This window comes from Thamnophis sirtalis, unplaced genomic scaffold, assembly GCF_051295495.1.
Source record: "Thamnophis sirtalis isolate CommonGarterSnake01/CBP01778 unplaced genomic scaffold, rThaSir2_p1.2 scaffold_11, whole genome shotgun sequence".
NCBI classification, from domain to species: Eukaryota; Metazoa; Chordata; class Lepidosauria; order Squamata; family Natricidae; genus Thamnophis; species Thamnophis sirtalis.
In genome coordinates this window covers 3,496,077-3,559,452 of record NW_028261391.1, presented here as the reverse complement: position 1 = coordinate 3,559,452, position 63,376 = coordinate 3,496,077, and the positions used below count along the sequence as shown (strand labels likewise).

General features: G+C 47.1%; 2 protein-coding genes across 3 annotated transcripts in view; one reads left to right on the top strand and one right to left on the bottom strand.

Moving 5' to 3' along the window:
• Positions 1-7,478, top strand: part of LOC148043438 (retinal rod rhodopsin-sensitive cGMP 3',5'-cyclic phosphodiesterase subunit delta-like) — a 9,671-nt gene extending 2,193 nt beyond the window's left edge. Inside the window, exons 2-4 of the mRNA XM_087726034.1 lie at positions 1,556-1,681; positions 2,795-2,900; positions 6,740-7,478. Of these exons, the coding sequence (XP_087582160.1) occupies positions 1,556-1,681; positions 2,795-2,900; positions 6,740-6,821 (314 nt within the window). The 3' untranslated portion in view covers positions 6,822-7,478. The remainder of the gene's footprint in view (positions 1-1,555; positions 1,682-2,794; positions 2,901-6,739) is intronic.
• Positions 7,479-22,484: 15,006 nt separating this feature from the next.
• LOC148043437 (prothymosin alpha-like) lies at positions 22,485-38,661 on the bottom strand. 2 transcript variants are annotated; one of them, XM_087725069.1, is made up of 5 exons: positions 38,351-38,661; positions 33,258-33,326; positions 31,706-31,802; positions 23,324-23,397; positions 22,485-22,677 (listed from the first exon to the last, which is right to left on the bottom strand). In XM_087725069.1, exons 1-5 carry the CDS (start codon positions 38,393-38,395, stop codon positions 22,630-22,632), a joined length of 333 nt encoding a protein of 110 aa, XP_087581195.1. In that variant the 5' UTR covers positions 38,396-38,661; the 3' UTR covers positions 22,485-22,629. The 2 variants fall into 2 exon arrangements, with proteins under 2 accessions (XP_087581195.1, XP_087581194.1); XM_087725068.1 differs by having other exon boundaries at positions 31,712-31,802; positions 38,351-38,408.
• Positions 38,662-63,376: the final 24,715 nt, after the last annotated feature.

The following is a 63,376-nucleotide window of genomic DNA, read 5'->3' as shown; positions in this document are numbered from 1 at the left end:
TCACACGGGCCACGCCCACGCCTGGTTTGGCGAAGGGGGGGAAAGTCCTGATACGTCATGTGACGCCGCCACAACACTGTGAGTTTGACACCCCTGCCATAGATGCTCGCCTGTTCTGACCCCTTGAGGCTGCAAAGATTTCCCCCTGAGCTGCATTTAACCCATCTAGGGAGCGAAATAACCCAGTTATTAGCTGACAGTTTAGTAGCCTCACATTGCAATACAGGTAGTCCTCAGCTTACGACCACAATTGGGTCCAAAATTTATCTTGCTGTGTGAAACGTCTGTTAAGTGAGTTTTTCCTCCATTTTACGACCTTTCTTGCCCCAGTTGTTAAGCAAATCACTACAGTTGTTAAATGAGTAACCCGGTGGTTAAGGGAAACTGGCTTCCCCATTTGACTTTGCTTGTCAGAAGGTCGCGAAAGGGGACCGGGTGACCCCTGCCACCGTCATAAATATGAGTCAGCCGCCAAGCATCTGAATTTTGATCACCTGACCCTGGGGATGGTGCGAGGGTTGTAAGTGTGAAAAACGGCCATGAGTCACCTTTTTTCAGTGACGCAACTTATTCACTAAATGAACTGTTGCAAGCTGAGTACATGGAATTTCTCAGCTACTAAGATTGTTGGCCGAGCAGGCACAAAAACAGCCTGGGAAGTGGACTCCTTGTCAGTCAGCAGGAGTGTTGATGGGAAGAGAGCAAGGAAGGAAAAAGAGGGGAAGGAAGAAGAAAGAATGAAGAGGGAAGGAAAAAGAAGGGAAGGAAGGAAGGAAGGAAGGAAGGAAGGAAGGAAGGAAGGAAGGAAGGAAGGAAGGAAGGAAGGAAGGAAGGAAGATTATAACGAGAGTGAAGAGTTGGGTATGATTGAATGGATAACATCAGCATCAGTTGTTTTGGTCAAGCCATTAATCTGGCTGTTGGCTCCCCCCCACCCCCCACCCCAAAAATCTGCTGTTAGGTTCCAGATCTCAAAGTCTTTATTATACAGATCATTTTCTCCTGAAAGGGGGGGGGGAATCATTTTACTACCCTGCTGAATAATTTACAAGAATCACAGCCTGTTTAAAAGGCTGAAAGCATTAAAGCGGAGGCAGCTTGTTTGTCCATGAAGATAATTCAACAAGACCGTTCAGGTGTCCCTTTGAGAGGGAGGGATGCATCGAAAGACACAATTCCTTTGTGCTTGAGATCCTTTTACGCACTTTTGAATGAAAAACGGATTTTCCTAACCGTTGCTTTTTTCCTTTTCCCGTCAAGGGTGAGATTTCCATTCATAGGTTTGCCCTCACTGCCTGCATTTTTTTAAAATTTTTTCAGAAACCCCTCTTGGCTTATGCTGACATTCTTATGTCTTTGGCCACAGCAGACCGTGGCTTATTATTTGGAATATTAATTTCTACCAACTACCAACTGTCTTCTCTCCCTCCCTCTCTCTCTCTCTCTCTCTCTCTCTCTCTCTCTCTCTCTCTCTCTCTCTCTCTCTCTCTCTCTCTCTCTCTCTCTCTCTCTCTCTCTCTCTCTCTCTCTCTCTCTCTCTCTCTTTCCCCCCCAGCTCGAGTTCCTAAGAAGATTCTGAAATGCAAGGCTGTATCTCGGGAACTGAATTTTTCCTCCACGGAGCAGATGGAAAAATTTCGCCTGGAACAGAAAGTTTATTTCAAGGGACAATGTCTAGAAGGTGCAGTTGTATTCTCCTAGGGGGATCTGGGCTGGGTTTTCACCAGGGAGAAGGAAAGAGAGTAAATGAGTGAGGGAGAAAGAGAGAGAGAGATGTAGCAGAAAGAATTAACATGTTTCTGCCCTATCAGAAGTCAGCACCAATAATAAATAAGGCTTATTTATTATGGCATCTACAGAAGTCATTGATACACAAATTTAGTTTAAATAAAGTGTCAGCAAATAGGTGTGTGACTGTGTATGTGTGTGTGTGTTTGCTGACACTTTATTTAAACTAAATTTATTCTAGGGAGATTTGGGTATGGGCTGGGCATATATGTATGTATTTAAGTATGTATACATACATATATACCCAGCCAAGGGAGGAAAGCAATGGCAAATCTGGACAGCATGCTACAAAGCAGAGACATCACCCTGCCAACAAAAGTGTGTCTAGTCAAGGCGATGGTTTTCCCAGTTGCAATGGATGGCTGTGAAGGTTGGACCATAAGGAAGGCTGAGAATGGAGGCCTTTGAACTCTGGTGCTGGAGAAGACTCCTGCATTGAGTCCCTTGGACTGCAAGGCCATCCAAACGGTCAGTCCTGGAGGAGATCAACCCTGACTGCTCTTTAGAAGGCCAGATCCTGAAGAGGAAACTCAAATCCTTTGGCCACGTAAGGAGAAGGAAGGACTCCCTGGAGAAGAGCCTCATGCTGGGAACAATGGAGGGCAAAAGAAGAAGGGGATGGGGGAGAAGGAGGTGGCTGGATGGAGTCACCAAAGCAGTCAGCATGAACTTCAATGGACTCCAGGGGATGGTAGAGGACAGGAAGGCCTGGAGGAATGTTGTCCATGGGGTCACGATGGGTCGGACATGACTTTGCAACTAACAACAACAAATCTGTGCACACTCACGCACTGTGCTGGTTGGGGAATTCAGGGAGTTGAAGTCCACACATCTTAAACTTATCAAGGTTGAAAAAACACTTCCCTGGCCCTTTTCACATCCTGACCATATAGGAGACTTAAGTGCCGGGGGATGGCCAGCTTCCAGACCATTACTTAGCTGCACAACAGGCGTAAAGGGGGGAATTTGGCTCTTTATGGCGCTCACCGCCTCCTTATTTTTGCAGAGTGGTTCTTTGAGTTTGGCTTTGTCATCCCAAACTCCACCAACACCTGGCAGTCTTTGATAGAAGCCGCTCCAGAGTCGCAAATGATGCCAGCGAATGTTCTCACGTGAGTGGTTGCGTTTCTCATTCCCACAACCCCAGGGCAAAGTCATTGACTTCCCAAAATACGGAGAGGGCGGAGTGGATCCCAATTCAGATGTTGAAGTAGTCTGTTCTTTAGCCGAAGGCTCCAATCAGGGATGAAGTTTGCAGAGCAGCCATTAATTTTCAGATTATTATTTTTATTATTATTTTGGTAGTGGGGGGGGAGGGAGTTGCGAAACGTCCCAGCTTGAATTCACAGGTGAGCTTCACCTGATTTTTTGGGGGGGTTTAATTTTTTTTATGGAGGTTATCTATATATATATAAAAGCGAGGTTCCACCACAAAACCGCGGTCGACTAAAGCGCGCTCGACGAAACCGCGTACCTGACGTCATCACAGCACGACGAAAAAAGCACGCTGTGAGCGGTAAAGCTAAAATTAACGCGTAAACCTAAACCTAACCCCCCCAAACCTAACCCTAAACCTAACCCTAAACCTAACCCTTAACCTAACGCTAAACCTAACGCTAACCCTTAACCTAACCCTAACCCTAACCCTAACGCTTAACGTAACCCTAAACCTAACCCTAAACCTTAACCTAACCCTAACCCTAAACCTAAACCTAAACCTAACCCTTACCTTTACGTGAATCGGCTTGCTTTAAAAGTGCTTTTTAAAGCACCCTTTTTTCTCCGCGATCGTTGTTGTCGCGCTGCTGATGACGTCAGCGACGCGCTTTAATCGGGCGCGCTTTAGTGGACCGCGGTTTTGTCGTGCCACGAAAAGCGAAATACCACTCATGTATCATCACAAAATCTCCAGAACCATAAAGCCTACAAACTTGAAATTTGGCGCTTATGTTCCTCTTGACTTCTAGGTGCTCGCTTAGAAAAGGTTTTTCAAAATGACCATCAGATCCTTAGTATTTCTTATATTATTATTAACACACTCTGATGCTAAGGAGTTAGACGTTCCACTCCCCCTTCCCACCTGAAAGGAACTCTGTTCCAACTGCCACGTGGGTGTGGGATGGCCAGTGTGTGATGCATCCGGCCTGCCGGCTGGGAATTTAGACATTCTACTTCCTCTCCCCACCTGAAAGGGAGAGAAGGGGATAACATAGGAGAGGCCTCTGTGGGGCCAGCCTGAGGGAGAGAAGGGGAGAGGAGAGGCTGATTGTAACTACTCATTAATGTTCAAGCTTTAATTGTCAATTTATCAAGCCCAATCACATAGTTCCGGAGCAAAGCACGAGTATCCAACCGATTAGTCCTATTTAAAATTACAACTGAAAATAAAGATAATAGGAAAATGGGAAGCGAGAAAGGAAGAGTGAGGGATGAGAGAGAAGAAAAATCATGGGCTTCCAACTTTTTTGGAGGGCAGTAAAATACAAAATAAAAATAACAGCCTCCAGCTTTTGGCTTTGAATCTTTGCAGTTGGCTCCTTTGGCCTTGAAATGATCAATTCTTTATCATTTGGAGCCTGGCTGGACGGCTTCCACAACCCCAGGCTCCAGCAAGTCATTTGGGCTGTTCACTCAGTCCTTCACTTTCTATAGCCACCCATCTCAACCAATGACTCAGTTCTAAAACTATAAAAACCATTAGTAAATAAGTAAAACCCATCTAAAACAATAAAAAATATCTAAATAAATATAGACAGCAACTGAAATAATTCACTAGTTAAGCAGTTTGGTGTAGTGGTTAAGGTGCTGGCCTACAAACACAGGTGTCTGTGAGTTCTAGTCCCGCCTTAGGCATGAAAGCCAACTGGGTGACTTTGGACCAATCACCAGCTGTGACTTTGGACCAATCACCAGGTGTCTGTGAGTTCTAATCCCGCCTTAGGCATGAAAGCCAACTGGGTGACTTTGGACCAATCACCAGGTGTCTGTGAGTTCTAGTCCTGCCTTAGGCATGAAAGCCAACTGGGTGACTTTGGACCAATCACCAGGTGTCTGTGAGTTCTAGTCCCGCCTTAAGCATGAAAGCCAACTGAGTGACTTTGGACCAATCACCAGGTGTCTGTGAGTTCTAGTCCCGCCTTAGGCATGAAAGCCAACTGGGTGACTTTGGACCAATCACCAGGTGTCTGTGAGTTCTAGTCCCGCCTTAAGCATGAAAGCCAACTGAGTGACTTTGGACCAATCACCAGGTGTGACTTTGGACCAATCACCAGGTGTCTGTGAGTTCTAGTCCCTCCTTAGGCATGAAAGCCAACTGGGTGACTTTGAGCCAGTCATTTTTTCTCAGTCCAGCCCACCTCACAGGGTTGTGGTGATGATGAAAATAAGATGAAAGGAGGAGTATTTGCCACCTGGGGTTATCTATAAAGCCATAAAGGCAAAATAAAAATCAAATAAATAACAGTAAAGCCCTGAGCACTGTGATGGCGAACCCATGGCACGTGTGCTGAATTGGCATGCCGTTTGGCACGCATGGTGTCGCCCGTTCTCCTTCTGGGTTTCTGGCGCGCATGCGTCTGTGACGATCAGCTGGCCTTTTTTCCGTGTGGCACTGCCAGAAACCGTAAGAGCTGTTCTCCTGTTTTCCGGTGTGAGCATGTGTGTCAGCCAACTGACCGGCCCACGCAGATGCGCAGCAGTAACCAGAAGACTTGTTGGCCAGGGCGCAAGGGCGCGTCGAAACCCGGAAGTACATTTTTGCTCCTCGCACACAAAGTGCTCCCTTTTTGGCACTCGGTGCCAAAAAGATACACCATGGTGAAAAGAGTCAGGTTCTACATTTAGGCAAGAGAAACGAAATGCACAGGTACAGTATAGGAGGCACCTTGCTCAATAGGAGTAACCGTGAGGGGGATCTTGGAGTCCTAGTGGACAACCATTAAAATAGGAGACAGCCGTGTGCAGCAGCTGCCAAAAAAGCCAACACAGTTCTAGGCTGCATCAACAGAGGGAGAGAATCAAGATCACGTGAAGGGTTAAGGGTTAGAGCCGAGGTGGCGCGGTGGTTAAATGCAGCACTGCAGGCTACTTCAGCTGACTGCTAGATCAGCAGTTCAGCGGTTCAAATCTCACCGGCTCAGGGTTGACTCAGCCTTCCATCCTTACGAGGTGGGTAAAATGAGGACCCAGATTGTTGTTGGGGGCGATATGCTGACTCTCTGTAAACCGCTTAGAGAGGGCTGAAAGGCCTATGAAGCGGTATATAAGTCTACTGCTATTAATACCACTTTATAAGGTCTTGGTAAGGCCACACTTGGAATATTTGCATCCAGTTTTGGTCTCCACGATGTAGAAAAGATGCGGAGACTCTAGAAAGAGTGCAGAGAAGAGCAACAAAGAGGATTAGGGGACTGGAGGCTCAAACATATGAAGAACGGTTGCAGGAACTGGGGATGTCTAGTTTAATGAAAAGAAGGACCAGGGGAGACATGATAGCAGTCTTCCAATCTCTCAGGGGCTGCCCCAAAGAAGAGGGAGTCAAGCTATTCTCCAAGGCACCTGAGGGCAGGACAAGAAGCAATGGGTGGAAACTAATCAAGGAGAGAAGCAACTTAGAACTGAGGAGAAATTTCCTGACTGTTAGAACAATTAATCAGTGGAACAGAAGTTGCCTTCAGAAGTTGTGAATGCTCCAACTCTGGAGGTTTTTAAGATGCTAGATAACCATTTGTCTGAAATGGTATAGGGTTTCCTGCCTAGGCAGGGGGTTGGACTAGAAGACCTCCAGGGTCCCTTCCAACTTTCTTATTTTATTTTTATCACGGGCTTAGCCCATTCAGAGCCCCTAGGCTCGGGCCCACTGCCCAGTTTTTAAAGCCTTAAATTGTCTCTCTCTCTCTCGCCATTTCACGTTTTTTTTTTTTTAACCCTGCTTCCTTTCCTCCCTCTGCAGCGGGAACGTGATAATAGAAACCAAGTTTTACGATGATGACCTCCTCGTCAGCACTTCCAGAGTAAGACTGTTCTACGTTTGAGAGAGAAAGCCGGGGCAGGGCTTGGGCCTGGCTTTAGTTCCTCCCCTCCTCACCCGATTCCCGGGGCCGAATCCCCAATTCCTCCCCAGTGACGGAAGACTGTTTTTTTAGGAGGTAAGGGGCCTGGCGAGATTCATCCCCTTCACCCACCCTTCTCTTGCCCTCCTGCCCGGGACAAGGCCAGCCTGCAACACCTTGAGAGCATCTGCTCGGATATTTGGAAAGGTGGATGGGAGGGGGGGGGCAGAAGGACTGGTTTTTTGGGGGGGCACCCGGCTGGCGAGAAGGATCGAGATTGTAAATGGGACTTAGAGAGAGATGTTGTTGTTGTTTTTTCTAGATCTTTCTATGTCTCCCTATACTTAGTCGCCTTTTTGGCAGGCTGCCTGTCCACTCGGTTTCTTCATGGTCTCTTTATTCCTTTTTAAGTTTCACTTGTTCGGCTCCCCCCCCCTTTTTTTCTCTCTCTCTCTCTCTCTATTTCTTTTTCTCTCTCTCTCTCTCTCTCCATTTTTTAAATTCCGACTCTCCTCTCCGTTTAACTGGTCCAGATTCATTTTCTTCCACCGCCCCCGTTTCCTCCAACTTGTAAAATAGACTGCAATATTCTTACATAATGTAATTAAAAAAATAAATAAATTTCTGATTGAAAAGCAAGCGTTTTGCCTGGTTTTGCTCGGAGTTCATTCCGGGGGTATGTTTTTTTTTTTTTAATATATATTTATATTTTATTATGTTTTCATTCTATACAATCACATATTTACTGTGCTTAATCAGGGCATATAACATTGAGTAATAAACACGGCCCTCACTTATATAGAAATTGCCCTCTCGGGGGTATGTTTTTCACAGGAGGGCGGTGGGGGGAAGAAAATAAGCACGAAACGATCCGAAGTTTGGGTTGTCTAGCTTTGTCCTCCTCCGCCTGGTGTGTCTTCCAGATATTCTGGATTCCTGGACAGAATGCAAAGAGGAAATTTTGCCATCGAGTGTTTCCCTGTGGGGCCAGTCTCCTTATTTCCAAGAATTAGGTGTTAGGTGTTAGGTAAGCTCCCCGTTGGGAGAGCGAGTACGTTCAGCGAAGCGTTGTGAGAGTTGTGTTGGAGAACACACAAACCAGCACACAGAGACACTGCAGTTTCAATAGGCTTTTACTTTCGTGGAAATAGAGGTATCAGAGCCCATCAAACAGTCCAAGTCATACACGGATAAGACAGTCAGTCATCAACGCCTTTTTAGTTAAGGGATAATCCAAATAACATAGTCCATAATCATACAAACAGTCCGTTATACAAAGTTTGCCAGCAGTTGCAAAACTTACAATAGCTCACGCTGATCACTATACGGCACTTCTAACAGCCAGCTTCCAAACACTCAGATCAGATCAGCATCTAACAGTGATTCTGGCTCCATCTTATGGCCGATTGAGGAAACAGCAACCAATCACATTTACAGTATGATTTAAAGAAACAGGTATAGCATTGTTACATGATTTATATATTGCCCACCCAACCGTTAGATTATATTCCTAGCAATGGATGATAGGATAGCAATCTTCCGATATTTGGGGGGCTGCCCCAAAGAAGAAGAGGGGCTCCACCTATTCTCCAAAGCCCCTGAGGGCAGGACAAGAAGCAACGGATGGAAACTAACCAAGGAGAGAAGCAACCTGGAATTAAGGAGAAATTTCCTAACAGTGAGGACAATTAACCAGTGGAACTGCTTGCCACCAGAGATTGGGGGTGCTCCATCACTGGAGGTTTTTAAGAAGAGACCGGACAGCCATTTGTCTGAAATGGAAGAGGGCAAAAACAGATTACAAATAGTCCTTGTGTTAGGACATCGGTTGGCTAACCCGGTTGCTGTCGTAACTTCAAGACTTTCAGGTTATTAAGTGGGAAATGGCGGGAATCCCAGGTAAGGAGTGTGGGGGGGAGGGGATTGATTATGATCTGTTCATTAGCATCCTTTAGCACCCCCAATTTGCAGTGGGCACCTCATTTCTGAAATCAGATATATATATATATATATATATATTAAGACTTAAAGCTACCAAACATGTAAAAGAAGATGTCTGGCGGAGCCACCTTGTGAGAAATTAATCTTCATTGTTGCATTCTTCTCCCATTTCTCACCCTCGCCGTGTCTTAAGCTGAAAGATTTTATTCAGGACAGACCAGGGCTATCGAAACGTGGCCCCTTTAAGACTTGTGGACTCCAACTCCCAGAATTCTCCAGCCAGCATGAGGAATTCTGGGAAGTGAAGTCCACAAGTTCTTAAAGGGGCCACGTTGTTTCAAGAGATAGAGGACAAGCTGATGGGAATTAATTTCTCATGTTCTCAGTTGCGGGAGCTTCATCCTTGGAAGCTTTGAAGAAAAGACTGGACTGCCCTCTGTCAGAAATGGGGTAGGGTCTCCTGCTTGGGCGGGATGGGGGGTTGGACTAGATGATCCCACAAGGTCCCTTTCCAACTCTTAGTCAGTTACAATCTATTCCTTCCCCTTTGAGAAGACAGAGTTGACACTTCTCCATTCTCCTGGAAGCCCACCCGTCCTCCGGGAGTTCTCAAAAGATGACGCTTAAAGGTTTTGGGGGTAATTACTTCCACTTTCCAACCCTGTGGGAGAAATGAGGATTAGCAGCACCTAACAGGCTCGTGCTGCAGTTCACAAAGAAGCAATGACTTCTTTAGTATGAAAAGGTGCTCCTGGAAGGATGTTCTGAGGTTTTAGTCCCGTGATGGCGAACAGGTGGCATGCAAAGCCATTTCTTACGGCACGCAAGGCATTGCTCTGTCAGCTCCAGCTGATTTCGGCCTTCATTTTCCACCATTTTGAGGCTTCCGGAGACTTCCGGAGGCTTCCGGAGGGTGAAAAACAACCCAACGCACAAGCCAGAAGTTCAGGAACGGACTTCCGGTTTGCGTGTTGGGCCGTTTTTTTGCCCTCCAGAGGCTTCAGGGAAAAACAGTCCAATGGGCAACCCGGAAGTCCGTTCCCGAATGTCCGGTTTGTGCGTTGGGCCGTTTTTCGCCTTCAGGAGGCTTCCCCGAAGCCTCCGGAGGGCGACAAACAGCCCAACATTAAGGTGAACAGATGTCCCGCTTTTGGCGGGACAGTCACGATTTTTCAAAAAAATTTCAAAAATTTTCAAAAAGAATTTCAAAATTCAAAAAACATGCAAACCGGAAGTCGGAAAACAGGCCATTTCTGGCCTCCGGAAGGCCTCCAGGTGGGCAGGGGACGCTGTTTTCACCCTCCCCAGGCTCCTAGAAAGCCTCCGGAGCCTGAGGAGGACAAAAAACAGACCTACTACATCCACCAGAAGTTGGAAAACAGGCTGTTTCCGGCATCTGGGGGGCAGCGGGGGGGTGTTTTTGCCCTCCCCATGCTCCAAGAAAGCCATGCGGTTGCATGGAGCAGTGGGTGGGTGGGTGTCATGCACGCATGTGCAGGGAGCACGGTGCAGGGGGGAGCATTAAATTATGGGGGTGGGCAAGCGAGCACGCTTGTGCTTTTTGGCACCCCAGGCGAAAAACGTTCGCCATCACTGTTTTAGTCCCTTTCAGGATGCAGTTCATTGGCCTCCAATGCAGCCTTTCTCAACCTTGACCAGTTGAAGATGGGTGGACTTCAACTCCCAGGATTCCTGGCTCCTGAGCAGCCTAAGAGAGGGACGGTCGATTTATAAACCAGTCATCAATACGCTCCATCGCTCAGAGTCCTTCAGAGCTGTTCACGAATACGACCACTAGATGGCAGCAAAACACAACAGTTCTTTCAAAGAGAAGCAAATTTCTGAATTTCAACCACTTGAAGGTGCCGGGACTTCAATTCCCAGAATTCCCCAGCCAGCCTTGGAGGGGAAATTGCCAGCTGAGGAATTCTGGGAGTTGAAGTCCACGCATCTTCACATGGCCAAGTTTGAGCAAGACAGTTTTAACTTCCTTTTTGTCTTTCCCTGGTTCTGTCAGATTTCAGCACCCATTCTCCCCATCTCGTATGGGTCATCCAAGAAATTACTGCCCGCGTGGGTAGTACCTACGTCCATCAGCTGGTTTACTCAGAGAGAACCGAAAGTTCATTAGCATGGATGCACCCAGTTTTACAAACTTCACAGTGACAGCTCTGTTTCCTATCTGAATTTCTCACCTAAAACTATACCAGGAAACTTGAGGGGCGGGGAGGGAAAGGAAAGGAAGGAATAGAGGAGGGAGGGAGAAGAAAGAAAGAAAAGAAAGAAAGAAGAAAAGAAAAAGAAAGAAAGAAAAAGAAAGAAAGGGGAGGGAGGGAAACGGAAGTAGGGAGGGAGAAGAAGGAAGGGAGGGAGGGAGGGAAAGGAGAGGGGGAGAAGAAGGAGAAAGAAAAAGAAAAAGAAAGAAAGAAAGAAAGAAAGAAGAAAGGAAGGAGGGAAGGGAATGGAGGGAGGGAGAAGAAAGAAAAGAAAGCAAAGAAAGAAGAAAAATAAAAAGAAAGAGAAGGGAGGGAAGGAAAAGGAAGTAGGGAAGGAGAAGAAGGAAGGAAGGAAGGGAAGGAGAGGGGGAGAAGAAGGAGAAAGAAAGAAAGAGAAAGAAAAGAAAGAAAGAAAGGAGGGAAGGGAATGGAGGGAGGGAGGGAAGGAAGGAAGGAGAAAGAAAAGAAAGAAGAGGGAAGGAGGGAGAAATACTGTTCCCTTTTCAAGGAGCAGCTTTGGTTTCCCAGCCCACCCCCACCCCACCCCCCTTCTTACAGCCGGAGCGTCATTTTGCTCCAGACGTGGTCAACTAATCAAATCTAACCTAATTTGATTTGCAAAGTGCTTCCTCTCCCTTCCATTTGAGGCTAAAAAAAAACAACCCAGACCAGCAGACGTTAGTTAGACTTTTATCACAGGCAGAAACATTTTATTATTCTGTTCTATTGGTTCCCCTCCCCCCCCTTTTAAAGATCAACCCAACTACGCAAATAATCATCACCACAACAGGGAAGGGAAATGAACGGGGATGAAAAAAAGAAATAAAGGCCCAAAAATTACTCGGGTAACCGAACGGCTCCAAGGATATCGATCAGGGGGCTTGGAAGTTTCCGTCCTTGCCTCGTGTTATTCGGCATCCGTTCGTCTACGGGGGAATAGCGGAGGGACCCAAAACATTGAAATTGGTTCTGGTTTCTGGTCCAGAAGTTTTGCTTTTGGGTCTGATGGATGGACAGATGGAAAGAAAATACGGCGCCTTCTTGATCTATAGGATGACCACTGCTAGGCTGCTGTATGTCTGTCCAGAGGTGGAAGCTTCCGGCGATAGACTAGAATATTTGTAGCTCAGGGTGGAAAGGAGGGGTCCTGGGTGCTCTCTGAGCTCGGTTGTTTTCCTGCAGGCGTTTCATGACCCCACTAGGTTACATCATCAGAGCTAGAAGAGAATGGGGTTTGTGGAGAGGAGGAGGAGGAGGAGAAGTGGTGGAGGAAGAAGGAGGAGAAGAGGAGGAGGAAGAAGGAGGAGAAGAGGAGGAGGAGAAGAGGAGGAGGAAGAAGGAGAAGAAGAGGAGGAGGAAGAAGAAGGAGGAGAAGAGGAAGAGGAGGGGGAGAAGAGGAGGAGGAAGGAGAAGAGGAGGAAGAGGAAGAGGAAGGAGAAGAAGAAGAAGAAGAAGAAGAAGAAGAAGAAGAAGAAGAAGAAGAAGAAGAAGAAGAAGAAGAAGAAGAAGAAGAAGAAGAATTAATAAGTGGAACAGCTTGCCACAAGAAGTTGTGAATGCTCCAACACTGGAAGTTTTTAAGAAGATGTTGGATAGCCATTTGTCTGGAACGGTATAGGGTTTCCTGCTTAGGCAGGGGGTTGGAGTAGAAGACCTCCAAGGCCCCTTCCAACTCTGCTATTCTATAGAAGGAGGAGGAGGAGGAGGAGGAGGAGGAGGAGGAGGAGGAGGAGGAGGAGGAGGAGGAGGAGGAGGAGGAGGAGAAAGAAGAAGAAGAAGAAGAAGAAGAAGAAGAAGAAGAAGAAGAAGAAGAAGAAGAAGAAGAAGAAGAAGAAGAAGAAGAAGAAGAAGAAGAAGAAGAAAGTCCGGAGTCCGGAGTGGTGTCTGAATTTGGCCCTTTTCTTGCAGGCATTTAATGAAATGTCTGCAAGAAATGGAAGGTTTGCAGAGTCGAAGAGAAGGAGGAGGAAGACGAAGATAACTATGGTGTCCTTGGTATTTTCTGAGCTTGGCGGTTTTCTTGCAGATGTTTTTTGTCTGAATTGGGTACAAGGCCTCCTGCTTGAGCAGGGGGTTGGGCTAGAAGACCTCAAGTTCCTTCCGATGACATTATTCTTTTATTCTTCTTCTCTATGGCCACCCTTCAAGTACAGGAAGACAACTATCAGCTCCCCCTTAAGCTTCTCTTTGTTAGCCTTAAATAACTGGCAATTATTGCAAAGGGATCATTGATCTCCAAAGATTTACAATTGCAACTTAAGGGGTCCCCATCCTGCCAATCTTAGCCCTTGGGATCCTGTAATCTATCCATAATCCTTGTCCAGGAGGGATTGCTTCCTACCCCATTTCAGGAAGAATTGAATTTTGAATGTGGTACCTTAATTTTCATCTTCACTTGGAAGTTTTTAACCTGCGTTTAACGCTGGTTTTAATTTAGGCTTTTATTCGATCTCTTGATATGGTTTCCTGACGGTGTTTTTGTAAACCTTAGGTGAGATGAACAGCACGGAAATTTAATAAAGTAAACAAATGAGATGCATAACTGAACTTCCCGTAGATTTATTGATCCACTCTACGCTTCAATGAAATGTTGAGGGTTTCATTTTTAACCTTCCTTTTTTTTTTTAACGTGGATATTTGGATATTTGGTGACCAAAACTGAATGCAAATATTCCAAGTGTGGCTTTACCAAGGCTTTATAAAGTGATATTAACCCTTCCCGTGATCTTGATTCCCTCCCTCTGTTGATGCAGCCTAGAACTGTGTTGGCTTTTTTGGCAGCTGCTGCCCACGGCTGGCTCCTTCCCAAAAACACCACCAATCCTAAAACGACATTAACAAAGGGATAGAATAATAATTCCTCTGTTATGGTTAGCTAAGCCTGTGAATAATTCTTGATCTGCAGAATACTTTTGAGTCTTTATGCAAAACGGGGTGTTTAGCAGAATCTCAGTCTTGTCTTGCACAGATGACAAAATATTGGCAGCATAAAGAAGCCTCAAATTGTCAGAAAGATCAAACAGAGTTCTGGGGTTATTGAAAATCTCCTAGTCCAGTCTGTAATTTGTATCTGGTTTACAACATGTTTTGTCCCATCTCACCCACCAGAGGGCACTCTTGATTCATAAATCTAGCAACATCCTCTGTTACCTTTAAATCAGTGTTTCTCAACCTTGGCAACTTGAAGATGTCTGGACTTCAACTCCCAGAATTCCCCAGCCAGCGAATGCTGGCTGGGGAATTCTGGGAGTTGAAATCCAGACATCTTCAAGTGGCCAAGGTTGAGAAACACTGCTTTAAATTATAGGTAGTCCTCAGACTTACGAGAGTTCATTTAGCGACCGTTCACAGTTATAAGGGCACGGGAAAAAGTGACCGACGACTGTTTTTCACACTTACGACCATTGCAGCATCCCTATGGTTCAGTGATCAAAATTTGAGTGCTTAGCGACCGTCTCAAATTTATGACGGTTGTCGTGGGCTCGGGTCACGTGATCCCGAGTTGCGGCCTTCTGACAAGCGAAGCCAAGTGGTGGTGGGGGGAGCTCGACTCGCTTAGCAACCGCGATAATGCTGATTCCCTGAACAGATGTGCCAAGGAAGGTTCTCACAGGAGGGGAAACTCACTTAACGAATGTCTCGCTTAGCAACAGGAATGTTGGACTCAATGGTGGCGGTCGTCGAGGAATGGCTGTATATGGATTCAGCAGCTCTCTGAACCGAAAAGGAGCTTGGGATCTCAACGACCAACAATTGAGCCCAACGTGTCTGTTGTTATGTGAGACATTCGTTAAGCGGGTTTTGTCCCGTTTTACAACTTTCCTTGCCACATTCGTTAAGGGAATCATTGCAGTGGATAAATTAGCAAGCCGGTTGTTAAGCAAATCTGGCTGTCCCCATTGACTTCACTGGTCAGAATGTCGCAAAAGGGGATCACGTAACCACCACCCCCGTCAACATTACGACCGTCGTATGAGTCAGTTGCCAAACAAGCGCCTGAATTTTGATCCCGCGACCGGGAGGCGGGGGGGATGCGCAAAGGTTGTAGCTGTGAAAAACAGGTACAAGTCCATGTTTTTTAGAGTTGTTGCCACTACTGTACGGGCTCTACATGGGGCTGCCCTTGAAGAGTGTTCGAAGACTGCAGCTGGTCCAGAATGCAGCCGCGCGAGCGATTGTGGGTGTACCTCGGTACACCCACGTTACACCTATCCTCCGCGAGCTGCACTGGCTCCCCATCAGTCTCCGGACACGCTTCAAGGTGCTAGTCGTTACTTTTAAAGCCCTACATGGTTTAGACCTGGCTACCTGAGAGAGACCACCTCCTGCCATTCACCTCCCAAAGACCGATAAGTTCACACAGATTGGGCCTCCTCCGGGTGCCGTCGTCCGGACAATGTCGGTTGGCGGCTCCCCGGGGGAGAGCCTTCTCTGTTGCTGCCCCGGCCCTATGGAATGATCTCCCCGTAGAGATCCAGACCCTTACTACTCTTCCGGCCTTCCGTAAAGCTACGAAGACCTGGCTGTTCCGGCAGTCTGGGGGCTGTTGATTATTATCAACCGAGGTGGCGCAGTGGTTAGGGTGCAGTACTGCAGGCCACTTCAGCTGACTGTTATCTGCAGTTCAGCGGTTCAAATCTCACCGGCTCAAGGTTGACTCAGCCTTCCATCCTTCCGAGGTGGGTGAAATGAGGACCCAGACTGTGGGGGCCATATGCTGACTCTGTAAACTGCTTAGAGAGGGCTGAAAGCCCTATGAAGCGGTATATAAGTCTAACTGCAATTGCAATTGCAATTATCCAGCCCCACTCCAAACAGTTTGTATGATGTGTAGTTTTTTAAAATTGTATATGTCTATTTTTAAATTTATATGTCCCCTTGTCTTCTCTGTAAGCCGCCCAGAGTCCCTAGGGAGTGGGCGGCATACAAACGACAATAAAACCTAAACTTAGAATGGTCACTAAATGAACTGTTGTAAGTTGAGGACTGGGCTCCTCGCTGCCTTCGATGGAATCCGTTAAAACGGAATCCTTAGAAGTCGGAGGGGACATATTTACTTATCGCTCGGGCTGAGGCCTAAGAAAAATCTTTGATTTTTCATTCTTTTGGAGGGTGTGTGTGTGTGTGTGTGTATCGCAGAAAACACACTCAGCCCTTTTGCAAAGTTTGGGAATGCCCAGCGTGATAGAATCCTGTTAAAACACACACAGCCTCCCCAACGAAGGCTCTGGGCTGAAACCTAACACAATATTTTCATTCTTTTGATCAAGGGGCGTTTGTATGCACACACCCCTCTTGCAATGTTCGGGAATGCCCAGATTTGAGAGGCTCCCCACCACCACCACCACCAATTCAGAACAGAATAGAGCCGGGAGGGGACCTTGGAGGTCTTCTAGTCCAGCCCTCTGCTCAAGCAGGAAATCCTAGGACCATTTCAGACAAGTGGCTGTCCAGTCTCTTCGTAAAAACCTCCAGGGATGGAGCAGCATCCACGGCTTCTGGTGGCAAGCTGTCCCACCGGTTAATTGTCCTCTCTGTTAGGAAGTTTCTCCTTAATCCCAGGTTGCTTCTGTCCTTGATTAGTTTCCATCCATTGTTCCTTGTCCTGCCCTCTGGTGCATTGGAGAATAATTTGACCCCCTTTTCCTTCTTTGTGGCAACCTCTCAAATACTGGAGCACTGCTATCATGTCTCCCCTAGTCCTTCTTTTGACTAGCCAGGCCCAAAACCGGCAGTCATTCTTCATATGGTTTAGTCTCCAGGCCTCTAGGCTGGAGTACTGCAATGTGCTCTACATGGGGCTGCCCTTGAAGAGTATTCGGCGACTTCAGCTAGTCCAGAATGTGGCCGCGCGAGCGATCGTGGGTGCACCTCGTTTCACCCACACAACACCTATCCTCCGCGAGCTGCACTGGCTACCTGTCGATCTCCGGGTGCGCTTCAAGGTGCTATTTATCACCTATAAAGCCCTCCATGGTAGTGGGTCTGGGTACTTGAGAGACCGCCTACTGCCAATTACCTCCACGCGACCTATTAGATTCCATAGATTAGGCCTCCTCCGAGTTCCATCTGCCGGTCAGTGTCGACTGGCAACCACACGGAGGAGAGCCTTCTCGGTGGCAGCTCCGACCCTATGGAACGAACTCCCCGTGGAGATTCATACCCTCACCACCCTCCAGACCTTCCACACAGCCCTTAAAACCTGGCTGTCCCGACAGGCCTGGGGTTAAAGATATTGACCCCACCCGAATTGTATGAATGTTGTGCTTTTAACGATATATTGTTTTATGTGTTTAACATGGTTTGTCCTCCCTCCCCCTGAACTGTGAGCCGCCCTGAGTCCCCCCAGGGAAAAGGGTGGCATACAAATAAAATATCTATCTATCTATCTATCTTTGGAACGATCTACCCGTTGAGATCCGGACCTTACCACGCTCCCGGCCTTCCGAAAAGCCACCAAGACCTGGTTGTTCCCGGCAGGCCTGGGGCTGTTGATTAATATCCAGCCCCACTTAGACAGAATGGATGAGGTGTAATTTTAGCAATTGTATTTTTATTTTTCATTCTTAAATGTTTTTAACCTTGTCTGTAAGCCGCCCAGAGTCCCATGGGAGCGGGCGGCATACAAGTTTTATTAAATTTCAAATCTCAAAAATCTTAAGCTGTTGCAGTGTCTTGCTCCTGGAGCCTCGGTGTATGTGTATATGTGTGCGTTTGTCGATATACCACCCGGATGTCTTCCTTTGTTCCCTCTGGGATGCGAATTCCTTTCTGCCCTCCCTCTTTCCTTCTGCCCTATTTTATTTTAAAAAATTTTGAGCCATTCCTAGCTGGGGGCTTGTCCGAGTTAAAGCAACTCCTTGCTCGTAGTTGCTCGCCAATCGAATTTATTCCCTGGTTTTTCCATCAGTTCTAAGCAGAATCCAGCCAGCATCGATTCCATGGAGCTGGACGGAAGTCCTTGGTGGGAATCTGGGACATTTCACCCAGAAGAAGGGCGGAAAATCCGAACAACAGAAGAACCAAGTTGAAGGAAGGGAAGGGGCCTTGGAGACTTCTAGTCCAACACCCCTAACACCCCCACCCCATTCAAGCAGGAGATCCTGTGCCATTACGGACAATTGGCTGTCCAGTCTCTTCTGTGCACCTCGGTTCACCCACGTAACACCTATCCTCCGCAAGCTGCACTGGCTGCCTATTGGTCTCCGGATACGCTTCAAGGCGCTAGTCGTCACTTATAAAGCCCTTCATGGTATTGGACTTGGGTACTTGAGAGACCGCCTGCTGCCAATTACCTCCAATAGACTGATCAGATCCCACAGATTAGGCCTCCTCCAAATTCCATCCGCCGGCCAGTGTCGACTGGCGACTACCCGGAGGAGAGCCTTCTCTGTGGCTGCTCCGACCCTTTGGAACGAGCTCCCCGTGGAGATTCGTACCCTCACCACCCTCCAGGCCTTCCGCATAGCCCTTAAAACCTGGCTGTTCCGACAGGCCTGGGGCTAAAGAGCTGTTGCCCCCCCTCCCCGAATGGTATGGTTGTTGTGTGCTTTTAAATTGTGTATTGTTTTGTTTGTCTTTTTATCCCTTATCTGTATCCCCTTCCCTGACTTGGATTGTGAGCCGCCCTGAGTCCCTCCGGGAAAAGGGCGGCATATAAGTGCAATAAATTCAAATTCAAATTCAATTCTTAAAAACCTCCAGTATTGCAGCACCCAGAACCTCTTGAGGGAAACTGTTCCACTGGTTAATTGTTCTCCACCGTCAGGAAATTCCTCTTTAGTTCTAGGTTGCTTCTCTCCTGGATTAATTTCCACCCATTGCTTCTTGTCTTGCCTTCAGGATGCTTTGGAGAATAGGCAAAGTCTACTCAAACTGAGTTCGTGGGGAACATAGAATAGAGCTGGAAGGGACCTTGGAGGTCTTCTAGTCCAACCCCCTGCTCAAGCAGGAGACCCTGTACCATCCGAGAAAATTATCTACCCAAGACCAAACATAACTCATCCGTACATCAAGGTGGTTCTCTCTCCAGTGTCCTGGGAAGTTGTGACTCCCATCTCTTGACCCTCAGTATCACCAATTTAGAATAGAGTTGGAAGGGACCTTGGAGGTCTTCTAGTCCAGCCTCTGCTCAAGCAGGTGAAGCTATACCATTTCAAAGAAATGGCTGTCCAGTCTCTTAAAAAAATCTCCAGTGATGGAGCACCCATGACTTCTAGTGGCAAGCTGTTCCACAGGTTAATTATCCTCCCGTTAGGAAGTTTCTCCTTAGTTCTAGGTTGCTTCTCTCCTTGATTAGTTTCCCATTGCTTCTTGTCCTGCCCTCAGGGGCTCTGGAGAATAGCTCGACTCCCTCTTCTTGGTGGCGGCCCTTCAAATACTGAAATACTGCTATCGTGTCACCCTAATTCTTTAGACTAGCCAGACCCAAATCCTGGAGTCGTTCTTCATGTTTTAATCTTTGACCATCTTAACTGCTCTTCTCTGAACTTTTTCCAAAGTCCCAACACATTATTTTTTTTAATGTTTAAGGGATCGTCCACTAGGACTCTCAAGGTCCCACTCAGTTGCTACTATTGAGCAAGGTACCACATATACTGTACTTGATTTCCTCCCCCCCCCCTTAAAATGCAAAACTGCTTTTCTCCACGTTAAAATCCATTTTGTTGGGCAGGGAGCATTGTTCCAAGTTTTGTCAAGATCTTTTTTGCATTGGCGTTCTGTGGAGTTGGCCGTTCCTGCTAGTTTAAATCTACAAATTTAATACGTTCCCCTTCTCTTCCTTCATCCAAGTCATTATTGATCCAAATTGGGAGTCCCTGAGCCTAAGATGGGGACCCTTGTGGGTATCCCACTGCTTCCTAGTTTGTAGGAAGCACCACAAAATCCATCTGGGGGGTGGCGAGATCTATTCCACATTGTTCTAGTTTACCAAGAGAATTGTGGTCTGCTTTGTCAAATGCTTCGTGGCACAGCAAAACCGCGAAGCCCTTATCCGCGGAGACATAAGCGCGTCGCTAAAGCCGCAACATCATCACCGCGCGTCATCACCGCCGCGACAACAGCGCGGCAACAGAAGGGCGCTTTAAAACGGCGCCGTGGCAGAAAGCCGATTTCAATTAAGGTAAGGGTTAGGATTAGGTTTAGGGGTTTGTTTTAGGGTTAGGTTTAGGGTACCGAGTGCTTGGGAATGCGCGGATTTGCCCTCCGTGATTATGTCATCGCGTTAGGGTCGCGTTTTTTCCTTAGCGCTTCGAACGGCGCGAATTGGTCTTCGCGCTTATGTCTCCGCGGATAAGGGCTTCGCAGATTTGTGGTGGAACCGAAATGCCTTACTGCTAAGTATATGATGTCCACAGCATTTTGCTGGTCCAGCAATTTGTGGTGACTTTTATCGAAGAATGAAAAGATCGGCTTGGCATGTTTTTAACAAACTTGTGCTGGCTGCTAGTTGTAACTTTATTTAAAAATAAAAGATCACAGATCTTTTATTTCCCAGGATCTTCCCAGGTATTGATGTTAGGTTGGTCTGTAGTTTCCTGGGTATCATTTTCCCCTTTCTTGAAGATGGGAACTACATCAGATCTTTTCCAATCCTCAGGTACTTCCCCAGTTGTTCCAGGATTAGTAGGAATGCTTCTATAGGTAGTCCTTGACTTACGACCATCCACTTAAGTGACCGTTGAGTTACGAGAGCCCTGGAAAAAGTGACTTAGAACTGTTTTTCACTTATGACCATTGTGGCATCACCATGATCACGCGGTTTACATTTAAATGCTTGACAACCGACTCACACTTATGAAAGTTAGTGTCCCAGAGTCATGTTATTCCCCTTTTGCGACCTTCGGATGAGCAAATTCACTGAATAACCCTGTAACTTACTAATTTACCAACTGAGATTCACTTAACTGAGGCAAGAAAGGTCGCAAAGCGGGGCAAAACTATAAACTGTCCCATTTAGCTTTCGGAAAGTGAGGGGAGCCGAATGTCAACTCATCAAGTTATAAGTTGCCATGGTGAGGAAAGCAGGGCGAGCGCATTCCACGCATGCCTTCGGCTAGAGTCGGATCTCAGATTACTACAGGCTTGTGAGGCGTGCACCTCGTTGGAGAATGTGATTTATGACACAGACTGAGAAGGAACAGAGATAAAGTTCAGCGATAGTTAAAATGAGGTTTAGATCTGACTGCAATGGGGTCTTGCCAAAATGACGTTCCTAATAAATGACTGGTTTTCTTTTGAAACTTGGCTCGAGGCTCATGAATTAATTAGGACATTTTTTTGAAACCTGACAACAGGGTTCAATTGTGGTCGTTAAAGTCAAGGACTACCTATACCACCAACGCAAAGGTTTTGTTTCCACTTTATCTAGGAAAAGTATTTGGGAAATCCTCAATTTAACTTGGGTGGGCGGAGCTTAAAAAAATAAACTACACAGTACTTGTGCAACCAGCTTTGTTAGAACAACTCAACAAAATAAAATTCCGGTTTATTGTTGGACAATATTGTTTTTCACACATACATCAAACAGGCCAAAAAAAAAAAAAAAAATTAACAGCAACTCCTTAGACCAATGGTTCCCAAACTTGGCAACTTTAAGACTTGTGGACTTCAACTCCCAGAATTCTCCAGCCAACTGGCTGGAGAATTCTGGGAGTTGAAGTCTTAAAGTTGCCAAGTTTGGAAACCACTGCCTTAAGACAAAAAAAAAATAATAAAAGAACGAAAAGGAAAAAAAAAAGGAAAAAAAAACCTTTTTAATCTTTGGCCTTGCCATTTCATACAAACCCACTACTTTATGGTACAGGCAAAAGTACATAGACACACACAAAATAAAATTGTTACTGGAATGCTCATTATAAATCTTGGACTTTTTTTTTTTGCATTTTTGAAATTATTATTTTTTTTACAAGGTCTTTTTTCTTCTCCTTTTGAGATCATGGTTTTTGGACACGGTCACACCACAAGTAAAGTCTAGATCTTTTTCGTTGTTGTTGTTGATTCATTTATAGGAACAAAGGAAAGAGAGAGAGAGAGAGAAAAAGAAAGCAAAGTACATTTCAAAAGCCCTTCCCCTCCTCCCACCCCCACCCCTTTTGGTCAAATCGGAGATCGCGTTAAAAATGGCCGACCTCATCACAATATGTACAAAAATATAAAATGTAAATAAAAAATACAAACAAATTCTCCTTTTTTTAAAGTTACTTTTAAGAAATCAAGCTGGGGCCGTGAACTTTACGGTGGGGCGGGGAAGAAGGGGAGAGACTTGAGTCAACCACTCTCCCGCACCCCATTCACCCGTGTGACAGGGAAAGGAGGGGAGGAAGGAGGGAGGATTTTGGGGTTTTGGGGGGGAGGGTTGTTTTTTACAAGTTGGGGGGGGGAATGGCATCTCTACGCCCGGCGGCTTTTACTGGGGGGTGTTTTTTTCCTTCCCATGTTTGTCTGCTCTACTTTATGACGGTGACCATTAGCAACGAGGGGGGACGTAATTTTTTTTTTCTTTTTGTAACAGAAAGTTTTCAAAGGTAAAAGCAGGTCACGCTGGCCTTTCTTTTTTTAAAAAAATTCTTTCCTCTTTTTTTTTTTTGTTTAAAAAAAAGTTGTTTCTCTTTCTATTATCCTAACTCCCCCTAGTCGTCTTCGTCGGTTTTCTGCTTCTTCGGATCCACGTCGTCGTCCTGAAAAAGAAAAGAAAAGGAAGGTGGTCAGAGAGACAGGGAGAAGAGGGGTTTCCACTATAACTTTGTTCCTTGCATGGTTACGATTTGTATTGTTTTATTTAGTTTCGTAGCATGAGTTATGTTTGATGGCTTATTTAGTATCCTGTGAGTGTCACCACATGTTGTACCTTAGGATTCACCGTGAATGTCTTTTTATGATAAATTATATCTAGGCTTGTGGGAATACCATCCCGAAAATACACCACTTGAGAGATGAAAAGAGATAACCACAATAAGAGAAAGGAAGAGGAGAGAGAAGAAAGGAAGGAAGAAGAAAGGAGAGGAAGGATGGAAGGGACAGAACGAGAAGGAGAGAGGCTAGAGAGGGGAAGAAGAGAGGAGTAGGGGAGAGGTAAGGGAAGAAGGGAAGGTAAAGGAGGAAGGAAGAGGAAGGATGGAAGGGACAGAACGAGGAGAGAGGGTAGAGAGGGGAAGAAGAGAGGAGTAGGGGAGAGCTCGGGCACCAATAACGATGAAGCATTTTACATTCCTGTTATTATTCGCTTTGCATTTCACGTTGTGATGAGCTAAGTGGAAAATGAGGAGCAGTAGAGATGGGGCTGAAACCTCCTCCTCCGGCCTTCTCTCGGGCGGGTTGACTCACCTCATCGTCCTCAGCTGCCCGCTTGCCGGTTGGACCTTCAGTCTCGTCATCTTCATCGCCATCTTCTTCTTCGCCTAGAGAAGGAAGGAGAGTTTGATAAAAGAGCTCCTGGACCAGAGGTGGGTTCCTACCGGTTCACACCGGTTCGGTAAAACCGGTTCATCAAATCTACCGAACCGCTTAGAAGAGGTTCCACCAGTAGACCCAGAAAGCAGGCCACACCTACAGAAGAGGTTCCAACATTTTTTTTGAAACCCACCACTGTCCTGGACCCAAACCAGCTTCTTCTGTTATCTGCATGCTTCCAGGCCCATCTCGGGCTTTCTCTAAACCTGTGTCCTCAAAGTGTGTGTCCCCACCTCTCCCCAGAGAAGAGACGGGCCCGGTTTATCTAAGCCAGTATCCTGTTTCCCGTCCTCGGGCCACACCAGGTGGCTACAGGAAGCTGCAAAGCTTGTTGAAAGGGAAGGGAGTTCTTCCTGGGAAGGATCTTGGGGGGTTGGGGGAAGCTTTCATTCAAAAGCGGAAAAAACCCCAGGACAAAAGAAATGTGTTGCTTTTCCAGAAAAATTTCCGCTAGGAATTTTACCTGAAATTTATATATATAGAGAGAAACGGGAGAGTTCCATAATGTTTAAATGCTCAATATAACGGTTCCACCACAAAAACGCGGTAGACAAAAGCGCGCTCGACGAAAGCGCGTACGTGACATCATCACAGTGCGACGAAAACATCGCACTGTGAGCGGTAAATTTAAAATTAAAGCAAAAACCTTACCCTAACCCCCCCCAAACCTAACGCTAACCCTTAACCTAACGCTAACCCTTAACCTAACCCTAACCCTAACCCTTACCTTTATGTGAATCGGCTTGCTTTAATTTTATTTTAATTTCAATTTAATTTATTTTTAATTTTTTTCATCGCGCTGCTGATGACGTCAGGTACGCGCTTTCATCGAGCGCGGTTTTGACGGGTCACGAATATATCATCATACTAAATCCGGGGAAACAGTGTTAATAGGAATGCAGAAGCGGTGGCAAAAGAGGAACGATGCGGCACAGAGATGCCTGTACCCAGATGACGCACTGCGTAAGGAAATATGGCACACGCTTATTGGTGTAACTAAAATAATAATAAAATTCTTTTTTTTAAAAATGTGCTGCTTCTAGGGAAATGTAGAAACCATACAAGGCCTTCCAATCCGAGAGCCGTGTGTATATGTCAGACCCACAAGATTCAGACAGTGAGGAGTTTGGGGAGGAACATGGGCCGGTCCTGGAATCTGGGGAAGGGCCGTACGGCAGTTATCAGCTGCCTTCGGAGTCAGACATCAGTGAGGCAGAAGAACAGCTGGAGCCTGTTCCCAGTGTGCGCATGCGCAGAGTTGCCAGACGAAGGGAAGAGCTAAAGAACAGGGGTCAACTTGGGAGTAAGGCCACAGGTGGACAGTGAATGGCCTCTCCCAGAGGGAATAAAAGAGGAGCGACAGGGGAGTGGAGTTTGCAGGAGGCCATGAGTCCATTCCTGCATTTTTGCCAAAGCATTGCGGCATCTGAAAGATCTCGGCCTGGCCCCTCTCCAAGCCTGATAAAAGTCGGGAATTATGAACTCTTTGCAAAGACTGTGGGAGAGGAAAGACTTTGCTGGAGAGGAATTCACTGTAAATTAAATAAAAGCGGTTTATCGGGATGAGGACTCGGCTTCATGCTGCTTGGGGAAGCCTCGGTCAGAACACAACCTTCCCCAGTACGGTTCCTTTCCAAACACAGGCAAGTCCTCGACTTACGACCCCAATGGAGACCAAAATTTCCATGGCTAAGCGAGATAGTCGTTAAATGAATCCCGCCCTCCCCTTCCACGACATTCCTCGCCACAGTTCTCACGTGAATTTTGCTGCAGCTGTTCAAGTTCGGTGACAACTGTTGTAAAGTTCGACTCCGGCTTTCCCATTGGACTTTTTCTCCTCAGAAGGTCGAAAAACGGATCGGCACGACCGCGGGGCCGTTGCAACCGCTGTTAACTACGAGTTCAGTCTCCGCCGAGCCTCTGAATTTTGATCACATGACCGCGCGGGGGGGGGGAATGGCTGCAACGGCTGTTAAGCGCGGAAGTCACACGTCTCTAATTTTAAGTGCCGTCATAACTCCACAAACGGTCACTAAGCAGACTGCTGTAAGCCAAGGACCAACTGTACCCAAACATCTTTTTTTTTAAAAAAAGCAGCTCCCCAAAATTAGGTTGCGTGGGAATACCGTGTTTTCCCGAAAATAAGACCCGGTCTTATTTTCGGGAAAACACAGTATTCCCACGCAGCCTAATTTTGGGGAGCCGTTTTTAAAAAACTATTATGCTTGCGTATACACACAAGGGTCTTATTTTTTCTTTTGAACCCCCCCCCTTGAAATAAGCGCTTGGCCTTATTTTCGGGGAGGCCTTATTATTTTTGAGGTGCAGGAGGAGAGCGTGGTCACCTCATGGCTGCTGCCGTGCTACAATATTTTTTGGGGAGGGCTTTATTTTAGCGCATGCGCGCTCCAAAGCCCAATTGGGCTTATTATCCGGGGAGGGTTTAATTTTCGGGGAAACAGGAAGTTGTTGCTGAAGGCTTATCCGACGATTTCTACCACGCATGAAACGTGGTTACTCAATCCGTGTTCGTGTTTTTTTCCCCTCCCGGATCCCAGCTGCTCAAATCCTTTGCAAAGGGGACGTTGAGTAAGAGTTAAGGTACTAAGCGTTGGAGACGGGAAGCTTTGCAACCAGTTCCTTTCAAGAACCGCGGGGCGAAGGCCTTCTTCGTGGGAAAGGCAGGCGGACGGATGGAGGCCTTCCAACCAAGGCCGCCCGAGGCCCCGGGGCGGCCAAGGGAGTCCCAGCCAAAACCATATTATTTCTGCATCTCTTCTCCACTATAAGCCTCTCTTTAATGAGGGAAGAGAGCCAGCACAAGCTTCCCAACCCTTTCCTTCCCAAACTCAGAGAGAAGGGGGGAGTGAAAGAGAAGAGAGGGGAGAGAGAGAAAATAGAAGCGAGGAAGGACAGAGAGAAAAGGGAGAGAGAGACAAGAGGGAGGAGAGGAAGACAGGAGGGAAAATAGAAGCGAGGAAGGACAGAGAGAAAAGAGAGAGACGAGAGGGAGGAGAGGAAGACAGGAGGGAAAATAGGATGGACAGAGAGTGAGGAGAGGGAAACAGGAAAGAAAACAGAAGAAAGAGAGAGAACAAACGGGAGAGACAAGAGGCAGGAGAGAAAGACAGGATGGAAAATAGAAGAGAGGAAGGACAGAGAGAGAAAGACAAGAGGGAGGAGAGGAAGGCAGGAGACAAAATAGGATGGACAGAGAGAGAGAGAGGAGAGGAAAACAGGAAAGAAATTAGAAGAGAGGAAGGACAGAGGGAGAAAGATAAGAGGGAGGAGAGGAAGACAGGATGGGAAACAGAAGAGGAAGGACAGAGAGAGAAAGACAAGAGGAGAGGAAGAGGAGAGAAAATAGGAGGGACAGAGAGAGCGAAAAGAGGGAGGAGAGGAAGACATGAGAGAAAATAGAAGAGAGGAAGGTCAGAGGAGAGAGAAAAGGAGAGAGAGAAGAGCGGGAAGAGAAGAAAAGAGAAAAAAAATCAGGAAGGCGGGGAGACAGAAGAGAAAGGAAAACAGAAAGGAGAGACAGGAGAGATAGAAGAGGGGATGGAAAGGAGAGGGGGAAGAGGAGAAAAAGACAGATGGAGGGGAGGAGGCAGAAGACAGAGAGAGGGAAGAGAAGGAAGAGAGGGGGGAGAGAGAAAAGGGAGAGAGAGAGAAGGAAAGAGAGGAAAGGAGAGGAAGAAAAAAAATAGAGAGAAGTGGAACTGAACGCCACTTGATTCAAGAAAGGATGGGGGGGAAAAAGCAGAGACACCCCAAAATCAGACGGAGAGGAAGATCTGCCCCCCCCACCCAGAGTTTCCAAGCCCCAGAACTTTGTGGGGAGGGCGCTTTAAGGCTCTGGGTATTTAAACCAATGGGCTCGACTGACCCTTCCAGGACAGGCCAATAATCTGGCTTAAGTGGCCTTGGGATCCGCAGGAGATTTGGGTCACCCGAGAATAACTTTTTTCACCCACCCCCCCTCGCAAGATTAGCGTCTTCAAATATCTTGGCACGCAAAGCCAATCCTGAGAAGGGAGGGGGGGAGCAGCAGCCCAGACCCACCGAGGGGGCGGGGGGGAGGGGCAGGCAATGCAAGGCATCCCACCCCCCCTCCCCACCCCACCCCCGGTCCTTCCTCCTCCGCCTCCATCATCAGCGGGCAGCGTATCTAGGCAACGATCCCCACCCGGCAACCGAGATGCTAGAAAAAAAAACAATACCCGGAGATGCCAGAGGATTGATGGCGATTCGACCGGAGCCAAATCGGAGCCAGCCATCTTTCGGAGCCCTGGCAGAGCCGCCTCCTTGACGGGCAGCAGGGTCGGCTTAGCAGCTGGCATTTCGTGGGCATCTTCCAGCTGGCACCGAAGCCATTGACGGGGGGGCGCAGCCAAGCCGAGGGAGGAAACGTCCGCCGGGCAACGGCTGGGCGCTCGGAGCTCGAAATATTTGCAGCTTTTTCCAACCTGTGGCATCCAGAAAAAGAGACCCCCGCCGTCCTATAGTCCTCAACTTACAAACAGCTCACTTAGTGACCGTTGGGATTTACGACGGCACTGGAAAAAAATGGACTTAGCACCGTTGCGGCGTCCACCACGGCCATGTGATCGAGCGTTGGTTGCTTGGCGACGGACCCATATTTATGACGGACACGGAATCCCCTTTTGCGACCTCCGGACAACGTCGGATCCGCTTAACCTTGTGACTAGCTTTTTAGAAACACAGCGATTCACTTCACCGCCGTTAGCAAGGGAAGCTGATATACTGAGGTAAAATTCGCTGAATAAATGTTTCACCCAGCGACGGAACTTCAGGGCTCGAGGATGGTCGTAAGTTGAGGACGACCTGTAGGGGTGAAATGCCACGCGAGGGACATTCTCTCTTCCCCCCCCAGGGCACAAAAGGCTGGAGTTGCCCCTCAAGGCGAGGGCAGCGTCGTCGTTTTATCCCGCGGTGGGGAACGACGTACCTTTTCATTTTTTAAAACTCTTTTCGACCCATGAAAGATTTAAGCCGAAAACACTCAAATGGCAGGTTGCAAAATTGCCGGGAGAATTCTGCCTAACCCCCAAACAGGTGTTTCCCTCACCTGCACACCAGCACTCTGCAAATACAGGCCTGCATGATCCTACTGGCAAAAAACCCCCACCCAATTAACAACTTTGGAGCAGTCCTTGACTTACAACCGTTCCATTAGTGACCGGTTCCAAGTTACAACGGCCCTGGGGAAAAAAAGGGTGATCTAGGACCGGTTTTCTCGGTTACAATGGTTGCAGTCACCTGATCAAAAATTCAAGCCCTTGGCAACTGGCTCGTATTTATGATGGTTGCAGCATCCCAAGTCAGAGGATCCTTTCTTGCGACGTTATGAGGGGCAGAGCCCATGTGTGTGTGTGTGTGTGTGTGTGTGTGTGTGTGTGTGTGTGTGTGTGTGCGCGTGCACGTACCAGATTCGCTTTAACAACCGGGGTGGACTCATATAACAACTGCAGCAATCCGCTTCAGCCCCCGGGGATGCTAATTTAAGCACTGCAGCGATCCACTTAACAACGGTGGCAAGGAAGGTCGTCACGTGGGAGAAAACTCACTTTTAACAAATACCTCACTTAGCAATAGGGGGGAAAAAAAATGTCCAATTGTCATCATTTTTAGCTGCTTTTTTTCCCCCTAGACTTTTTGGTCTGGAAAACTTGTTCTTTTATTTAACACAAACCGTCTCAGCTTCTGAACTCGGCTCCTTAAGCCGGAACGGAGTTTTTCATTTTGCCTTTTATTGATCTTAACTGCATCTGCTTTTATCGGCACTGAAATTTTAACGGGTTTTATGGATAGCTGCCCAGACAGGTCTGGCTTATGGAGTGGTGTTTTTTTAAAATATAAATCTAATAAATGTTCAACTCCAACAGAAGCTCCAGAATTGAAGCCTTCTCAGTGCCGGAAGGCAAACAATTGAGAAGAGAATGGCAAATTATTTATGTCTCTGTGTGTGTTTGTTTTTTATTTGTGCTGATAAATAAATAAAGGGAGACTAGTATAGATCTATTTCAAGCTATTTAGCTCTCATCAGCTAGCCATACCCTTACTGGGATTTGAACCTGGGCTATATTTGAACCTGGGCTATATTACATACTAGGCAGACATCTTAGCCATTAGGCCACAGGCTCTTATCCATTAACTTTCTCCCATAATTGGGGCTTACCAGGGGTTGTAAAAATCTAATAGATACCTTTCACCCTGGCTTCGCTGATAACGGATATATATATGATATATATATATATATATATATATATATATATATATATATATATATATATATATATATATATATATATATATATATATATATATATATATATATATATATGTGTGTGTGTGTGTGTGTTTTATTTGTGCTGATAAATAAATAAAGGGAGACTAGTATAGATCATATACTAGTATATACTACTGATCTATACTAGTCTCCCTTTATTTATTTATCAGCACAAATAAAATACAAATCTAATAAAGGCAACAGTAAAAATATTGGGTTTCTGTCGTGATGGATTCTTGTGACGAGCCGATTGACAGATGATGGAAGCAGTTAGCTTCCTCCCATAATTGGGGCTTACCAGGGGTTGTGACACTATATATAGATAGATAGATAGATAGATAGATAGATAGATAGATAGATAGATAGATAGATAGATAGATAGATAGACAGACAGACAGACAGACAGACAGACAGACATACATACATACATACATACGATAGGTAGTTTGGCTTACTGGTTAAGGCCTAGAAATCAGGAGATGTTGAGTTCTAGTTTCGTTTTACGCAAGGAAGGCCGTCTGGGTGACTTTGGGCCAATCACCAGGAGACGGCGAGTTCTAGTTTCTGCCTTAGCCTTCTGAAAGCCAGCTGGGTGACTTTGGGCCAATCATCATCAAAAGAGATAATAAATTCTAATCCGGCTATTCACGTGAAAGCCAGCCAATTGGATTGACGTTGAGCCAATTACTGGGAGACGGTGAGTTCTAGTCCCACCTTGGGCTGGGAAGCCAGCTGGGTTCTCATCATTCTCTCAGCCTTGTTGTAGGAAGACAACAGAAGAACGAAGGTGTGTGTGTGTCTATTTATGAAAATAATAAATGTGGCTCCCAAAGGTGCTTTTTCAAGAGGAAATTGCACTTTCTGATCCAGTTGCCCCGAAAGGAGAAAAGAAAAAGAACCTTTGGTTCTAGACAACTGACAAAACTTTGTAGACAAAGGTGGGATAAATAAATAAATAAAAACTTTTCTTTTCAAGAGATTCCTAGTTGGAATGAGAGCACCGTTGGATTGAAAGAGGCGGGAGATATAAGCTTGCATGTAGCCATGGTTAGTCTCAACCTACCAGCTGCAATCAGGGTTAGAAGAAAAGGTTAAAAGGTAAACTCCGTTTAAAAGGAGGCAAGAGATTTAACAGAATAAAAGGCAAAGGTTCCCCTCGCATATATGTGCTAGTCGTTCCCGACTCTAGGGGGCGCTGCTCATCTCCGTTCAAAGCCTAAGAGCCGGCGCTGTCCGAAGACGTCTCCGTGGTCATGTGGCCAGCATGACTCAGTGCTGAAGGCGCACGGAACGCTGTTCCCTTCCCACCAAAGGTGGTTCCTATTTTTCTACTTGCATTTTTTACCTGCTTTCGAACTGCTAGGTTGGCAGAAGCTGGGACAAGTCACGGGAGCTCATTCCGTTACGCAACGCTAGGGATTCGAACCGCCGACCTTCTGATCGACAAGCTCAGCGTCTTAGCCACTGAGCCACCTTAGGTTGGGTTATGTAGTGCTTTATATGTGAGAGCCCAGTTTGGCTTTGTGGTTAAAACACCAGTGTAGAAACCAGGAGATGGTGAATATCTTATGGAGATGCTCGGCCCTCCATGTCATTTAAGAGGATAGTTGCTATTAATCCCCCCCATCCCCCAAGTGGTTGCACCTGGAGACTTCTGTGAATTCCAGTCCTTGGCACCCGTTGTGCAAATGCACACACAATCCTACTTAGCGGCTTTTCCCCATGCTGAGATCACCCCCCCCCTTGGTGTGTAAAAACACGAAATCGACGTGTTCCTCGTGCGCTGTGCAGAAGCGGCCACCAGGGGGAGCCGCACACCCCTCCCCACTTCCCCACCAAGCGCTAAAGGCTACTAAAATCTTCTCCAACCAGGCGCCCCTTCCATTTGCATAGACTACATTCCCCAAAAGGGGGGGGGAAAAGAAGAGTGGTGGTGTGGAATTTACCGTCACCTTCTTCCTCATCCTCCTCTTCGTCGCCGACCTCTTCCTCTTCGTCGTCTACCTCGTTGTCCGCCTCCTGCTCGCCGTTTTCCTCGTTCGCCTTCGCGGAAACGAAGCACACTTTTTAAAAAAATTAAAAAAAAAAAACCAAAACGGGGAGCCTACCAACCCCCCCCTTCCCCACTTCACAACCAACCCCCCCCCCCCCGGGACTTAATAGGCCCTGGCAGAACCGTGTGGCCTGTAGCAAAGGCGCCACTGTCCCCATAGCTGTGACCAAAGTAAGAATTGTCATTTATAAGGGTGGTTCGCGGAAACTAAAAGGGGTCACAAGGAGGGGGATAAAACTTTGCTAAGAGACCCTCGCCCCTCACCCCAAGTTTCTGTAACACACCTGCCTATTGCATGTCAACTGGGCAACTTGACGACCTGTGGACTTCAACTCCCAGAATTCCTCAGCCAGCATAGCTGGCTGAGGAATTCTGGGAGTTGAAGTCCACAGGTCTATGCTTGCTGAGGAATTCTGGGAGTTGAAGTCCACAGGTCGTCAAGTTGCCAAGGTTGGAGACCTCTGATCTTATTGTCTCTACACCCGATGACTGATTCAGGAATTCTGGGAGTTGAAGTCCACAAGTTATAAAAAGGCCGTGTGTCCCGTCTACCCCCACCCCGCCCTTGCTCAGCATCATAAACTGGCTGGGGAATTCTGGGAGTTGAAGTCAGCACGCACGTCTTCAAGGGACTACGATTAAGATGCACTACTTTCTACTCCCTGTTATCGATAAAATAATTCGAAATATGGGCCGGCGTTCCTTCCTTACAGGAAAGGAACTAAATATCATGGGGTTCACACACACATCCTCCAAAACAGAATAACAAGAGTTGGAAGGGACCTTGGAGGTCTTCTAGTCCAACCCCATGCCTAGGCAGGAAACCCTACACCACTTCAGACAAATGTTTGTCCAACATCTTAAAAACTTCCAGTGTTGGAGCATTTACAACTTCTGGAAGCAAGTCGTTCCACTGATTAATTGTTCTCACTGTCAAGAAATTTCTCCTCAGTTCTAAGTTGCTTCTCTCCTTGATTAGTTTCCACCCATTGCTTCTTGTCCTGCCTTGAGGTGCCTTGGAGAATAGTTTGACTCCCTCTTCTTTGTGGCAATCCCTGAGATATTTGAAGTCTGCTATCATGTCTCCCCTAAGTCCTTCTTTTCTCTAAACTAAACCAAGGAGATATGCCATAGTTTAGCAAGAACATGCTAATTCAGATTATTAAACTCTTAATGGTTTAGGCTTAGGATCCCAGCCCGAACGGCCCAAGTTATATCAATCATACCTGGGAGGGTTGTGTGAGTCGGGAAGCAAGTGAAGTCTCACAGCAGGATCGAGCAGTTTAAAAAAAAAAAACTTTGCAAAAAGTTTCTCCTACTTAGGAAAATTCAATCTGAGTTCGCCGGCTTCTTCTTCCAAGTTCCATTCCAATTCAATTATTCCATGTTCCTGTCAACTGCCCCCCCCCATCCTCCCCCAATTCCATCCCAGCCGAGATACTTACGGCATTGCCGTTGGGGGCTTCCTTGCCGTTTTCTGTTTCTTCGACAACTTCCTTCTTTTCTTTCAAATCCTTAAAAGGGGGCAAAACAAAAAGAAAGAAACCAGAGTGAATCATTGGGATTCCAGCCTCCTTGACATTATTGGCGCAAATTCCCAGGCAGGGAGAATGACAAGACAACCCTTTTCCCTCCCTCCTTTTTTGGGGGGGGGGGAACAAAACAAACACAAGTTTCGAGTTCTATTAAAACTCGAAAAATCTATTAAAAACTCGGAAAACGAACACAAGACAGACAACTAACTACTACATAGGAATGGAGTACATTTCGGCTTCCTTTGCAGCCCCCAATTTCATTCCATACAGCCAACACGAACCTCTCCAAGAAAGGAGATTAGGTAAAGGTTCCCCTCGCACATATGTGCTAGTCGTTCCCGACTCTAAGGGGCGGTGCTCATCTCCATTTCAAAGCCCAAGAGCCAGCGCTGGACGAAGACGTCTCCGTGGTCATGTGGCCGGCAGGACTCAACACCGAAGGCTCACGGAACGCCGTTCCCTTCCCACCAAAGGTGGCTCCTATTTTTTCTACTTGCATTTTTTTACGTGCTTTCGAACTGCTAGGTTGGCAGAAGCTGGGGCAAGTCACGGGAGCTCACTCCGTTACGCAGCGCTAGGGATTCGAACCGCGGACCTTTCTGATCCGCAAGCTTAGCGTCTTCACCGCTGAGCCACCGCATCTCACGGAGGGGATGAACCGGACTCAAAACTCTTTTCCCAAGGCAAAGTGTGTTTTGTTATGCGTTTTTATTCACTTTATTTTCATTTTCAAGGCCTCTCCATCTGCTTCCCTCTCCCTACAAGTGAGCGTGCAATTCCTTGGCAAGGAAGTTTGACCTGCCACTAAACAACTAACCCCCCCTTCCTAAAAAAAACCATGCATTGTTGTGTCTTGGCGTGTTCCGAGCTGCGAAGGCGAAGGGCACGCTACAGATTTACGACAACACAGCCTCCCCCCCCCCCCGGTTCCCCACCGGAAAAGGGGAGGGAGCCTTCGTATAAACACACAATTCAGCAAGAAGACACACTCCTGGCTGGCCTGCGGAGGGAAAAACAAGATGCCCAGAGGCGGGCATGGCAAGGAATAAGGAAGTCCCCTTTTTCTCTTCCCGCAGATTATTAAAACGAACACCTTCCTTAAACCTCTCAGGGCAGCACGGAACAGCTTCCAGCCAAACCCAAACCCGATTAGCAGCTTTAGACCACGCTACACCCCCCCCCCCAAATACAGCTCACAGATCTTAGCTACCATGTGCCTCAAAACTATGGCCAAAAGTGGGACCCAGGATCAGGAATTCACTTTAAAAAAACGCCAACTGAATCTACTTTTTCCATCTTGAATGGTTGCAAAAACTGGGTTGATTTGTGGCAGTCTTTCTAGTAAAGGTTCCCCTCGCACATATCTGCTGGTTGTTCCCGACTCTAGGGGGCCGGTGCTCATCTCCCTTTTCAAAGCTGAAGAGCCTGCGCTGTCCGAAGACGTCTCCGTGGTCATGTGGCCAGCATGACTAAACACCGAAGGTGCACAGAATGCTGTGACCTTCCCACCAAAGGTGGTCCCTGTTTTTTCTACTTGCATTTTTTAACGTGCTTTCGAACTGCTAGGTTGGCAGAAGCTGGGACAAGTGACGGGAGCTCACTCCATTATGTGGCACTAGGGATTCAAACCGCATTCTGATCGACAAGCTCAGCATCTTAGCCACCGCATGCCTAATTCCTAGATACCCCTTCTGAAAAAAAAGCAAAAAAAAAAAAAAAACGGCTTTGCTCTGGGGTAGGGAAAGCAGCAAAATTGGTCGGAAAAGGAACCGGATTTCCTAACTTTGAACTCTTTACTCTCGTGTCAAGGGAGAGGGTGGTTTTATCCCAAGCGATCTGCCTTTGATGCAGAGGCCACAAAAGCCGTGATTGCCGCAACGCCATTCCAAGATCACAATTCTCTTTTTCCCTAGACAGCATCTCCTAGAAAATCACCCACCACAGAGCCTGCAGCTTACAAGCAACAACACGTTTGAAGTCAAATGTTTACGTCTTTGACAAGATCCTGATAAGAGTTCCCTGTAATTATAAGCCTGGGAAAAGCTGTTTACTGCTTTAAGGCCAGCTACAACAGCCACAAACGTCCTAACGTTTTGATCTAGGCAGGGCAAAAACAAGATGCATATTTGCAGTAAAAAGAACACAGAACAAAGGCCAGGTCCGGCATTGTGTATATCTTAAGAGGCACCATGTTTTATTAATAGCCCCCATCAATACAGAAGCCAGTTCTGAAGAATATCATTTACTAACAAGAGATTACAGGCAGTAGAACAGAAGGCATAATAAGGGACATACAACCCCAATAGGATTGCAGCTTTTAGCCAAAAACCACACACACTGCCAAATGTGCATTGATGCACCAGTTATTAACTCCAGGCATTCTTAAGTGCTTCTGTCGGCAAGTATGTGTGTGTTTGTGTGTGTGGGTGTCTTGTTTTATTTTGGCTTCGTTTTTCAAAGCTTTTATTTTGCTTTTCAAATGCCCATTAAAATAAAAACAAAAACACCCGAGCTTGCAGTAACAATATCCTCCTTCCTGCAGGGGGCGCAAGAGGGAGAGGGGAGGCCCATCGCCCGGCGGGCAAGGAAAGGCCATGCGCTCTGGGCCAATTCAAACCTGCGCGCCACAGTTGGCGCCACTTCGATTGGCCAGCCGGCCCTAACCTCCCGAGGCACGCCGGGGCGCGTAGTTCTTTCCGAGCGGGAGAGCGCGCAGTCAAGGGGGGAAAGCGGCCGGCGAGCGAACTACGACTCCCAGGAGGCGCCGCGCGCGGGCGAGAGGATTGGAGGGGGGGAAAGAGATCGGAGCAGCAGAGAAAGCGGCACGTGGTGGGGCGGCTTTTGGCTTTTACCGCTCGCTCGCTGTTTACTGCGGCCCGCAGACAGCCGGGGGCGGCGCTGGAGAGAAGAGCCGCCGCCCGCCTGGGAAATCAATCTCAAGCTCGTAAATGCATTTTAATGCCCAGATGCCGGGAGGAGCGAGAGGGAAAGGAAAAAAAAAGCAGCGCAAGGCTTTCCCAGGACTGGGAATAAGATAAGATAGAAAGTGGGGGGGGGGGGAGTCGATACGTCCGCCCCCCCAATAAGGGTTTCCCCAAGGGGAGATCCCCGATCCCCCTTGCCCTCCCCGTCGAGATCCCCCCCTCCGCAGGTGGTGGCGCCCGCTTTTGCAACCTGCCCCAACGGTGACCCTTTTGCGGGAACAAAAAGCCCCCTCCCACAATATCTCCCCCCCTCCCCTCTAGGATCCTTTGATGGGTCCCGGACGATCGGCGTCGAGGAGGGGGGGGCTCCCGGCCGCCCCTTCCCACTGAAAAAAGGGACCGGAATTGCGAAGCCCTCCCTCCCTCCGGCATCCCCGAGACTAACCAGACGGCGACACCCCCCCCCCCACTTCAAGGTCTTCCACCCACCCAGGCGTCCGGCATCCAACAACGACGGCTGTCGCTACATTGTATCACTCTCCCGCGAAAGGGAAAGTGCCCTACGGGGGGGGTGGGGGACGGGGAAACGGACCGGAACGAAGCCCTCTTTCCCTTTCGCACCGTCTGCTTTTCGGGGAAGGGTCTTCCCGAAAGCGCAGCATCGCGCAGCCCGAATCGGACGAGGAGGGGGGGGGTCCGTGTCGTTTCCCCCCACCCCACCCGTTCCTCCTCCATCGGGACGCGCGAGTTCAGCCGGGCAGCTTCCAATCCACCTTCCGACGTCTCCGCTTATCCTCCCCCCCCCACGACGTCGGAACTCCGAGGAAAAGCGGGGTTAGGGGCCATCCGAGTTCAAAGGGGGGCGCCCCAACTTTAGGAAGGAAGTGGGGGGCAGAAGGAACCGCGAAAGATCCCCCTTTTCTCTCCCGAGTCCCGATTCAGCCCTCGGAGCCCCGTCGGGGGTCGCCTTGGCTCCCTTTCCGTGGAAAAGGGTTTTTTTTTTTTTTTGGACCGGAGCGATCGCCCCGTGGAAAAGCACCGGGAAGCAGCAGCAGCCGCGACGCGCTCTGCCTGCTGTAAACAAAGAAGCGCGCCGGCCGGGCAGAGCCCTCGGATCGCCTGTTCCGACGACCGGGCAGAGGCTTTTCCAGGGCTCTCCTTCCCCTCCCCACCGCCTCTCCTCCTCCTCCTCCTGCCAAACCGCTTCCGATCGTCTCCCGGGCCAGCGGGGGTCGCCGAGCGGTTTCCGCGCAATTAGCCCCGGCCAATTAGGGTAACGAGGGAAGGGGGGGACGGACGCGCACAGACACGCTCCGCTGGCACCCCAAGGGGGGTAAAGTAAGGCAGGTAGCGAGGGAAGGAGGAGATGGGAAGCCGAAGCCGCGCTCCGGTTCAGGTGCGCGGCAAAAGGAGCCAAGCCGGCGCCTGCGATCGTCGCCCTCCAGCCCGGCCTCTCCTCCCTCCCTTTGCCCGGCGCTCGCCTCCGGTTCTTCCACCCGCCGGGCACAATAGCTTTGAAGTTGGCCGCGTCTGTCAAAGACCCCCCCCCTCTCTCTCAGCCGCCTTTCTTCTTTTTTCAATGGGCAAAGCGGTGCCCGTCGATCCGAGCCTGGCAGAGGGTAAGGGGGGGGGATTAAAAGCCCGGGACGGTCCGCGAAACCACCTGCCTTGCCCACCTTCCAAGGGGTTTCCGGGCTGGGGGGGGGGGAGAAGAAGGGAAGGCTCCCCCCCAAACACCACCCCCCTCTTCCCCGATCCACGCCAAGGATGCCAGGCCGGCGAAGGTGAAAAGAAGCCGGGCAAAGCGCCGCTGGGCAAACAAAGGGAGGAGGAAGCCGAGCGGAGACACACACGAGAACAACGCCGCCGCTGCCGCGCGTTGCAGGGAAGCGAAAGCGCAAGGAAAGGCATTGCACACGCGCGCGTGCAAGACACACACACACACACAAAAAAACCCCGCGCGGATTTTCCACGGGAAGGGGAAAAAAGCCGGGATGGCATCGAAGAAAGCCGGGGGGGGGAGGATTTGCAAAGCATCCGATCCGACGGCAGGGAAGCCCCCTCTTCCCCCGGGCTTACCTTGGTGGAGATCTCGGAGCTGGTGTCCACGGCTGTGTCTGACATGGCTGGGGAGGACGGGGGGAAAGAACCGTGCGGCGGCGGCGGCGGGAGCTGAGGAAAAGCCCGCGACTGTACAAAAAAAAAAGGCGCCGGCAGAGATCCGAGGGCGCGTACGGAGCGGCTTGGCTCGCCAAAGGCGGAGGGGAGGAGGCTGGCAGGAGGAAGAGGAGGATGGGGGATGAAGAAGAGCGAAGCCCCGCGACGACTTAGCGCAGCCCGACGAACCCGGGGGCAGGAACAATGCAAAGATGGCTTTGGATGCCAGTGGAGGGCTCACGCGGTGCCGCCGCCTTTTATATAGGGGAGTGGGCGGCGCGCGCCTCCCCTCGCCGGCCCCGATTGGGCGGCCCTGGAGAAGCCGAGCGCGCCCATTGGGCGAGCGGCCGGACAATGGGGCAAGGCTGGTGACGGGCCGTCGGGGGGCCGCTTTGCGCCCTCCCTTCCTTCCCTCCCTCCCCGCGCAAAGAGAAGGGGAGGGCGGAGGAGGGGGGAGGCGGCTTGCAAAACCCCCGCGCGCAGGAGGGAGGCGCTGCGAAAGGCCGCGCAGCCGAAGAGAGAGAGAGAGGGAGGAGAAGAGCTGCCCCCGCTTCTCTTGCACGGACGGGGGAGGGTTGGGGTGTGTGTGTTTTTCCAAGGGCGCATGCGCAAAACCGAGAGTATTGTTGGATCGCAGACGGAGCGGACCGTCCGGCCAAGGTCGAGCTGGAGGCCGTCTCCGAATAGGCTCTCGCCTCATTCATTCCGGCAGCCCCCTTTGAAGTTGCAAAGCCGCCGTTCGCAGGCTGTGCACCGTTCCCCCTCGACGGCCGGGTGCGCGATCCTACGGGCGGACCCGTCGGGGAATACGCGCGCACTCCCAGCTTGAAAACATCCCCCCTCCCAACTCTTGCGCATGCGCGCCGGCGAGAAAAGAAGAGACAGAGAGGACTCGCGCGGCCCCGACGGGCGCCAGCGAGTGTTACACGTGGGAACACGCTCGCTTGCGTGTTCATGGCAGGGGAGGGGGTTTAACTCCCTGCTCGCTCCCCCCCCTTTTTTTGCAAAGAAGGCTGACCCGATTCGCTTTCTCCAGCTTTGTAGAGTGAACCCGTCCCCAAAAGGCCAAAAAAGCCCTTGCAAAGCTGAACACGCGTTTCTTCCCCTTCTCTCACTCTCCCCCCCCCCCGTCGAGGAATCTTATCTAGCCAAGCAAAACCGGCGGGACGGTGGTTCTCTCCGCCTCCCTCCCCCTCGCCCTGTTAAGTTTGCAAAGGTCGTTAAACGCTTGCAATTGCACCGTTGCAAAAAAAGAACAAAAGGGGGAGGCGGCATTGCACCGCATCCCCCCCCCCCCAAGTCCAAAGCTACGACGGATCGTCGTCGTCCCCCGGGCATCTTAAGCTTGCAAAAAGGCCCGGTCGTTAAACGCTTCCAATTGCACCGTTGCAAAAAAAAGAGGGGGGGATTGCACAGTAGCCCCCCCACGCTCCTCCGGCCCGCCCCCCCAAAAGCCAGCCCAAATCTACGACGGGTTCCCCTCCCCCCCCTTACGGGCATGTTAGCTTGCAAAGAGAATCGGTCGTTAACTGCAATTGCATCGTTGCAAAAGAAAAAAAGGGGGGCATTGCACAGCAGCCCCCCTCCCAAAAAAACCGTCCAAAGCTACGAAGGGCTTTCTCCCCCCCCCCCTTCGTATGGTAGCTTTTGCAAAGAGACTCGGTCGTTAAACGCTTGCAATTGTACCATTGCAAAAAAGGGGGGGCATTGCACAGCAGCCCCCCAACCTCTTCCAGCCCACCCCACAAAAAAGTCCAAAACTACGACTGGTCCCCCCCCCTCCAAAAAAATGGTTGCTTGCGAAGTTGGGTGGTTTGTAAAGCGCGGGGGGGGTTGCATTTCGGGGAGGGGGCGTCTCACAACCCCCCACCCCAGAGATTCCAACCCCCACCGGGATGCAAAGGGGGGAAATGTGCTCGCTTTGCTCCCCCCCCCTCTCGCCATAATAACCAATGGAGGCGGCGGAAAAGGGCAAGACTTGCCACACTTAAGATGGCGCCAGGCGCCCTTGCCTGGGGTACCAGTCGGTGCCGTCGCGTAGCCGAGCTGTCTAACGGGCCGCATGCAGTGCAGACGCCTTCTCCGCGGCTACCCACATCCACTTTTCGAGGTCCCCGGTTCGGGACCGGCTGTAAAGAAACTTCACCTTGCCTCGGTGGCTCTTGCTTTTTTTTGGTGCCACACTCAAGATGGCTGCCGCCGCGTTCGTCCGCTTCTGGCTCACGGAAGGCGGGACGCCGAACTCCGGCGGTGCTCATTCGCCAGGAGGGCCGAGCGAACACAATGTTGACGCTTTGCGGCGGGCCATTGGACGCGGCGGCTGTCAGTCGCGGTTAAAAGTGTGGGGGAAAACCGGGACGCCCGGATAAGGGACTCTGGATGGAACGGAGTCAGCTTGGTTGAAAGTTGCTGTTGGTCGCCGAAGTCGCATTTTTGCACGCGGGTGACTTAAAAAATGCGGCGCTGAGTTCAGGAGCTCGCATTGCAGAGCCCACGTTAGCGACTTTTTGCAGAGTTTCTGATTTTGCAAAAGTTTGCAAAAAATATATAAGTTCCAACTTCCACCTATAAAGTCCCCTACGATCACCGGACGCTCCTTCGTTATTTATGTGTTTTATTTTTTTCCGCGCAGCATGCGATCTCTTGGACCACACCTGCCTGTTAAAATGGGAAGGGTCCCTCGAGGCCATCCATCCTCACCCCTTTCTTGGTGCAGACATCTATATCTATAACTATATCTATAACTATCTATCTTATCTATGTATCTATAACTATATCTATAACTCTATGATCTATCTATATCTATAACTATATCTATAACTCTATCTATCTCTATATATCTATCTATCTATGTCTATCTATCTATCTATCTATCTATCTATCTATCTATCTATCTATCATCTCTCTCTCTCTCTCTCTCTCTCTCTCTCCATCCATTATCTATCTATCTATCTATCTATCTATCTATCTATCTCTATCTATCTATCTATCTATCTATCTATCTATCTATCTATCTATCTATCTATCTATCTATCTATCTATCTATCTATCTATCACACACCTAGGGGAGCCAATAAGTTTGAATGTGCTTCTCTGAAAGGAATGGGGCCAGATTGAGATCTCAGGGGTAAGACAGTAAATTAACTAACGTTGGGAACCCTAAAGCGATGATGATGGTTTTTGCTTATGTTAAAAGATAAAAGCCAGAGGCTGCGTTCAGACAACACCCCTAACCGAGACCTTAGCAGAGGCGTTTCCCTAATGTAAGTTCACTTCGGGTCAAACTTTTCTTCTTTTCTTTTGAAGTGCTTTTTAAGCTGTCTTCTTTTTCCCCCCAGCCAGATGTGAGAGTGGTTTGCCCTCCAAAACACGAATTTGTAAGCACAGACCTGCGTGTCTTTAGTTCATGTGAAAAGTAGTCTGGCCTCAAAGAATCAGAATGGAACTGGGAGGGACCTTGGAGGCCTTCTAGTCCAGCCCCCTGCTCAAGCTGGAGATCCGACACCAGGGATGGGTAATCTTTTCGTCCTCGCGTACCGAAATCGCGCACGCGAGACAGCATAGGTGCATGCACCCACAATGGAATGTGCCCTGCTGCTGTGCATGCATGCACAACACACACACACACACATGTGCATATGCACGGACCTCCAGCAACCCCCCGCGCATGCACGGAACCCCCTGGCACCCTGTTTTGGGCCTAGCAGGCCTCCCTGAAGCTGCCTGAAATGGAAAACATGGCGCAGGGAGCGGAGGGCCACAACACCTACCCTCCCCCCCACCCTCCGTGCACGCGCACGTGGCCCTGTCGCACACGTAACCCTGTCGCACACATGCCAGAGGTTCTCCACCACAGTCCTATACCATTTGAGACAATTGACTGTCCAGTGACTATCCAGTGAAGGGACTTATTGAAAAGAGGGTACAGATGTTGGGGTTGTTTTTCCTTTTTTCCCCTCTGGATTTCCATAATGCCCTTCCTCGCCCGCCTGGCATCTTCCAGTTGTGCTGGAGGTGTGTTGGCCCCTTTCCCAGTCAGTTGTTGTCACCAGTGGTGGGTTCCAGATCCCAACCGGTACGGTTGGAACAGTGGTGGGTTTCAAATATTTTTAGAACCTCTTCTGTAGGTGTGGCCTGCTTTGTGGGAGTGGCTTGCCGGCCATGTGACCGGTTGGGAGTGGCTTGCCAGCCATGTGACTGAGTGGGCATGGCCAACTTGTAAAATGTGGTGAAACTCACTTAACAACGCTCTTGCTTAGCAACCAAAATGTTGGCTCAGAAACTGGCATTTGAAGCAAGCAAGTCTTGAAGCTGTCAAGCTACAAGACCCTTGCACCCCTAACCCTTTAGGGAAAAAAACCCAGGGGAGTTCAAAGTTGACAGCTTTAAGACTTGTGGACTTCAACTCCCAGAATTCCTCCTCTTGCTCTTCATCTTGATGATGTGCGGATGGGTGGGGGGAGGGAGCTGGAACTGATTCTAAATGGCACACTATTTCTTTTTCCACAGTCGCTCCACTTCAAGTCCCGCTACTTTGTGATTTTTTTTCTTGCTGTTTATCTTCAATTCGTGCATCTCCAGGTATTGCAGTGTCAATGAACCATACTTTTTTCTTTTCAACTATTGTTATTATGTCAGGTGTGTTGTGGGCCAAGTGCCTGTCAGTCTGGATTCTGAAGTCCCACAAGATCTTGACTTTCTCATTCTCTAAAAGCTTCTCAACCTGATGGTCCCAGTGGTTTTTTGCTGTACTCAGATCCAAACTTTGGGCACAATTTCCAGTGAATGATCTTAGCAACGCGGTCATGGCGTTGTAGGTAGTCAGTTTGTGAAATTTTGCTGCACCCGCTGATCAAGTGGTCGACTGTCTCGTCTTTCTCATTACAGAGGCGACATTTGCTGTTGGTGGTAACATGTTTAATTTTTGCCTTCATGCAATTTGTGGCTAAGGCTTGTTCTTGAGCTGCCAAAATAAAGCCTTCTGTTTCTTTTTTCAGTGCTCCTGATCTTAACCAGTTCCATGTTAGCTTTTGGCCAGCTTTGCCTTCAATACTTGGCTATGCATAGCTTTGTTTTTCCAATTTTCAGCTCGCTTCTCAATTACTTCTTTCTTATATTCAGCTTTTGACTTAGTTGTCTTTAAAAGGCCTACTTTATTTACTTCCTTAATCATTGGTTCTTCACTTTTCTGGATGTAATCATTCAAGCTGTGTTTTGTTTTACTTGTAGGAGTCCTCGACCATCCTCTGCTCTTGGTAGATACAATCGGTCAACATCACTTTTAGAGTGCAAAGCATGATTCATTGTCGTAAGCTTCCTTGTTTTTCTGTCCAAATTGTCCAACTCCATCTGGGTCCAGTCAATTATTCCTGCAGAGTATCGAATCACAGGTATAGCCCAGGTATTTATGGTTTTTATGATGTTTCCTCCATTCTGTTTGGACTTTAATATCTTGCGAATTCGTTGAATGTACTTGGCTGAGGTTAATTCCTTGACTTTATTATGCATTAAGTCAGAGGCCTCTAAAATCCCCAAGTACTTGTAGCCTTCTTCTGGTTTTACTGCCTTTATCATTTCTTCATTCTCAAGTTCTATTCCATCATCTTCTATGACCTTGCCTGCTTTGGTTGCCATTATTGCACATTTGTCAATTCCAAACTGCTTACCAATGTCTTGGCTAAATTCTTTTGTGCTTTCAATTAATAAATTCAGTTCAGCTTTTGTTTTACCAAACAGCTTCAAATCATCCATGTACACCAAGTGCGAAATTCTCAGTCCTTTCTTTGCAAGTTCGTATCCACAGTTCATCTTCTTCAAAATGATTGTCAGTGGTAGCATTGAGAGTATAAAAAGTAGGGGTGAAAGGGAATCGCCCTGGAAAATGCCTCGTTTAATTTCAACTTCGCCCAGTTCTTCTTCATTAGCTATAAGCTTCGTTTTCCAGAGGTTCATTGAAGTTTCCATGGATTTTTGTATGTTGCTGCTGATGCCAAAGATTTTCAGGCATTTCTTGATCCAGCTATGGGGAACTGAATCAAATGCTTTCTTATAGTCTATCCAAGCCATGAACAGGTTGGTTCGTCTTTTCTTTGAATTCTTTAGGATTAGCTTGTCAATCAGCAGTTGGTCCTTTGTTCCTCTTGAATTTTTGCAGCATCCTTTCTGTTCTACAGGAAACAAGTAATTTCTTTCCAAGTATCCATAAATTTGGTTTGCAATGATACCAGTAAGTAGCTTGTATGTTGTTGGCAAACAGACGATTGGCCTATAGTTTCCACGATCCTTTCCTTTTTCTTTATCTTTTTGGATCAAAAACGCCCTTCCAGTTGTCATCCATTCATTATTTTCAGGTGTTTTTAAGATCTGGTTCATTTGGGCTGCCAATCTTTTGTCCACATTTGTAAGTGTCTTTAACCAGAAGCCCAGTAACTCATCTGGTCGAGGTGCACTCCAGTTCTTCGCTTTTCTTGACGGTCTTTGCACCATTTCTTTTGTTATTTTCACATCTTCCATTTTAGGCACTTTAATAGAATCCTCAGTCTGTCTGATCCATTTTGCATTTCCGTTGTGGTTCTTGTTGTTTTCCCACAAACTCTTCCAGAATTTCAGAGCTTTCTCTTTATCAGGCTTTGCATTTGTTGTTACTCCATCTCCACTTTCTAAGCTTTTATAAAACTGGTGCTGATTTGCTCTGAACTGTGAGTTTTCCTTGAACTGAGTTACTCGGTTTCCATACCTTTTAACCTTTTCAGCAACGGCAACAACCCTCTGCTTCAGCTCTTCAAATACTACCGCAATACCCTTATTCTCCAAATCGTATCTTACTTCCAGGCTGCTTTTGACCTGCTTTAGCTGACCTTGCCTTAGGTTCTTCAAGTGGCTCAAGTCTCCACGAAATGTTTTGATCTTCAATTCCAACCGAATTTTCCATTTAGGCTTCCTCTTCTTGCCTCTTTGGTTCTTTTGTATTTTCAAACCCAATTCTTTGGTGGTTATGAAGGCTGCTGCATACATCAGCTGGTTTGTTTCCACTAATGTAGTGGTTTGAATGGTTTGCACAGCCTCATTGACCTTTTTTAGTACCTTTCTCAATTCTTTCTGGTTCACTTGGTTCAGCTTTGGCAAACGTGTTCTTTCGGCATCTTCCATTTAATGCTTTATTTTCCCAGCTAATTGAGCACTATCTGTTGGTGCTTGTTCTTTAGTGCTTCCTTGTTCTTTATCTTCATCCATTTCAGCATCCTCTTCCTCCCTTTCTTCCTCGGTTTGCTTTTGAATCGTTCCTCTTCTTTGTTGGAATACTCAGACCATTAGTTGCTTTCTCTTCGATTCCTATTAATTCCGCTGTAGTGAAAAATTTGTGGCTTAGAATTACACGTCGTTGGTCCATTAGCCTTTGTTCACTGATATCACAATCCGTGTGGTTCACCTTCCAAATCTGATACATTCATTTTTGAAATCCATGTTTTGCTAGCTCAGACTGATAGTAAGATGTTTTCTTCCCTAGTCCATATTTTTCACTTTTTCGTTTTTTCTTCCAGTAGCTTTTAAGCTCCATGCCCTGCTTGCCTAGCAGAGAGAGCTGAGCCCTGTAGCTCATTTTGCACAGAATGCCCAGGAGCCATTGCATCCAATGAAACCCTTATAATATTGTTGTTGATGTTGTTGTTGTAACAACAGAATTGTATCACAGCAGCCAGTTGTTTCACTGGATTTGGCATTGATTACTAGTCGGGCCCCACCCAGGGGCCTAGGACGTCGTAACGTATTTTCGTAATATACGTGCGGATCCAAGCAGTGCGGCTTTTTGCATTTGACTGATGGTAATTTTGTCAATTTTTAACTGTTTTAAATGTAATTCCAGTGCTTCTGGAATAGCACCCAGTGTGCCGATTACCACTGGAATTACCACTGCTGGTTTGTGCCATAATCGTTGAATTTCAATTTTTAAGTCCTTAACAGCATAAAAACAACAGAAACAAAGGCAGAATATAAGGAAAAACAGCTGGTTAAAAGATTAAATAAATGGAAAACCAAAGCTTTGCATGGACAGCACTTGAAAAACATTGACGGAAAATGTGATGACAACTTGACGTGGACATGGCTTAAGATGGGAGCCGTCAAGAAAGAAACGGAAGGTTTAATCCTGGCTGCTCAAGAACAAGCACTACAAACTAAGGCCACGAAAGCGAAGATACAAAAATCCACTGAAAACCCAAACTGCCGACTTTGCAATAACAAAATCGAAACTGTTTCACATTTAATATGTGACTGCAGCAAAATCGCACAAACTGATTACAAAGCTAGACACGACCGAGTCGCTAAATTAATCCACTGGTCATTGTGTAAAAAATATGATTTACCTGTATCCAGAAAGTCACGGGAACGTAAAGTGGAAAAAGTTATCGCAAATGAGAAGGTGAAGATCTTGTGGGACTTTCGAATACAAACGGATCGTCATTTGGAGCACAACACGCCAGATATCACGATTTGTAGAGGGCCGAAGTGTACAGTTTATTGATGTCGCTGTTCCTGGAGATGCCAGAGTCGAAGGAAAAGAACTAGAAAAAATCATGAAAGATCGCAACCAGGCCATCAAAACTATATGGCTATGGACGAAGCCTGTAACAGTGATGCCCATTGTCGTCGGGGCACTTGGCACCATGTCCAAGAATTTTACAAGATACATCCACAAATTGCAGCTTCCAGCAATAACACCAGCGGAACGGCCAAAACTGCGCTACTCGGAACATCTTATATTTTAGGAAGGTCCTTGGTTGATACCTAGGACGCTGGCAGCAAACCGTATCAACCATTAGCACCAGTCACTGGTATTTGTAATGCATTTTTCAATGTTCAGTTGGCTGAGTTTCATATTTAATGAATAAAGTTTATTATTATTATTGTTGTTGTCATTAGTATTATGTGGTTAATCTTTGGTGAGATTCACAGCCTTTGGGGCTGGTTGGTAGTTTATTATTACTATTATTATTATACAATTGTATCACAGCGGCCAGTTGTTTCGCCGGATTTGGCATTGATTACTAGTCGGGCCCCACCCAGGGGCCCAGGACGTCGTAACGTATTTTCGTAATATGCGTGCAGATCCAAGCAGTGCGGCTTTTGCATGTTGATTTTGTCAATTTTTAACTGTTTTAAAGGTAATTCCAGTGCTTTTGGAATAGCACCCAGTGTGCCGATTACCACTGGAATTACCACTGCTGGTTTGTGCCATAGTCGTTGAATTTCAATTTTTAAGTCCTGGTATTTTGCGATTTTTTCATGTTCCTTCTCGTCGACCCTGCTATCACCTGGTATTGCGATGTCTATGATTGTGACCTTATTTTTCTCAACCAGTGTGTTGTCTGGTGTATTATGCACCAGTATTTTGTCCGTTTGTATACGGAAATCCCACAAGATCTTGACCATCTGATTTTCGGTGATATTATTATTATTATTATTATTATTATTATTATTATTATTATTATTAATAATAATAATAATATTAATAATAATAATATTGCTGTTGTTGTTATATATATTACTAGGGATTCAAACCGTCGAACTGAGGTGGACAAAGGACTAGAGGTAGGTAGTTTATTGTCCTTTGATGGTGTAAAACAGGAGTGTCCAGTCTTGGCATCTTTAAGTCTTGTGGACCAATTCCCAATGTTACGAAGTACCTTTGCACAATTGCAAGTGCACCTGTTTCAACTTCAGGTGGAAATCTTTTATTGACACTTGATTGGCATGCCAGCACACACCCCACACAACAATTTCAAAGCAGCCAGAATAAAGGAACAGTCAGAAACAGGAACAAGCAGAAATTGGGTTTAATTCATCCATCTTCCAATTTAAACAAAATTAATTGGACCCAATGAGGTCCCCTATATTTAGAAATGTTTTGCCATCATGGTATCAGAATGATAGAGCTGGAAGGGACCTTGGAGGTCCTCTAGTCCAACCCCCTGCTCAAGCAGGAGATTCTATACTATTTCAGAAAAATGTTTTTTTTAAAAAAAAAACCTCCAATATTAACTTTTGGGGATATAACTTCAGAACAAAATGATCCTGAAGTTGCGTATCTTTGGGTGGTTTTATTCCACCCAGGGGAGAGAATCCTATTTCTGTTCTCTCTCAACACAACCACACAATCCTAATTCTGCTCTCTACTTTTGTGTGTGTGTTTGTGTGTGTGTATGTGTGTGTGCGTCTGTATTCTGCTCAGGACTTTGAGGTATAAGTATAATCTTTATTTGTCATTGTACAAAATAAATACCACGAAATTGTTTTTAACCTCACGGGTGCAAAATTATAGCAGAAACGAAAAAAAGTAAGAAAAAGAGGGGGAAAAAACTAGCGTGTGCATGGAGTGATTGTGGTTGTTTTTAAAAGTCCGACAGCCCAAGGATAGTAACTACTTTTCAACCTATTTGTTCGGCTGGCTATACTTTGATGTCTTCTGCCCGATGGTAGAAGTGCAAAGAGATACTGACCAGGGTGTGTGAATCCTCTCTGAGTATCTTCCTTACTCTGCTAAAGCAGCGAGACCTGGCGAGGTCATCCAGCGGTGTCAGAGGGCAACCAATGGTTTCTTGTGCTGAATTGATCACTCTCTGTAGTGCCAGCTGTAGTGTATACCAGTTGTAGATTCCAAATATCCTGCGGACCTCTGCCCAGGGTTAATTCCAAGAGTGGATACAGGTGGTTCCACCACAAAACCACGTTCGACTAAACCGCACTCGACTAAACCGCGTAGCTGACGTCATCAACAGCGCGACAACAGCGCGGAGACAGAAGCACGCTGTAAACGCTAAACCTAAAATTAACCCCTAAACCTAATCCTAAACTTAATCCTAAACCTAACCCTAAACCTAACCCTTAACCTAACCCTAAACCTAACCCTTAACCTAACCCTAAACCTAAGCCTAACCCTTAACCTAACCCTAAACCTAACCGTAACCCTAAACCTAACCCTAACCCTAAACCTAAACCTAACCCTAAACCTAACCCTAAACCTAACCCTAAACCTAACCCTAACCTTAAGTTGAATCGGCTTGCTTTCAAAGCGCTATTTAAAGCGCCCTTCTTTCTCCGCGCTGGCTGTTGTCGCCCTGTTGATGACGTCAGCGACGCGGTTTAATCGGGCGCGGCTTAGTCGAGTGCGGTTTTGTCGTGCCACGGATACAGGTAATCCTCAATTGACAACAAATGAAGGTAAATCTGTGTGTCTCGGGACAATGACGCGAAATCAAATTTTGGTCGGTCACTGAAATCATAGATTTACTCTTTGGAGTTATCAGATTCATGTTGGAGCCCAGTGAAAAGTTTAATACTTAACAATTTAATGACTGTTCAAATTTACAACAGCACTGAAAATACACTGGCTTATGACTGTTTTTCACACTTAACGACCGTTGCAGCATCACTATGATCAAAATTCGGATGCTTGTCATGTATTTATGACAATTGTAGAGTCCCAGGGATGCGTGCTTCCCCCATTTGCGACCCTCTGGCAAGGAAAAGTCAACGGGGAAACCACATTCACTTAACAACTGCGTCAGAAAAGATTGTAAAAAAAATATCTCTTTTTAACAACTGCCTTGCTTTGCAACAGGGAGTTTGGGCTCAGTTGTGGACATAAGTCGAGGACTACCTGTATTGAGAAAGAAAAGTGGTTTTTAATGAGGTTGCTGTCAGGTTTCCTAAAGATGACCTAATTGATTCATGAGCCTCGAGCCAAGTTTCAAAAGAAATCCAGTCGTTTATTAGGAACACCACCAAGGTTTAGCTTTTTCGATTTTGGCAATCTGGTTATAGATCATGAGATCGTTAAGGAGCGTAATGATGAAACAGGCATTGCCACCCAGTGCGTGCCAAAGGGTTCCACCACAAAACCGTGGTAGACTAAAGAGCGCTCGACGAAAGCGCGTACGTGACATCATCACAGCGCGACAAAAACAGCACGCTGTGAGCGGTAAACTTAAAATTAACGCGTAAATCTAAACCTAACCCCCCCAAACCTAACCCTAAACCTAACCCTAAACCTAACCCTTAACCTAACGCTAAACCTAACGCTAACCCTTAACCTAACCCTAAACCTAACCCTAACGCTTAACGTAACCCTAAACCTAAACCTAACCCTTAACCTAACCCTAACCCTAACCCTAACTCTAACCCTTACCTTTACGTGAATCGGCTTGCTTTAATTTAATTTTTATTGTAATTTAATTTATTTTTAATTTTATTTGTCGCGCTGCTGATGACGTCACGTACGCGCTTTGATCGGGCGCGATTTAGTGGACCGCGGTTTTGACGGGTCACGGTGCCAAAGAGCCCTGCGTTAACCCTCAAGCTTGCCCAGGCAATAGCAGAACACCGCTATGGTGGTGGAGGTGTTACCAGTAAATATTACCTTACCCATTCGGTGCCATCGGTCCAAACTTTGCAATTCTTTCCAGCTGTTCCGAATCCCAGAGGCCGCGGGCCAGGACTAACCACGGCCACCGGTACGACCGAACCTTAACCACGTTGGAGAAGAAAGCCAAGAGACGCCTCCACAGCGGTGCCGACGGAGGTACTCAGAGCTGGCTGGCATCGGTCTGATTTTTCAAAGCAATCCTCATGAGTCACGGCAAACCCTTTAGTAGCAAAAAAATAAACCAGCTTGTGGAAATTAAAAAATGTACGTCAAGACAGGAGTCACCCCCAAAAGCTCCAATTTCCCAGAAGCTGCAGAGACATGTTGTTCTCTCGCCTTTGCCAAACAAGCAGCCGGCCTCATGGGTTTGGAAGGCTTCTGTGTTTCCCAAACCCCTCCGAGGCTTCCCGAAGCGGTGAAACCGGATCGGCAGCTGAGGAGATGCGAGGTTACCAACTTTCCACCTCTGGCTTTGCTCCTGGGGATTCAACAGTAGCCGGCATGTGGATCTGGCGGTGTATGGCGGCTACCGGTTTTCCTCCAGTGGAGAGGCTGAGATGAGGGCGGAGAAACCTTGACGTCGTCTTCACACAACCGCCTTAAACCGGGTCAGGGAAAATTTAGAGTTGACGTTGAATGTGGGTGTGGGGGAGAGTTTCTGCTTTTTGGAGGTTTTTTTGAGAGTCAACTATCAGGAGGAGAAGAACGAGCAATCAAGAAATATAAGGAGGCCTCGATTTATTTATTTATTTATTTATTTAGAATGCAAATAATATAAACATAATAATATATATAAATCAGTGGTGGGTTCTGGGTTAGCTCATGTCCGCGCTGCCCCCGTGTGCTTGATGCGCGCTGTGCGTGCATGCGCAGTGCAATAAAAATTACTCTGCACACGCGCAGAAGAAAAAAACAAGATGGCCACCGGGAGAACCCGTTTGGGGGCGTGGCAGGTCTGGGTCGTTGCCGGTTCCAGCGAACGAAGCCACCAAACCACTACTGGTTCGGCCAAACCAGTCCAAATCAGTAGGAATCGGATGGGTTCCTGCCAGTTCTAACTTCTTCTATAGAAGAGGTTCAACAAATCTACCGTGCCGTTTAAAACCGGTTCAAGCTCCCTCCCCCCCGCCCGTCTGCACATCATCAAGATGAAGAGCGAGAGGAGGAATTCTGGGAGTTGAAGTCCACAAGTCTTAAAGCTGTCAAGTTTGAACACCTATAGAGTTTTTTTTTTTTCTAAAGGGTTAGGGGTGCAAGGGTCTTGTAACTTGACAGCTTTAAGACTTGCGCGCTTCAAATACCAGAGTTCCTGAGCCAACACGACTGGAGGAGGAATTCTGGGAGTTGAAGTCCACAAGTCTTAAAGCTGTCAAGTTGGAACACCTATGGGGTTTTTTTCCCTAAAGGGTTAGGGGTGCAAGGCTCTTGTAACTTGTAACTTGACAGCTTTAAGACTTACACACTTCAATGCCAGAGTTCCTGAGCCAACATGACTGGAGGAGGAATTCTGGGAGTTGAGGTCCACAAGTCTTAAAGCTGTCAACTTTGAACACCCCTGGGGTTTTTTTTCTAAAGGGTTAGGGGTGTGAAGGTCTTGTAACTTGACAGCTTTAAGACTTGCGTGCTTCAAATGACAGAGTTTCTGAGCCAACATTTTGGTTGCTAAGCAAGAGCGTTGTTAAGTGAGTTTCACCACATTTTACAAGTTGGCCACACCTACCCAGTGACATGGCTGGCAAGCCGCTCCCACCCAGACACATTGTTTGTTTGTTTAATAAATTGTTTGTTTAATAAATTTATATGCCGCCCAATCCCGAAGGATTCCGGCCACGCCCACCCAGTGACATTGCCAGCAAGCCACTCCCACCCTGTCACATGGCCAGCAAGCCACTCCCACAAAGCAGGTCACACCTACAGAAGAGGTTCTAAAAAAAATTGAAACCCACAAATGGTAGGAATCCACCTCTGATATAAATCCAAATACAAAAGGGGGGGGGGAGAGAATACAAATATTACAGTGTGTGTACACTGTATAAAGCCTCTGGAGCCTGGAGAGGGCGAAAAAAGGATGCAAAAAATGGGGGGGGGAGCCTGTAGTGCGCGCATGCGCACTGGGGGTTGCACATTGCATTATGGGTGCGGCACGCCCGCACATGACCCCCCCTACGCTCCCCCCACTTGCACACGAGCCAAAAAAGGTTCGCCATTGCTGGTATAGGTAGTCCTTGACTTACGACCAATTTGTTTAATGGCCCTTCAAAAGTACAGTGAGACTGAATAAAGCACCTTATGACCGGCTTCACACTTATGACCTGGTAGCAGTCCTATGGTCATGTGTTCAAAAATTGAGCTCTTGGCAACTGGCATGTACTTATGACTGTTGCAGTGTTCACTTGATCACCATTTGCGACCTTACAAGCCAGATTCTGGCAATGTGGGAACCAGATTCGCTTAGCAACTGTGGTAAAAGGTCATAAAATGAGGCAGAACTCACTTAACAACTGCCTGGCTTACCAACGGAAATTTGCAACTCCGTTTTGGTTGTAATTCGAGGACTAACCCGTATGCATGTGATGAGCATTTGGTAGACCACGAAGGCCTTGGAAAAGAATCAGGTAGTCCTCAACGTATGACCACAATTGAGCCCAACATTTTTGTTGTTACGCGAGACATTTGTTAAGTGAGTTTTGCCCCATTTTATGACCTTTCCTGCCACCGTTGTTAAGTGAATCACTGCCATTGATAAGTTAGTAGCACGGTCGTTAAGTGAATCTGGTTCCCTTGTTGACTTTGCTTGCCATCTTTCCCCATGCTGGCTGAGGAATTCTGGGAGTTGAAGTCCACAAGTCATCAAAGGGCTGTGGTTCCTCATGCTGGCTGAGGAATTCTGGGAGTTGAAGTCCACAAGTCATCAAGGGGCCATCTTTCCCCATGCTGGCTGAGGAATTCTGGGAGTTGAAGTCCACAAGTCATCAAAAGACCATCTTTCCCCATGCTGGCTGAGGAATTCTGGGAGTTGAAGTCCACAAGTCATCAAGGGGCTGTGGTTCCTCATGCTGGCTGAGGAATTCTGGGAGTTGAAGTCCACAAGTCATCAAGGGGCCATCTTTCCCCATGCTGGCTGAGGAATTCTGGGAGTTGAAGTCCACAAGTCATCAAAGGGCTGTGGTTCCTCATGCTGGCTGAGGAATTCTGGGAGTTGAAGTCCACAAGTCATCAAGGGGCCATCTTTCCCCATGCTGGCTGAGGAATTCTGGGAGTTGAAGTCCACAAGTCATCAAAAGGCCATCTTTCCCCATGCTGGCTGAGGAATTCTGGGAGTTGAAGTCCACAAGTCATCAAAGGGCCATCTTTCCCCATGCTGGCTGAGGAATTCTGGGAGTTGAAGTCCACAAGTCATCAAAGGGCCATCTTTCCCCATGCTGGCTGAGGAATTCTGGGAGTTGAAGTCCACAAGTCATCAAAGGGCCATCTTTCCCCATGCTGGCTGAGGAATTCTGGGAGTTGAAGTCCAGAAGTCATCAAAGGGCCATCTTTCCCCATGCTGGCTGAGGAATTCTGGGAGTTGAAGTCCACAAGTCATCAAGGGGCCATCTTTCCCCATGCTGGCTGAGGAATTCTGGGAGTTGAAGTCCACAAGTCATCAAAGGGCTATTTTTCCCCATGCTGGCTGAGGAATTCTGGGAGTTGAAGTCCATAAGTCATCAAAGGACCATGGTTCCTCATGCTGGCTGAGGAATTCTGGGAGTTGAAGTCCACAAGTCATCAAGGGGCCATCTTTCCCCATGCTGGCTGAGGAATTCTGGGAGTTGAAGTCCACAAGTCATCAAAGGGCCATCTTTCCCTATGCTGGCTGAGGAATTCTGGGAGTTGAAGTCCACAAGTCATCAAGGGGTCATCTTTCCCCACCCCTGCTCTAAGAAAGCGAAAGTTGGACCTTGGTGAAGCAGGATAGGAAAAGCATGGAGGCCTTTGAACTTGGGTTTTGGAGGAATCGCCTGAGAAGATCATGGGCAGCCAGGAAAACCAACCCATGGATCATCAAAGCCATTATCCCAGAGTTCTCATTAAAATGACAAACGAGGTGGCTCAAATTTTCCTCCTTCAGACACGACATGCCAAACCCAGCTTTCTGGAGAAGACACTGACACTGTGAAAGGGAGAAAGAAGAAGAGGAGGAGGAGGAGGAGGAGGGAAACGCCAGCCATGAAGCAGTTGGACTCAACTATAATGGTCAAGGGCTAGGTTGAGAGATGTGGTGGCTCAGTGACTAAGATGCTGAGTTTGTCGATGGGAAAGATCGGCAGTTCAGCGGTTCGAATCCCTAGCGCCACATAATGGAGTGAGCTCCTGTCACTTGTCTCAGCTTCTGCCAACCTAGCAGTTCGAAAGCATGTTAAAAAATGCAAGTAGAAAAATAGGAACCACCTTTGGTGGGAAGGGAACAGCGTTCTGTGCACCTTTGGTGTTTAGTCATGCCGGCCACATGACCACGGAGACGTCTTCGGACAGCGCTGGCTCTTTGGCTTTGAAAGGGAGATGAGCACCGCCCCCTAGAGTCGGGAACGACTAGCACAGATGTGTGAGGGGAACCTTTACCTTACCTTTATATTGATCAAGGGGACACTTGTGGAAAGACCAGGTTAGAAACAGATCATTACAGAAAAAGAAATCTCCGTAGTTCCTAGAAGTCAAAAGCAATCCGATGGCTTTCTTTCTTTCTTTCTTTCTTTCTTTCTTTCTTTCTTTCTTTCTTTCTTTCTTTCTTTCCTTCCTTCCTTCCTTCCTTCCTTCCTTCCTTCTTTCTCTTCCTCTTTCTTTATTCCTTCCTCCCTTTCTCTTTCTCTTTATCTCGCTCTTTCTCTTTCTATCTCTTTCTTTTTTTCTTTTCCTTCCTTCCTTCCTTCCTTCCTTTTCTCTCTCTCTCTTTCTTTATTCCTTCCTCCCTTTCTCTTTCTCTTTATCTCTCTCTTTCTCTTTCTATCTCTCTTTATTACCCTTCCTTCCTTCCTTCCTTCCTTCCTTCCTTCCTTCCTTCTTTCCTCAATTCCGAAATTGAGCCCAAGAATTCTGTTGCTAAAGTGAAACGTTTGTTCAGTGAATTTTACGACCTTTCTTGCCACAGGGGTGCCGTGAAACCGCTGCCGTTGTTAAGTGGATCTGGCTTCCCCATGGACTTAGCTTGTCAGAAGGGTGCAAAAGGGATCACGTGACACACACACACCCAGGTCACTGCAACCGTCATAAATATGGGTCGGTTGCCAGGCCTCTGATTTTGATCAAGTGACCATGGGGATGCGGCAAGGGTCGTAAGTGTGAAACACGGTCATAAGTCCCTTTATTCACTGCCATTATAACTTCAAACGGTCACTAAACGGGCTGTTGCAAGTTAAGAGCTATCCGTATTTTACTCTCTCCTCCAATTGACTTGCAAAGTATGTTAAACGGCAGGGGAACTGATCAGGGAAAAATCTGATTAAAAGACCACCGAATTAAGCTGAATTAACATATTATAAAGGCCAGTGTTAGAAAGGGTGAGTTTTATATGTAGAAACCTCTTGGCGTAGGGGAAAAAGGGCAAAAATTCAAATTCTCCGTCCGAAAAGTTTGCTTGTCAGTGTCCAAATATGCAGCTGTTTTTACTCAAAATAAGGCACTCCCTCTGTTCCTGCTTACCTCACGATCCTAAAAATAAAATTTAAAGAGATCTGTACAAAGCTGGATTGGTTTACCCATCGAGCGTAAAGTGCTTTGGAAGTAACCAGGTTTCTGGATTAGCTTCATAATTTAAACCAGGGTTTCCTAAAGATGGGTGGACTTCAACTCCCAGAATTCCCTAGCTGGGGGAAGGGGGAGAAAGGCAGGAGGGGGGGGAGGAATCTAGGAAAAACCAACAGCTTTTGGTCTTCCAGCCGTGCGTTTCTTAATCTTAGCAAATTTAAGACTTCAACTCCCAGAATCCCCCAGTCGGCCATGTTGGATGGGGAATTCTGGGAGTTGAAGTCCACACATCTTCCAGGTTCTAAGGTTGAGAAATACTGCTTTAAACTCTTTACTAACCACGCAGGGATGGATTTACAGGACATGCTAAAGCAGGGGTGTCCAAACTTGGGAACTTTAAGACATGTGGACTTCAACTCCCGGAATCCCCCAGTTGGCCATGTTGGATGGGGAATTCTGGGAGTTGAAGTCCACACATTTTCTAGGTTGTAAGGTTGAGAAATACTGCTTTAAACTCTTTACTAACCAGGCAGGGATGGATTTACAGGACATGCTAAAGCAGGGGTGTCCAAACTTGGGAACTTTAAGACATGTGGACTTCAACTCCCAGAATCCCCCAGTCAGCCATGTTGGATGGGGAATTCTGGGAGTTGAAGTCCACAAGTCTTAAAAGTTCCCAAGTTTGGACACCCCTGTGCTAAACGTTGTTTTTTTTTTCTCTCTTTTAAATCAAATTTAGTACATGGTATGAATGCACCCATTGGGATTTTTAACTGTGGTTGAGTGTTGCGTGAAACCGTCCCTGCATCAAAGTTATGGAAGCGGTAGAAGTAAGCCTTTTCTGGAAGTATTGGGCAAAAACCTGGAACTGATCCCTTTTAGCGCCTTGGATCAGCTAGCTCAGTTTTGGCATAGCCTTTCTGTGTAAGAAGCAGAAATTCAGAATTTTGGCAAGCACATGTAATTATGGAGAAAGCCTCCTTCGCTGGAATTCTGCCAGCCTTGCAGCTGTTAAAATCACAGGAGCATGCAGAAAATATATGTATATGTTTTGGCCAAGTGAGGATCCTCAAGGTGGTAAGGATTTGCCAAACAAGCAAGGGGGGGGGAGAAATTAGATTACAGAGGTCTTATTTGGTCCCTCCACCTGGGTTTCAGAAAATGAGCATCACTGCAGAGTGTGTGATAGATCAGACTGCAGCACCTTCTTTATTACCTACCTACCTACCTACCTGTATCCATCTGGGCAGGAGATATGCATAGCCAGCCGAACGAACAGGCTGAAAATAGCTCTTTTTTTTTAAAATCCGTGGGCCGTCAAACTTCCAAACGCAACATAACACCGCAATCCGGTTCGGTATGATAGATTTGCAGGCAGGGACAGCTCAAAGTGCATCATGTTTATACCGGGGTAATATAATGTTATATACAGTACGTACATTTCTATAGGAAAATGTGTGCTAGTTATTACTGATTTGGGTTTAGGAATTCTTTTTCTTTTGTTTCCTGGGTTATTGAGACGCATTCTTTGTTTTTGGGAAGGCTGCACCAAGGGAGGTGAATTTTGAATTTTATGTACACATGTTGTGCCTTGACAATAAAGGTTTGGTTTGATTTGATCCATCGTGTCTGTCTGTCTGTCTGTCTATTATCTATCTATCTATCTATCTATCTATCTATCTATCTATCTATCTATCTATCTATCTATCTATCTATCTATCTATCTATCTATCTATGTGTTTTCTGAGACGTCGCCAAGACATCTCCAATTCTACGCGGGAGAAAACCCGAACAACTAGAGACCTACTATCTATCTATCTATCTATCTATCTATCTATCTATCTATCTATCTATCTTATATCCATCCATCCATTCATCCATCCACTTACCTACCTACCTACCTACTGGTATCCATTCATCTGTCCGTCTATCTATCTGTCTATCTGTCTATCTGTCTGCCTGTCTATCTATCTATCATCTATTTATCTATTCAATATCTATACTATCTATCTATCTATCTATCTATCTATCTATCTTATATCCACCCATCCATTCATCCATCCACTTACCTACCTACCTACCTACTGGTATCCATTCATCATCTGTCCGTCTATCTATCTGTCTATCTGTCTGCCTGTCTGTCTATCTATCTATCATCTATTTATCTATCTATCTATCTATCTATCTATCTATCTATCTATCTATCTATCTATCTATCTATCTATCTATCATCTATCATCTATCTTCTATCCATCCATCCACTTACCTACCTACCTGTATTCATTCATCATATGTCTTTCTGTCTGTCTATCCATCCATCATTTATCCATCCATCCATCCATCCATCCATCCATCCATCCATCTATCTATCCATCTATCTATCTATATCTATCTTCTATCCATCCATTCATTCACTTACCTACCTACCTACTGGTATCCATTCATCATCTATCTGTCTGTCTGTTCATCCATCCATTCTTCCATCCATTCTTCCATCCATTCACCCACTTACTTACCTATCTACCAGTACACACACACACACACACACACACACACACACACACACACACAGAGTTGTATTCGGGTCTTTCCCGTGTAAGATTGAGATTGTCTTGGCAACGTCTGTGTGTGTGTTTGTGTGCGTGCGTGCAAGCCCATGATAAAAAATATCAAATTAATCTTAGCATGTTAGAAACCAGACGTGCATAATGCAAATTAATGTTACAGGCAAAACCTATTCACCATGTAAAATTAAAACTTGGAGGGAGGGGGAATTCAAAAGCTTCCGTGGGTTGCTGATGTTATCAAGGCTGTGTTTTTCAACGTCAACTCCCAGAATTCCCTGGGGGAGGTGCTTGGAGAAGAGAGAAAATGCAAGAGAGAGAGAAAAAGCTTGAAGTCCTTTAGCTCAATGGTTCTCAACCCTGGCAATTTTAAGACAAGTGGACTTCAACTCCCAGAATTCCCCCAGCCAGCTATGCTGGCTGGGGAATTCTGGAAGTTGAAATCCACGTGGCTTAAAGGTTGCAAAACACAGCTTTAATGTAACCAAACCTACCTTGTCAAGTTGCAACAGGGTCATTTAAAAGTCCCAGAAAAGTCATGTGAATCCAGTGTTACTTTAAAAAAAACAAAACACCCCAAAAATCCAAAAAAGAGAGGGAGGAGCAGAAAATAGGAGCTGTTTACAAATTCTCCCCGTTACTTCTGTTCAGCCTGGCTGTTTTCCAACATCTTTCTCTTCCTGGACCATCCCTTCCCCTGAAACACAGTTCTCCTTCGAATGACGGCTTTCCTAACATTCAATTATTTTTAATGAACGTTCCCGCTGCGTATCCTTTGGGGAGCCCAAGGCCCCCTCCGAGAGCCGTGTTTTTGATCGGGAAGACAGCATTTCTCTGATAAAATGATAGTAACTGGGAGAGGGATCTTGGAGTCCTGGTGGACAACCATTTAAATAGGAGCCAGCCGTGGGCAGCAGCTGCCAAAAAAGCCAACACAGTTCTAGGCTGCATCAACAGAGAATCAAGATCACGTGAAGGGTTAATACCACTTACAAGGCCTTGGTAAGGCCACACTTGGAATATTTGCATCCAGTTTTGGTCTCTACGATGTAGAAAAGATGTGGAGACTCTAGAAAGAGTGCAGAGAAGAGCAAGAAAGAGGATTAGGGGACTGGAGGCTAAAACATATGAAGAACGGTTGCAGGAACTGGGGATGTCTAGTCTGATGAAAAGAAGGACTAGGGGAGACATGATAGCAGCATTCCGATATCTCAGGGGTTCCCACAAAGAAGAGGGAGTCAAGCTATTCTCCAAGGCACCTGAGGGCAGAACAAGAAGCAATGGGTGGAAACTAATCAAGGAGAGAAGCAACTTAGAACTGAGGAGAAATTTCCTGACAGTGAGAACAATTAATCAGTGGAACAGAAGTTGCCTCCAGAAGTTGTGAATGCCCCAAACACTGGAAGTCTTTAAGAAGATGTTAGACAATAACCAATTGCCTGAAGTGGTGTAGGGTTTCCTGCCTGGAGTACAAGACCTCGAGGGTCCCTTCCAACTCTGCTATTATATTATATTAATATATTATACTATATTAAGTTGTAATTACTTACAACTTATGACCTGTTTAGTGAACACTGGAAGTTAGAATGGCCCTGAACCAAATGACATAGGGCTGTGTTTCATCCTTACGGCCGTCATGATCAAAATTCAAAGGCTTGGCAACTGGCATGTACCTATGCTGGTTGCAGTGTCCCGGAGTCACGTAATCCCCTTTTGCGAGTGTCTGACCAACAAAATCAAGGGGAAGCCAGATTTGCTTATGTTCTAACCGAGGCTTTCCAAGAGCATGAAATAAATTCCTTGTCCTGGCAAAAAAAAAAACCCATTCAAAGTCTTTCGAGGGAGGATTTACGGTCACAGACCTTATCTGGCTTGGAGAGCTGCCAGGCTGATCTCTGCAGAACTTGGCAAGGAGCCTCGGAGAGTCACGAACCAATGAAGCGAACTAATGGTCTCCTGCAAACTCCACTCCCCTTTCACTCCTCTTTTATTTCCTCTGGGAGGGGCCATTCACCGTCCAACTGTGGCCTTACTCCCAATTCGACCCCTGTTCTTTAGCTCTTCCCTTCGTCTGGCAACTCTGCTCATGCGCACACTGGGAACAGGCTCCAGCTGTTCTTCTGCCTCACTGATGTCTGACTCTGAAGGCAGCTGAGAACTGTTGGACGGCCCTGGCCCCCTCTCTGCCTCCGACACAGAGCCCTTCTCAGAGCCTTCCCCAGACTCCAGGACTGGCCCAGGTTCTTCCCCAACCTCCTCACTGTCCAAATCTTCGGCCAGCTCTGCTGACCGCTGGCGGGGCACAACAGCTTAAAATGTGGCTAACTTAACAACTGAAGTGGTTCACTTAACAACTGCGTCAGGAAAGGTCGAAAAATGGGGCAAAACTCACTTAACCGCTGTCTCACCTAGCGACAGAAATTTCGGGATCAATTGTGGGTGTAAGTTGAGCCCCTATCTGTACTCTTTCTACGGCCTCAGAAACTTTATTATATTGTAGTCTTTTGATCCTTTGACTTGCTTCAAGATCAAAGGGCTGGAAACTACATCTGCTCCTTTTTATTTTAGAGGGGGGGGGGAAATTGAACAAAAAAATGTGTGAAAAGGAAGATCGTTCGTGTCAACAAACTTCGGGAAGGAACGGTGAAAAGCGAACCTGGGTTGATGGCCTAAGGCCGAATTTGTGAGGGTTCAGGATAATTAAAAGCAAATAACTCCATAAACATAGGCACAAGTTGTGGTGTTTTCTTTTTAACCGATGCACAGGTTAACCTGTGGAACTCATGGCCACCTGATGAAAAGAAGGTCATCAGCTCAGATGGTTCCAAATAGGCATTTGGTATTGCTAGCCAATGACTCACTGCTGGCGATTGCGGTTAGCTTTTGCCTTAGAATCGTAAGCAATACGGTTACAAGGGGGGGAAAACATTTTAGCAACGGGGTTTTCTGCCCTGTCGCTGGGTGGGCATGGCCGTGGGGGAATGGCCTAGTTGGCTTCCTGAACCACAGCGGAGGAGGGGGTGGATTTCGCCCTCCTGGCTTTGTTTGAGCCTCCGGAAGGGTGAAAATGGCCTCCCCGAGGCTCCGGAGGCCAAAAACGTACCCGTTTACGGACTTCCGGTACTTCCGTTAGGCCCGTTTTTGTCTTCCCAGAGCCTCCGCGTGGCATTTACCTGGCGTGATGAATGCGCTGCATGGAGACTCCTGGAAGGGAGGGTGGATGGGCGGAGCCAGCCTGTAATTAGCCGGTTTGGCGAACCAGATTAAATTAACATCCGGTTCTGCCCGAACCGATCCGAACTGGCTGGAATCCCACCCCTGATACCGTATCAGTAACGAAGAAAGCCGTTGTCCCAGAATTATTTTGGGCTTAGCTGGTATTCATGGGAGAAAATGCCAGCCTGAATCGCTTGAAGAAAGCCAAAGGGATAAATAAAGTGCAATTTTTAGAAATGCCAAAGCAAGCACACTCCGGCTTGTCTTCGCGCAGCTCAAGATGAACCAGGTTAGTGAGGTTTGAAGGGTGCGGAATGGCGCAAAGTTTGCAAGCGAACTAATCTGGAAAAAGGGAAAGGGTCCTTCGGCCGATCCGTAATTGGCACTACAACATTTCTAGTGACATTTCTAGCGCGCTCTACATGGGGCTACCCTTGAAAAGTGTTCGGAGACTGCAGCTAGTCCAGAATGCAGCCGCAGGTGACCTTGGGCCAATCACCAGGAGACAGAGAGTTCTAGTTATGCTTTAGGGATGAAAGCCAGCTGAGTGATCTTCAGCCAGTCCCTCCTTCTCAGCCCAAAAACCTCCTCGCAGGGTTGTTATTGTGGGGAAAATGCAACAAAGAGAAGTTATTAGGTATGTCCACCACCTGGAGTTATTTGTAAAAATAAATAAATAAAGGTGTGAATTAAAATCCATCAATCAATACACAATACACAATACACAAAAGCTGCCCTCGCTCTTCAGCCAGGCTGTATTCACACAACACATTTTAGTCAGCTTGGTTTAAATCCAAGCAGCTGCATTCACACAACTTGTCAGAGATGAAGATTCGGTAAAATCTTTTTTTTCCTTCTGCATCACCTGTCCCTTTGGATGGAAGGCAGCGGATTGCCTAGCTAGGACCAGCCACAGAGGCTGCTAAAGCAGGAGAGGGATTGGCACCGAGGTGAACGATTATTCGCATGCTGGTTAAGTTTTTTGGCTGATCCCCAGAACCGGCAAAGGGGACGAACACTTCAACT

Coding starts and splice junctions, on each gene's coding strand:
- LOC148043437 (XM_087725069.1), bottom strand. CDS start 38,395: ATGTCAGACACAGCCGTGGACACCAGCTCCGAGATCTCCACCAAG. Junction 31,803..33,257: donor AAGCCCCCAACGGCAATGCC/GTAAGTATCTCG, acceptor GTTTCCGCGAAG/GCGAACGAGGAAAACGGCGA. Junction 23,398..31,705: donor GGATGAGGAAGAAGGTGACG/GTAAATTCCACA, acceptor TTCCTTCTCTAG/GCGAAGAAGAAGATGGCGAT.